Here is a 72,089-nt window from a genome sequence, read left to right as displayed (position 1 = left end):
AACTTGTTCCTACACCTTCTGCCTCCCTCCCTCAAAGGTCTCGACAACAGCCTCTACTGTTCCTACGTCTTCCAAGTCCTCCACTCAGATCTCTGAAACCTAAGACCTTCTAAAAGGTTCAATGTTGCATTATTTTTGAGATTTCGTAATGGGGTCCCTCCACTTGTGAGGATGTCCCCCATTACGAATATTTTACATTATAGTTTCATTATATGTATCTGGAACTCATCTAGCCTATTTCTGATATTTTTATAGAAGTTTATGTAATTAAGTTTTGATGAAGTTCCATCATAATGAATATAGGATACATCTATATATGTTCCTATCTTAGCTGTTCATTTATTATAATCTTACTGAGATTTTGTTGATTTATCTATATATAGATAAATCTATGAACATATATATATATATATATATATATATATATATACTCTATTTATTGGTAGGCATTTTAGTGTTTTTTGGGATGATTTTTCCCTCGATTTATTCCCATTTCTTGTTTATTCATTTTTATATTTCTGTTTCTATTGTATTTTCTTTTCCCATTTATTTGTTCCCCCTTTTTTAATATTGTTTTTTGATTTCTATTCTTACACAATACTGGTTTATACTGAACACAGATAAAAGAGATTTTTTGGTTTATCTATGTTTTTTATTTTTTCTCCTATACTCCATTTGTACGATGTTGTATTTTTTTTCCATATGTTTATTATATTTGGGGCTTGTGGGAGGGCTCTATATGTACATATTTTTTCCTCTCTATGACATCATTATGGATAAACGACCTACCTCTGCCGCGCCCCCCAAGGTCGTGTACCCATCTGCTGACCTATGTGCTTCAATAGTGCATAGTTCCCCTCCCCTTTGTCAGCACCCATGGCCTTGGACCTCTATCATTTGGCCGACCTACCTTCCTTTTTCCTTACCGGTTTTCCTTCCTTCTCAAACAGGACAACTTCTTCCTTTTTACATGTCTGATGATGTGTCACTTTTGCTTACCTCTCCACTCTCAATTGTTTTTTTTTTTTTTTTTAGCTGTTTTCTCAACCATAGCGCATGGGTCTTAAGGTACTCTCCTTCAATGAGAAGGGCCTCAATAGCCCACAAAGCATAGCAAACTTTTTACCACTCTCAATTTATATAAAGGAGATTTAGTATTTCTCCAAGAAACTCATTTCCTGCGAAATCTCCATCCAGAACTTCACTCTAAATCCCACTACATATCATGCCTGCGACTCTAAGCAGAAGAAGCGAGGAGTTGCTATCCTATTTGCCCGCCACCTCACTTTTGATATGATCGATTCTTACGAAGATAAAGAGGGTCGCTTCCTTATTCTTGTGGGTACTCTTAACAATACTCTTTGCACCATTGTTAACATATATGCCCCTAACCAAACCCAACCAGCTTTTTTCACTAGATTAGACAACCTCCTCTCTCGTAAACGGCAGGGCTCTCTTATTGTTTCGCTTGACTTTAATGCAGTAATGAACCATTCATTGGATAGATCTACCTCGGGAGCCACTAACTCCGGCAGGGCAGACCTCCGTAATTCCAAGGCGCTGCTTGATCTCATGAAATCCCAGCTTCTCTATGATTCCTGGCGGGTTCGAGAGCCCCTCACCTGAGACTATACTTTCTTCTCCCCTGTCCACAACTCCTATTCCCATATAGACATGATCCTGCTCAGCCACGACCTAGCCCTGCAACTTGTGGATGTTTGTGTCCATCCTTTGATATGGTCTGATCACGCTCCTGTTTCAGCCGACCTATCTTGTATTACTTAACGTCCTCGTCCAATGACAAGGCGCTTAAATGACACTATTCTTCATTCTCACGATACGATCACCCGTCTCAAAACTCTACTTATGGATTATTTTCAATTAAACGCTCTCCCAGACACTTCTTCCTCCACTCTCTGGTTGGCTCATAAAGCTGTTCTATGGGGACATCTGATTAGTATAGCTTCCAAAGCTAGAAAAGATTTTCAAACCCATACTAACTCCCTCTCAATCCGTCTTCAACAACTAGAGTCACAACATAAACAGTTCCCTAGCCCTTCCCTCCAACAAGAGCTCCTTGCTGTTCGACACTCCCTCGCTATCCTTTTTTCCCAACACACAGCTAAACATCTAAAATGGCTGCATCAAACCTTTTATAAAAAAGGAGATAAGGCTGATAAGATTTTGGCATCTAGGCTTCGGACGACATGAACCTATAGAAATATCCTTATGATTAAAAATTCCAATAATCATCTTCTTCACGACCCGGCAGCTGTTCGATATGAATTTCAAAATTTTTACAATAAATTGTATAACCTACATTCTGCTTTATCCCCTACTTGGTTCATTATGATCAGGTCGGCTTTGTGCCGGGTCGTCAGGCTTGGGATAATACCCGTAGGACTATAGATTTAATTCATACCATAAACTCCATGAGATCTCCAGCTGTTGTTCTTTCTCTCGATGCTGAAAAAGCATTCGATAGGATCTCCTGGACCTTTATGTCCCAAACTCTACGATTGTTTGGGATGTCGGGAGACTTCCTGACTGGTGTCATGGCCCTCTATTCCACTCCCTCTGCCACTGTTTCCATCAATGGAATCCCCTCCAACCGTTTCTTTATCTCAAATGGCACCAGGCAGGGATGCCCTTTGTCCCCTTTGATCTTCACCCTACTGATAGAACCCCTGGCCGCCCTCGTCCGACTAAACCCTAGCATTCACGGAGTGCAGGTCGGGTAATTCATATTCCATAATCGCCCTCTTCGCTGACGACATCTAACTTACCCTCACTCAGCCCCGAATATCTTTACCCAACCTTTACAAATTATTAGACCATTATGGAGTCCTCTCTGGATATAAAATAATTTTTTTTAAATCTGAAGCCATGCCTCTCCACATCCCCCACAAGGATGTTGAGACCCTTAAATCCTCCTACAGTTTTAAGTGGCAATATAAAAAAAATAAATACCTTGGGGTCTTCCTGACATCCCGTTATGATCTTTTATATCAGGAAATTTTTCCCCTACTTTTTGCAAAATTACAAGCGGATCTGACTTCCTGGAAATGGCTTATACTCTCGTGGCTGGGCAGGATCATCGCAGTAAAAATGAATATCCTCCCCAAATGGCTCTACCTTTTCCAAACCCTCCCACTGGCGGTACCCCTTACCTTCCTTCAAATATTTCAGAAATCAGTCAACCGTTTCATCTGGAATGGTAAACCACATCGGTTATCTTCGTCCATCCTTAAAAAACCTATTTCCAAAGGGGGTAGAGGTCTCACGGATTTTAAGCTCTACTATTTAGCCTGACATTTTTCCCAAATAGTGTCCTCCTACTCCCCCCATGGAACGTTCTCCTGGCTTGATATTGAATCTAGCTATATCAATTCCCCAGATCTTTCTTCCCTTTGAGGCCTACAAAAGAAACACCATCCTCCTCCTTCTAACCTTCCTCCAACAAGCAAATTCCTCCTCCACATATGGGTCTTATACTCACTTAAATTTAATATTACCACTCTTATATCTCCTCTTACACCTATATGGTGTAACCCAATTTCCCCCCAGGTTTACACGCGACCCACATGACATCGTGGAAAGCAGCATCCCTCAAATTTCCTGCTGATTTTTGTTCACAAGAGCTCTGGCTCTCTCTCTCAGACCTACACTGCAATGTCCAACTCAATCTTTAAATCCCTATGAATACCTACAACATTTTTTAGGCTCCCTACCACAGACCCCGCTTCTCTGTGACCTCACTCCCTTTGAACGGGCCTGTAAATATTACCCTATGTCCAAAGGGATGATCTCTCAAATATACGGTATCCTCATTGATGCTGCTCTGCCTACTAATAATCCCCATGAATCCTCATGGGAGATAGATCTTTGCCCTCCCCCTGATGAAGAGGCTTGGGATGACATGAGACTGGCAATTGCTAAAACCTCTATCTCTACCCATCTTAAAGAAACTTCTTATAAATTGTATTACCGTTGGTACTATACCCCAGTACGGCTCTCCCATATGTTCCCTTCTGCTTCACCCCTCTGCTCGAGAAACTGTGGCCTCCGAGGTACACTAATTCATATCTGGTGGACCTGCCTGGCTCTTGAACCTTTCTGGACCTCTGTTCATACTCTCCTAAATACGGTCTTTGGAGAACCGATCCCAAAAGACCCAAGGTCTGTCCTTTTAAATTACCTCTCTCCTAATCTTATCAACCGCTCTGTTAAGCTGTTGTCCCATATTCTAGTTGCTGCTAGAAGTTTGATTGCCTGTAATTGGAAAAACCCTCTTCCACCGACTCTCTCTGCCCTAAATTCACAAATACGACATATAGTGGAAATGGAAAATATTACCTATTATCTTCATGATAGAAGCCATATATTTTCTAAAGTTTGGGCTCCATGGCTCTCATATGACAACACTTCACTACCTCTGCTCCCTGCACTCACTACCTATATGTGACTCATGCGCGATGGTTGAATTTGATCTTCCTACTCCAACTTCCCAATGCAAACCTCCTTAACTGACTGAATATTCTTTTCTCCTGCTTTCCAACTGGCATGTTTTTCTTTCTATCTTTATAACACTTTTTGTCTAGTATTTATTTATTATAAAGGAGAGAGGGAAGGGGAAAAAAAGGGGGAAAAAAAAACAGAAGAAGAAATATTTTATTTCTCTTGATAGTCCTGTTCCCAATCCCCCCCACTACCCTCCCACCCCTTCTGCTCACCCCCTCCCCCCACGTGTTTATTGCTATTTACTTTATTGAAAAATGGCTCATGTATACTGTTTATTATATTTGTGTTTTTTTTATGCTATCTCTTTTATGAGCTTTCTAAATAAAGAATTTAAAAAAAATATGAGATATGGTAAGAACTTACCTTTGTTATCTCTATTTCTACGAAGTCCATAGGGTTCCACAGGATACCTTGGGGGATATAGGTGATGATGTCAGGCATCGGGCACCATAGAGTTAAGTTTTCAGCTTCCCAGGATGCACTAGGGTCCCCCTCCTATACCCCGTCCCCAAGCCAAGGCATCTCAGTTACGTACCAAGCCATAGGCCGGAGGAGGAGAAGAGAGAGAAAAAAGATCTGGACACACACAAGAATCACATTCTCACCAGAGGGAGACGGAAAAACCGGTGACCAGAGTAAAGCCCATCTGCAGCACAGGTGCGACAGGGCGGGAGTCCTGTGGAACCCTATGGACTTCATAGAAATAGAGATAACAAAGGTAAGTTCTTACCATATCTCATATTTTCTACATCAGGGTCCATAGGGTATCCACAGGAAACCTTGGGGATGTCCCAAAGCAGTATCCTTCAAGGGTGGGGACGCTCCTGTGCTGAAAGGAGAATCCGCCGCCCGAAGGAAGCATCCTGAGAGGCAAAGGTGTAAAACGTGTAATACCTCACAAAGGTATAGACAGAGGACCACGTGGCAGCCTTGCAGATCTGGACTGCAGAGGCACCACGTCGAGCTGCCCACAAAGGACCTACAGACCTAGTGGAATGAGCCCTCACCGAGGATGGAACCGGAAGGCCTTCATGAAGATAAGCTTCTGAAATTGCCATACGAATCCAACCTGCCAAAGTCTGCTTTGAAGCAGGCCAACCCTTTTTACGGAAGCCATAGTGGACAAACAAGGCATCCGACTTCCGAAACGAAGTGCAGTCAGCATAAATCCTTAAGGCCCGCACAACGTCCAAAGTGGCCTCACCCACTGAAAGATCAGGTGAGTTAAAAGCCAGCACAATGATTTCCTCATTGATATGGAAATGTGAAACAACTTTGGGAAGAAATTCAGGACGAGTGTGCAGCACTGCCCTGTCCCCATGAAAAATCAGGAAAGGGGGGTCTACAGGAGAGAGCCCCTAAGTAAGAAACACGTCTAGCCAAATCGATGGCCAGAAGGAAAATTGTTTTAGCTGTCAGCCATTTAAGGTCCACTGAGCCCAGTGGTTCAAATGGCGGTCCCTGGAGAGCCCTCAGGACCACAGCTAAATCCCAAGGCGCCACCGGTGGAACAAAGGGCGGCTGAATTCGAAGAACACCTTGCATAAAGGTGCGCACATCAGGGATTGTAGCAATCCTACGATGGAACCAGACAGACAGGGCAGACACCTGCACCTTCAGAGAAGCAAGGCGAAGCCCATGGTCTAGTCCCGCCTGTAGGAAAGCTAACACTCTAGACAGACGGAACTCCCGAGGGGCATAACCTCTCGGTCAACACCACTGGAATGTATGCCATACACGATGGTATATCCTTGCAGAAGATGGTTTCCGAGCTCTTAGCATGGTTCGTACTACAGAGCTGGAAAACCCCCTGGACCTTAACATGGCCGTCTCAACAGCCACGCTGTCAAAGACAGCCGAGTCAGGTCCGGGTGAAGACAAGGACCCTGTGACAGTAGGTCCGGTCGTAGCGGCAACCGCAGAGGAATGTCCACGGACAGACCAAGAAGGTCTGAGAACCAGTGCCGCCTGGGCCACGCGGGAGCTATCAACAGGAGCATCCCTCCTTCCTGTTTGAATTTCCGGATTACCCGTGGAAGGGAAAACGGAGGAAAGAGGTAAGCAAACCGGAACGTTCACTGGATGGACAGAGCATCCACCAGAGACGCCTTTCCGTCTCTTGTTCAAGACCCGTACACCGGCAACTTGTTGTTGTGCCGTGACGCCATTAGGTCGATCTCTGGAAGACCCCACCTGTCCCCCGGATGAACGTCCTTGTGACTGAGAAAGTCCGCCTCCCAGTTGAGGACTCCCGGGATGAATACTGCTGATATGGCCGGGAGATTGCGCTCTGCCCAGACCAGGATGCGGGACACCTCTATGAGTGCCGCCCGACTTCGGGTTCCTCCTTGCCGATTTATGTAGGCCACGGTGGTGGCGTCGTCCGACTGGACCTGCACGGGATGATCTTGGAGAACCCGATGTACCTGCTGGAGAGCATTGAAAACTGCGCGGAGTTCCAAGATGTTTATTGGAAGCTCCTTTTCCGCCTGAGTCCATCTGCCCTGGAACAAGTGTGGACCCGTGACCGCTCCCCAGCCCCGAAGGCTGGCATCCGTTGTCAACAGGACCTAGTTCGCCACCCAAAATGGACGACCCTTGTTGAGATGGGTTGTCTACAACCAACAGGCTAGGGACAGGCGAACCTCCGGAGTGAGCACCATCATCTGGGACATGATCAATTGCTGCAGAGGTCTGGAGTGAAACTGGGCATATTCCACCATGTCGAATACTGACACCATGGAGCCCAGTAACCTCATAGCCAAATGCAGGGACACACGGCGACTCTGCAGACAACTGCGCACCCTCAACTGTAAGGCAGAGATCTTTACCCCCGTCACAAAGATCCTCTGCTGTCTGGAGTCCAATAAGGCTCCGACGTGCAGAATCCTCTGAGAAGGGATCAGGGTGGACTTTTGCCAGTTTATTAACCAGCCGTGCCATTGCAGTACCGCAATCATCAGATCCAAGTGGCGTAGAAGGAGCTCTGGAGATCCTGCTACCAACAGAAGGTCGTCTAGGTACGGCAACATGCGGACTCCCTGCAGCCGCAGGAAAGCCGCCATGACCGCCATAACCTTGGCGAACACTCGTGGTGCTGTCGCCAGGCCAAAAGGTGACGCCCGGAACTGAAAGTGATCGTTGCAGATTGCAAACCTGAGGAACTGTTGATGTCGTAAAAGAATAGGGACATGCAGGTAAGCATCCTGTATGTCCAATGACACCATGTAATCCCCAGGTTCCAGCGCCAGAATGATGGACCGTAGGGTCACCATCCGAAACCACGGCACCCGCAAGGACTTGTTGAAGGCTTTGAGGTTGAGAATCGGACGGTACGACCCATTGGGTTTCTGCACCAAAAATACATTGGGATAGAAACCCTGGCGCCTCTGGGAGAATGGAACAGGCACTATAACTCCAGCCTGGAGCATAGTGTGCAAAACCTTCCACAGTTCCATGGCTTTGTTCCAGTCTAAGGGAAGACCCATAGTGAAGAATCGGGATGGGGGCCTGTGCCGAAAGGAGAGGGCATACCCGTGAGAAACCACCTCGTGAACCCAATTGTCTGTCGTATTTACCAACCAACACTGGGCGAACTGCAGCAGACGGCCTCCCACTTTGGGATCCCCCAAAGGGAGGCCCGGACCGTCAGGCCGCAGGTTTGTTATCAGACTTAGGGGCCGGACGTCTGGTACTCCAGGCCTGTTTCCTGGGCTTGGCCGATTTCTTGGGGCCAGCCTGTTGGGGAAAAGACTGTGCTTTAGGCCTACCCTGGGCCCTGTAAGGCCGAAAGAACGAGGTGCCCGAACTGGGACGACAGCAGACGGGAGACATGCAGACTTGGCTGCCGCCAGCGTGGCCACAATTTTGTCCAGATCCCTACCAAATAGGACTTCTCCATTAAAGGGCAAAGCTTCCAAGCCCTTTTTGGAATCAGCATCCGCCTTCCAGGATCACAACCATAAGGTGCGATGAGCAGCAACAGCTGCAGATGAAATCCGAGATGTGAGGGTACTGATATCCAAGGCCGCTTCATTGATGTAAGTGGCCGAATCCCGGAGATTGCCTACCAACTCGGCCTGTTCAGCAGAACAGTCAGAATCCAAAGACGCCTCCAAACTATCAGCCCGGCGCTCCATAGCTCTGGCAACCCAACATACGGCCATAGCCGGTCTGGATGCTACCCCCCCCGCGAGGGAATAAATGGACTTTAAGCAGATCTCCACCTTACGGTCCGTAGCATCCATCAAGGAGGACATGGGCAATGTGGCACTTCGGACTAGGCATGTCACATGAGAATCCACCTGTAAAATAATTGTCTGCAAACGGGCAAGCCACCGCTAAGCTTCTTTGAGGCTGATACCGTTTACCAGGGTGTTTCCACGCCTCCTCTAAATGGTCTACTAACTGACCCGAAAGAGGAAACACTGTGGCTTCACCCTTAATATCCTTAAAAAAGGCATATTTGGACTTGGACACCAGAAGATCATCCTCAATAACTAAAGCTGTGCGGACTGCCTGAATAAGGCCAGGAATATAAACCTTGGACTTAGCGTCTGACTCTTTAGTATGGAGAGGTTCTTGGTCAGATAGATCCAGAATCTCCCCATCATCGGTCATCACGTCGTCATCCTCATAAGGAGCGGACAGAGATGCCACCGGCCGCAACACAGACTCCCCTTGTAACACGTCCGACAAATGCTGTACAGAACTTGTCAGTGAATTAACCCACGCAGGTTCCTGAGACCTGGGGAGGGGAAATAGGGAGACTGTGGGGTACCATCAGTTGTCTCGGGAAACCCTGCATGAGTGACGACACCACTGACTGCTGGGACAATCCCATCTGTGAAAACACAGGTGGCGGAGCTGACTGGCCCACTAGGGTTGTAAACACTTTGGCGAAACAAGCCCAGGGCGGTTCCTGTACCGGAGCCATGACAATAATTGGCCGCGCCAATAAATAACACTGCCGACATAGCCCATCCGTGTTACCCTCCCCCTCCGCTAATGGTACATTGCATTTAGTACACATAAGCTGGAGAGGAAATTCACTCTCAGACATGATGGTAAGTATGTGACCCCTCTCACTAATACTCGTTAGTATAGTGGGAAAACCACCCTGCAATCACCGCACCGCAAGGGCTTTAGCAGAGGAAGAGCAGGGACAGTGAAATGGCTGACAGTAGAAAGTGAAAGTACAGGCAGCAGACGCTAGCAGAAGTCACATACACTGCAAAGAAATTAATCCCTGCACTATCAGCGCTGTTCCTCAACTACGCAGACACAGAGCCTGGTAGGACACAGCGCTGCATACACAGACCTGATTCAACAGAGGAGAGGTATGCCGGGGGACCCAGATGCCACCGATCAACAGCTTCCAGCAGCGTTCACCATGCTTCTTGAAAGGTGGCCACCGAGGAGCAGAGAGGAGGCCGGCCTGGGGGAGGAGCGCTGCCACAGGGCCAATCGGCAGGTGCAGAGAGGGCTGTGTGCAGCGGGGGAGGCGCCGGCTGTATACAGGGAAGCCGCGCTCCCCTGGCATGCAATTAACCCCAGGGACGCCGCAGCGCTACCGCTCAGCTGCGGTCCGCTGTTCCAGGGGGGTAGTGGAAGCGCAGGTTAGCTACCTGGCTCCATGCTGCAGCCAGTCCCCAGGGAGCCCCCTGCCTGTGGACCATGTATCAGCAGGGACCCACCGCAGGACCCCGCTGCTTACCTGCTGCCCCTTGAATCCGGCCATGGTCCAAAACATCTGGGGTCACCGCTAGCTGTGACCCCAGATGCTTACCAGCATCCCCGGATCAGTACCAGCGTTCAGGTACCGGCGGGGTGTAGGGAAGAGAGCATGGACGTAAGTAGTGACTGTCCATGCTGTACTTCCAGATGAGCAGCCACAGCTGCCGCGAAGAAAACTTCAGGGGCTATCCTTAGCCCCCCTCTAAACAGGTGCTCCGACTCCGAGCCGGGCACCAACGAAACTGAGATGCCTTGGCTCGGGGTGGGGTATAGGAGGGGGACCCTAGTGCATCCTGAGAGGCTGAAAACTTAACTCTATGGTGCCCGATGCCTGACATCATCACCTATACCCCCAAGGTATCCTGTGGATACCCTATGGACCCTGATGTAGAAAAAGATATAGCGATCATTGGTATTGCTAAAACCAGAAAACCTGGTACTACTATAACTGCAGACCTATTAAAATTGAGATTATTATTATTATTTATTTATATGGCACCACAAATGTTCCGCATCACCTTACAAAGCACATAAACAAGTTGTAGACAAGCGACTTACAGAACAATACAATACAGGACCAGGACATGATAATATATATTGCTACATTAGTGACCATAACACCAAGATAAGCAACAGAGCATAAGCAGCCAAGTGTTAGGTGCCCTAGTGGTGAGTAAGTGAGTAAGATGAAACTAAAGTAGGGAGAAGTACAAGAGATTAGAGGGCCCTGCTCATAAGAGCTTACATTCTAAAAGGGGAAGGGAAGACAAACAGGGGTGACACAGATGGGGAGGAAGGTGTATGTATTAGGGAGTTAGAATGGCAGCTGGAAGGCTTTGATGAAATAATGGGTCTTGAGAGCCTGTTTGAAGGATTGCAGAGAGGTGGAAAGTCTGATGGGGAGTGGGAGAGAGTTCCAGAGGTGGGGAGCAGTGCGGGCAAAATCTTGGAGGCGGGAGTGGGAGGAAGTACTCAGCTGGCATGAAAGGCGGCATGCATTAGTTGAACGAAGAGAGCGGAGAGGAGAGTGAAGGGAGATGAGATCAGAGATGTATATGGGGGAAGATTGGGTGAGGGCTTTGTAAGTGAGCGTGAGAACCTTAAATTGGGTTCTAAAAGCTAAGGGGAGCCAGTGGAGGGCTTGTAGGAGAGGGGAGGCAGATGTAGAGCATTTGGAGAGGAAGATAAGCCGTGCAGCAGCATTAAGGATAGACTGGAGAGGAGAGAGATGGGATTTGGGGAGGCCAGATAGGAGAAGGTTACAGTAGTCCAATCTGGAAATGACCAGTGAGTGTATGAGGATTTTTGTAGCATCCTGGGTGAGATAGGGTCTGATCTTAGAAAATTTTTGAGATGGAAAAGACAGGACTGTGAAAGGTTCTGGATATGTGGTTTGAAGGAGAGGGATGAGTCCAGGATAACTCCAAGACAGCACACTTTGGGGCTAGATGAGATAGTTATACCATCAATTGATAAAGAAATAGTGGAAAGTGAGGTTATGTGGGAGGGTGGGAAGACGATCAGCTCTGTCTTAGACATATTAAGAAATCACTGCAACATCTGGGAAGAGATGGCAGAGAGACAGTTGGAGATACGAGTCAGAAGAGAGGGGGAGAGATCAGGGGAGGAAATGTAGATTTGAGTATCATCAGCATAGAGATGATAATGGAGGTCAAAAGAGCTGATGAGTTCACCTAGAGAGGAAGTAAAGAGGGAAAATAGAAGAGGTCCAAGAACAGAACCTTGAGGAACACCTACTATAAGAGGCTGTGGGGGGGGGAAGAGGAGTCAGGAGATGAAACTGAGAAAGATCGGTCAGAGAGGTAAGATGACAGCCAGGAGAGGGCAGTGTCACATAGACCAAGGGAGTGAAAGATATGCAGCAGGAGAGGGTGGACCACAGTGTCAAAAGCAGCAGAGAGATCAAGGAGAATGAGAAGAGAGTAGTGGCCCTTGGATCTGGCAGCAAGGAGGTCGTTGCTGACTTTCGTGAGGGCAGTTTCAGTGGAGTGGAGAGAACGGAAGTCGGACTGAAAAGGATCAAGGAGGGAGTGGGAGGAAAGAAAAGTGGTAAGGCGTTTGTAGACAATCTGCTCAAGGAGTTTGGAGGCAAAAGGGAGGAGAGAGATGGGTCAGTAGTTAGAAAGAAGGTTAGGATCAAGGGTAGGTTTTTTTAAGAATGGGGGAGACAAGGGCATGCTTGAATGCAGAAGGAACAGTGCCTGATGAGAGGGAGAGGTTAATGAGGTGGGCAAGATGGGAGCAGGCAGAAAGAGAGAGGAAGCAGAGGAGGCGGGAAGGGATAGGATCAAGGGGGGAGGTGGAAGGGGGGGAGGACTGGATGAGGGCCATGACTTCCTCACAAGATACAGGGGAGAAGGATGTTAGAGTAGGTAAAGTTGATTGGGAGGGGTGATCTGGGAAAGGAGGAGGTGGAGAGCTGGTGGACTGGTTGGATATATCCTGACATATGGAATCAATTTTAGATGTAATGTAGGTAGCAAAGTCAAGAGCATAGAGCAAGGAGGGGAAACGAGGAGGAGGTGGGCAAAGGTGGGAGTTGAAAGTGGTGAAGAGACGCTGGGGATTAGAGGACTGAGAGGAGATGAGGATCTTGAAATATGACTGTTTAGAGAGGGAGAGAGCATCACTATAGGATGAGAGCATAAATTTGAAATGGAGAAAATCTGCCTTAGAGCGTGATCTTCTCCACTGTTGCTCAGCGGTTCGTGAACACTTTTTCAGGTATCTGGTGCATTTGGAATGCCAGGGTTGAGGAGTAGATCTGAAAGTTGAGTAGTGATCACCAGAGCAACAGAGTCCATACCAGAAGTAAGGGAGGCATTGTATAGAGAAGTGGCTTGGTCAGGACAGGAGAGAGAGAGGATAGGGGAGAGAAGAGAGTCAAGCAGGAAAGAAAAGGAAACTGTTGATTGCGTCAATGTTACACTTAGTGATGGTGGCTTTTGGAGGTAGAGAAAGGGAAGGAGAGAGGGACAGGTTAAATGAGAGAAGGTAATAGTCAGAAAGTGGGAAAGGGGAATTGGAGTGATGAGAAATATCACATCAGTGAGTGAAGACCGGATCAAGCAAATGGCCGCTCACATGGGAGGGTGAGGAGGTCCATTGGGAGAGACCAAGTGAAGATGTGAGGGTGAGGAGTTTGGAGGCAGAGGATTCTGTGGGGATATCAATTGGAATATTGAAGTCACCTAGGATAATGGAGGGAAGGTCTGAGGAGAGAAAGTGAGGGAGCCAGGAAGCAAAGTTGTCAAGGAACTTGGAGGGAGGGCCAGGGGCACGGTAAATGACAGCTACTCTGAGATGTACTGGGTGGAAGAGGCGTAAAGCATGGACTTCAAATGTAGAGAATGTAAGGGATGGTTCAGAGGGAATGGGTTGGTAGGAGTAACCAGGGGATAGGGGGACCCCAACACCACCACCATGGCGACCCCCAGGTCGTGGGGTGTGGGAAATGGTGAGGTCCCCAGAGGAGAGAGCTGCAGGAGAAGTGGTATCAGAGGGTAAAATTCAGGTTTCAGTAATGGCTAGGAGATTCAGGGAGTTGGAGATGAAAAGGTCATGGGTTAGGACCAGTTTATTACAGACTGATCTGGCATTCCAGAGGGCACAGAATAGGGGACAGTTTGTTGTAGAGATTTGGATAAGATTAGCAGGGTTGCTATAGGGTGAAGGTGAGATTAGTTTGGGGGACCGAGATGAATAGAGTGTAGCGATGGTGCGGTCTCCGGTGCTAGAAGGGGAGCCAGCAGAAGGTGGGCAGGAAGGGAGCTTAATGATATGTGGATGGATGTGGGGTGAAGTGACATGGAGAAGGGGGTTGGAGGAGGGATTAGCAGTGAGGTAGTAGGACCCCGGTGGAGTATAAGAGAATGAAAGTGGAGTAATGGGAGAAGATTGGGAGGAAGGTAAACAGAGGATAGGAGATAAGGGGAAGAGGAACTGGAAGCGACAAGGGGGAAAGCATAACGGTGGAAGCAAGGGGCAGGACAAAAGATTAGGTAGACACTGAGTGAAGGTGGGAGTTGAAGAAAACATGGTAATAGTAAGGATGATGTGAATAGGGGAAGAAAAAGTTGAAAGTAGGAATGTAGAAAGAATGTAAGAGTGCAGATTTCCAGAAATGTAAGTAAGAGTACAGTGTGGGAAAAGTGTGTATGTAAAACAAAAGTTTATTATTGAGTATAATAAAAGTGGAGATTTGGTGGGAGCAGAAATTAAATAATAAAATATACAGTGGTTGGAGCTAGATGATATAAGACTTAGAAACAGAGCTAAGGTAAAAGTACATTATCAGAGGTAAACTGACATTAAAACAGATAAGTATGCATTAGGATTATATGTAAAGCACAGAGCCAGCAGCAATAGTAGGAAGGGAAGCACCAGGTTTATGCAGCCACCAAACAGGGAGTTCAGTGATGAAAGTCCTGGTTATGTGGTCCACAGGAGCTAGTAGTATGGAGAATGTGAATTCACAATTGTTCATTCCACTTTGTCCAATTAATGTTTGGCTTGCTGTTTGATTGTAGATTGGTGGGTTTCCCTCTGTTTCATGCACGCTGATATAACGCCAAAAATCGATTTAAAATTTAATTGGCACTTTTAAATCGGGCACTTCTAAGATAGGGCACCAGCCAAAGGCTAACCAGCCTTACTATGAACCTTACATAGGAGATACAGCTTGCCACTATAGACAGATGCTTAGGAGACTATCTAAGATTGACATTAGCATACATAGAATCTGCATTTAAAGATAATAATAATAATAATTTTATTTATATAGCGCTTTTCTCCTAAAGGACTCAAAGTGCTTTACAGTTACAGTACAAAATACAAAACAAGCTTAAACAAGGGACATTATTGAAATGCTTGGGTGAATAGGTGAGTCTTGAGTCTATTTTTGAAGGATTCTAGAGTGGAGGCCTCTCGAACTGTGCGGGGAAGTGAGTTCCATAAGGTTGGAGCCACAAAACTGAAAGCTCGACCCCCAAATTCCGTGAGATTCTAGGTACTGTTAATAGTCCTTCGTCAACGGATCGCAGTAATCGAGTGGGACAGTAGGGAATCAGAAGCTGCTTCAGGTACCCTGGGCCATGGTCATGAAGGGCTTTGTAAGTTATTAATCCAATCTTGAAAGCAATTCGCCATCTGACAGGCAGCCAGTGAAGGGAGTAGAGAATGGGTGTTATGTGGCTGGAACGGGACTGGTTGGTTAATAGCCTGGCAGCTGCGTTTTGTACCATCTGCAAGCGGTGTAATTCTTTATACAGTGATACAGTGACCATTTGTAAAACACAAAAACTGGAAAACATGGTACTGTTACAAACCAGTTAAATGTGATACTGTGTTATAATTATATGATACTTTATATGCCGAAATCACACAGTTGGCAATAACTGATAAATATTAAGTTGAAGTTATTATGTTAGATGTTCAAGATTTCATGTTTTGAAATGTTCTTGTATTCTTTCTTATCTGTGGAATTGCATGTGGAATCACTAAAAGATATATGATTGTTATCTATGTCATATGTTAATGCAGATTAAATCTGACGTTACCAGAAGTTCAAATCATTCTCTGCCAGATAAGATTCATGGTTGATATTACTGCATTCATTATATGATACATGCACATAGGCAGATTCATATCATCATTACTTTGAATTTGCATGTTGCTTATATTACTGGAATTGGCTATATATAAATACTAAAATTGTCTTTTTGCATCTGTTATCTATACTGCATGCCTATGGGTAGAGCACTATCTGACGCAATTATGCCATCAGACTAATGCTGGCCATACACACTACAATTATCAGGGCGATCCGCCTGATATCGGCGGATCGCCCCGATAATTGTAGCGTGTGTGCGGGCGACCGAGGGTTAAATATTGCTCGGTCGGGCATGCTGGATTGTCCAGCATGCCCGTCCGATGCGATATTTACCCGGTAAACTGTCGGCCGCATCGGGCAGTGTATGCCCAGCGCGGCCGACAGACAGATATTTCCTGTGTTCCTTCCTACGGAAGGAACAGGGAAATGTCTCCTCCCCCGGGGGCGGAGCGCGGATGTCTGCTGAATACACTGTGAGAGAAATCTCACAGTTTATGCCGGCGACATCTGCGGCTGGCAGTCGGCCAGATAAAATGTCTGTTGGTCTGACAGGCATTTTATCTGGCCGTGTATGCCCAGCATAAGGCTATTTGTGTGTCACCCAGGTTATTCGGCTATATGCTGCTTCTTCTGGTTACCTGTGAATATCATGTTGTAATATATATATTATCTAACCATTTGTGCCTTAATCAATATTGTGCTAACACCTGCATTGGAGCAGAGTTGTTAGTTAATTAATATTTTCGCCCAATTACCAAGGATTATTCCTCTGGGATATCGTCCCCTCATCAATATATATGATTACCCTACTGTCCATTTGAGAAGGACAATATAAAAAGTTTTTTTCTTTATGTGTGTTTTCTATGTGTTTACATATAAATTTGTAATGCATATCTAATAAATAATTATTTTAAATTCAAATTCTATAAGATTGCCCCCAAAAAGTTTTTTTCTTTCTTGTTTTGCTCACTTGTCAAAAGCTACCCTTAGAATCTTGACAAAGGTCCAAGGTATCTTGACAAAGGTCCAAGCACAGGACCGAAACGTCAATGCTGTTATGTATCAATTTGGATATGAATAAATATCTTTTTGTATGAAGACTGGTGAGTGCACCCCTGGATTTGTTTTCTATTTGGAAAGGACTTTTCGGTCCTATTGGGGTAGACACCCCAGCACACTATGGACTATGACGTGAGTGTGGACCCATTTGGATAAATATATATATATATATACACACACACACACATATAATATATATATATATATATATACACACACATATACATACACACACAAAGTACATATACAGTGGCATGTGATCACTGACTACTTAACATTGTCCACCAATGTAAAGCAATGTCTACCAATGTATACAGGATGTCACTGGCCAGCAAAGTTTAGCACTGCCCCCAGCCACAGGCATTGTTCTTTTGTTTGGTGCACCTAATGGGTCACACCACCCAATACTGAATCTAAAGTCAAGATTCATCAAGGTGCTCAAATAACCCTAAGCTAGATAATGGAGTAACGGCTCATCTCAGAGGAGTCAGGATACTGCCATATCTAGACAACCTCCTAATATTTGCAATCTCAGGAGATGTTACAATGCCATCTACAGATGACTATTGTCTGCATACAGGGTAATCAATTGGGAAAAAATTTGTCACTTTTTCCAACTTAGCAGAGGGTGCACTCGGGGGCACTGCTGGACTCTTCGGGATAGAGGATTCGTCTACCAGAGGACAAGATTGTAGCACTATCATGTGCACAAACAGTGTCAGTTCACTTGGCTATGCAGATGCTAGGTTCTGTGGTAGCCACATTCAACATGGTGGCTTATGCCCAGTTCTACGCCGGGCCCCTGCAAATCCCAGATGGGTTGCATCTCACCAGAGTCACCTCTCCCTAGCCTTGTGGCTGGAGATTACTCATTTGAACACCCGGGGTGGATACTCTGTACCACGGATGCAAGTCTGCAAGTATGGCGAACGGTGACAGGTCATTGCACCTTTCAAGGAAGGGGACGATACAGGAAAGTCACCTGCCAATAAATATATTGGAGCTACGGGCAGTACTCAAGGCACTCATATTGGCACAGGACCTTCTACAGGGCAGGCCTGTCCAGATTTAGTCCAACAGCATGACAGCAGTGGCCTACATAAACCAAGGAGGCAAACAAAGTCCGGCAGCCATGGAAGTGGCAAGGATTCTGCTGTGGGCAGAATGCCATCATCCAGCGGTCTCGGCAATATTCTTCCCAGGTATTCTCAACTGGGAGGCAGACGACTTCATAGGCCACTAGGACATACACCCCGGAGAAAGGGCTCTTCATCCTGAGGTGTTTTAACTCCTGGTGGACAGGTGGGGGATACCAGACGTAGACCTCATGGCATCACGTCACTACCACAAGATATGGGTCATGGGGAACCCCTCAGCTGCCTTCGTGGATGCTCTGGCGGTGAGATAGAACTTCAGGTTGGCATACCTGTTTTCTCCAATCTCCCTCCTCTCAAGAGTCATCAGAAAATTCAAGCAGGAGGGCGGCAGGAGCCCCTGCCTGGGCAGGAGGCATTGTTTCTCAGATTTAACTCGTCTATCTGTAGACAGTCCATTTCCACTGCCTCTATGGCAGGAGCTGCTAATACAGGGTCCCTGCCTATACCAGAGTTTACCTCAGCTGGCTCTGACGGCTTGGCTCTTGAGTCTTTCGTCTTAAAAGGCCAAGGGGTTTTCTCCTTCAGTGATACAGATGATGCTGAGAGCAAGAAAGCCTGCTTCTGATCACATCTATCACAGGGTCTGGCAGTCATTTTTTCCAGAAAAAATATGACTCTAAGATATTCAAGTTATTAAGGGTACTTGGCTATTTCCAGGGTGAATTAGACTTAGGTCTTCGTCTGGCTACCTTGAGAGTCCAAGTTTAGGCTTTGACTTGTTTTGGTTTCAGCGCAAGATGCTCCTCTGCTGGATATTAGAACATTCTTACAGGGGTTCTGCGACTGCAACCTCCATTTCTCCCACAGGTGGCACCGTGGGATTTGTCTTTGGTTCTCAGGGCACTGCAGATGCATCCATTTGTACCCTTGGATAAGGTGGACTTGAGATGGCTGACGGCGAAAACGTTTTTTTCTCCTGGCTATCTCTTCAGCTCGTAGAGTGTCTGACTCAGCACTGTCATGTCACTCTCCATATTTGGTGTTTCATCAAAATAGAGCTGTTCTCCATACCAAGGTGGGCTACCTCCCAAAGGTTTCCCATTTTCATATAAATGAGGAAATTGTAGTCCCGGCCTTTTAGTCTTCAGACCTGTCTACAGGTGAAGCTTTCCTGGATGTGGTTCGAGCTCTTTGTATCTATGTGGAGCAGACCAGCTCCATAAGGGAATCTGATTCTCTTTGTGTTATATGGTTTTCACAAAAGAGGTTAGCCAGCGAACAAACAGACTTGGCTCACTGGCGCTGTATGGGCATTTCTCAGGCCTATACATAGGCCCTGTTCCTAACAAGGGGACAGTCCATTCCACTCGGTCCATGGGACCATTGTGGGCGGTAAGACAGGGCGCCTCTGCTGAATAGCTCTGCAAGGCAGCCACTTGGTCTTCCATTAATATGTTATCAAATTTATGCTTTTGATATGTATTCCTTCCAGGATGCTTCCTTTGGGAGGTGGATTCTCCTATCTGCTCCGGAGGGTCCCAACCCTTAAGGGAACTGCTTTAGGACATCCCAAGGTAATTCCTGTGGACCCTATGGAACCCGAAGAAGAAATAAAGAATTATGGTATTACATACCTTTTGATAATGGGATCTGTTCCTAAGCTTTTTTTGGCAGATTCCCTCTTCGCTGGTTGAGTGTTTCCTTTGTATATGACACTTCCTTCTCCACTCTCCATCTCTTGCCACAAGGCTTGGTTACAAACTGAATGCCTGTGGCTGGAGGCGGGGTATATAGGGAGGAGGACCAGTGCATGCTGGGAGCTCCAAAACTTTGCTGTTTGGTCCATTGGATGCTATCCAACTATATATCCGTAGGTAAATCCTGTGGACCCTATGGACCAGGAAGAAACAGAATTATCAAAAGGTATGTTATACCATAATTCTGTATTTTATCACTGTCCACTAATGTAAAGCAGCTTTCAAAAATGCATATAGGATGTCATTTTATGAAGATACACCAATGTATATTTGTTTTAATGACTTCTCAACAATGTTTGAACTGGCCTCCATTATCACCGCCAGGCACCAAAGTATTCTGGAGGTTCCCCATTTCCTGATGACTACGACAGTGTACATACGACATTATTCTACTTATAATTTTATCCATTATTATGATAAATATCCTTTATTGGTTTGAATCAATTTCAGAGAAAACTTTGTTTGATTTTTATGTTATCTGGAATCTGTGTTTTATATTAATGGTTTTATTTTTTTCACAGAAATGGTTGGTACTGTACCACTAAGCAGTTCTGGACAGGATTCATCAATATGTACCAGGTCAATGAGTGTCTCTGGAAGGTAAACAGCAAGGCTACTCGAACTGAGACAAAAAGAATCAGGCACTTAACCAACTCGTCTTGTACAATAAAACACATGACAGTGATGCCGACATTTACTGGGTCAAGAGGAAGATCCAGAATTTAAGAACTGTGTTCATGAAGGAACACAAGTTCTATTTCGAGTCACAGCGTTCGGGAGCAGGGGCGGATAAAGTCCAGAAGCCAAAGTTATGGTGCTACGTCCTTCGTCCTGGAGAAAGAGCCAAGGAGGCGGTCACGGTGCTCCCAGGAGCCAGAGGAGAGACAGGATCAGGTAATTAATCCAACAGTGCAAACACATCATTTTATTAAATAAAGCAATTGTTTAATTTTTACATTTATAGTTTATAGACAAATATCATATTTTAGAAGGATGTGAGTGGTTATTGTGTCCATGTTGAACAAATCAGCAATTATTTGTTTTTAATTATAATACTAATTGCTAAATGCTTACTACAAGCTGATTAACATTAACAACCACTGGCTCACTTCTCCACTCTTGACACTGTTTTAGGCTTCTCCTTTCTTCAACAGTTAATAATGGTAAGTAGTTTTTTGGTTGCGGTATTTAATACTATGGACTAAACTTTATTTTTTTGCCAGTTCGTCAATCTGGACCTGGATCCTGACCCTCCTTTTAGCGAGCCCACAGAGGTGGTGAAGACCACGATTGAGAGGCCGTCTTCCCAGGCACCCGCCAAGAAGCGGAGGGCGGCTTCCAAGACTCCAACCTCTGGACCGTCTTAGAGTGACCGTTTTTGCAACACACGGAATATTTTCTACAGAAGCCCCCAGATGCAGAAACATATTTTGGTATGAACAATGCACACGAAATGAAGGCCATGGCGCCAAACCAGGTCATTAATTTCAAGTGCATAGTACATGATGCTATGGTATGCGGTCTTGAAGGTGAGATGGATGAAGACACGAACCTAGGATCATATACTAGGCAGCAGCCCACCCCCTCAGCCTCATGGAATTTCCCCATCCCACATCACTGACCGGGGTGTCCCCCTATGCCAATTTCTCCTCCATCACATCCCCACATCTATCATGCGTTGCGTAGCACCACACCACCACCTCCTTTTCCCATCACATCCATGAGTGGTGCTGAGTGCACAGACCACTCTACAAGGCGATAAAGGTGTTTTCAAATTTTTTTTTTTTCAAATAGTGTTGTAAAATTTGGCCACTCCATTTTCTTTGGCTTTTTCTCCAGAGTGACCAGGATTTTGGTCATAGTGCCATGACGATGGCTAATGGACTTCATTTACCAGTTTCCTGAACGTTGTGACATTTATATTTCTTGTGCTCTTTTCATGAATACAGTTTGAAAAATCTGGATCTTTCCCTTTACCATGGCTATGTTGGCATCACTAAATTGGTCTCTACTGCACATGACCAATTGTTTAAGTGCCTGATTTTTGTATTTGTTGGAGTAGTCCTTGCTCCAGAGACAGTCATTGGTATGGTATAAATTGATGAATCCTGTCCGGAAAAGTTTGAAAAAAAACAAAAAACTTTAAAGTTAGATAAACGTTTTGTGTTAAAAAAACATGTGTTTTGTGTTTATTTGTATCATAAGCAATATTTACTAATGATGCATTAAAAGGTGAGATAGGGGGAAAAGGGGTGTGTGTGGTTAGGGGTCATAGATGGTTTGTAAACGTTATAGAATTGGCCTCATATAAAGTTACTGGGTTCAGGCAGATTAGCAACCGGTTTAATACTTAACTCCAGATGTAGAGATGGTAAGTTTACCCTCAGTAAACGTATCCTTACCCTAAAGCCTCTCAAAACCTTAACCCTAATCCTATATTAGTAGTCTCAATCCCTCACCCGCCCTTGTGTGTGGCATACGTTAATCTTCCACAGGGGTGCCTAAAGCTTCCCCTCCCTCCCCACCCAACCCTGGGTAAAATTACATATTTACTGATGTTGATTTGTTCAGGATATTAGTGTTCTGTGGGCCTGATTCTGACCCGCTCGCGAGTGCTGAGCGCTCGCAAGCGGGTCGATGGTGCCCTAGTGCGCATGACGGAGGGAGCTCCGTTGTGCGCATGTGCGAGACCCGAATAGTGATGGTCAAGCCGTTGCTATGGGTCTCGCATCAAAGGGGGCGTGCTGTTGATTGACAGCACGCCCCCTTTGGTGGGCGTTGCTGCCCAGACGGAGGCGTTCCCATGGGAACGCCTGTCTGGGGCCGGCCCCACTGACATCACTAGTGACTAGTGATGTCAGTGGGAGTGCTTTTGGCTCTGATAGAGCCAAAAGCACTCCTGGGCTTGCGGCAGCAAGACCCTACCGCAGGGTCTCGTCGCAAGCCCGATGGTCACGATGGTCTTGACCACCGCGACCATCTTTTTGGCCGCTCGCATAAGCTATGGGTGGTCACCAACAGCTATGCGAGCGGCCAGGAGGCTGCTCCAATATGAGGTAGGAGGGCCCTGATTCAGAGCGAGCGCTCTTGTCAGAGCTTCCGGCTCTGAATCAGGCCCTGGTATAATCTACTTTGGGATATCTGCATTGCCATTTTGCAGAAATGTGGTAATCAATTGTGGAAATATTAACATTGATACTTTAAACTTTATTAACATTATATATGTTTATAATAATCAGTATATAGTAATGTATTTGAAATTATTTAAAAAAAACAAATGGTACACAAACTATGGCCCTCATTCAGAGCCGTACGCTCTGAGCAGAGCGCACACTCCGAATGAGGGCCGCCCTCCATAAAAATGGAGCGTCCTCCTGGACGCTCGTATAGCTGTGGGTCACCACCCACAGCCTATACGAGCGTGCAGTTTGATGGCCGCGATGGTCTTGACCATCGCGACCATCGAAACTGCGAGCCGGAGCCTGCGGTTGAGGTTTTCAACCGCAAGGCCAGGAGTGATTTTGGCTCTATCAGAGCCAAAATCACTCCCACTGACATCACTAGTGATGTCAGTGGGCCAGCTTCTGACGGTAGGCGTTCCCTTGGGAACGCCCCCGTCAGGGAGGCACGCCCATCAAAGGGGGCGTGCTGTCAATCAACATCGACAGCACGCCCCCTTTGATCAGACACAACGAGCGAAGGAAAGTCCGAAAGTCCTTCGCTCGTCGCGTCTGGCTCATGCGCACGACGGAGCTCCCTCCGTCGTGCGCATGCTCAGTGCAGACCATCGACCCAATTGCGAGCGGACAGCCGCTCGCGAGTGGGTCTGAATCAGGCCCCATGTTTTTCTAACAAAAAATAATTTTTTCTGATTACAAGGTGTATTTTCTAAAACAGATTAGGAAATGCAATTTTCCTGCCAATGCACTGCGTCCTCACCACTGAAAACGACTGTACTGTTCCCTAACTTCTTTTGCGCGTACCGAGGCCGCCATGGGAAACTGTGATCTAGACACAGACGCTCACATTTCGCTCTCGTCTATATTGTCAGTTGGATCTGCAAGTGAGTTAGGTTGTGGCCCTTGAGGAGTTAATTTCCTGGGAAGCAAAGCAGGCCAATACCACCCACTCAATTTTGTCCTCCTGTAAATTAATTGGTGTATTGAAAATGCAGAACCTACTGCTCATGAAGCTAAAGGCGTTCTCCACAGTAAGCCTTGCCCTTGATAGTCGATAATTGAAAATACGTCTTTCCTTCATCAATCCCCTTTGAGCAAATGGCTTCATAACATGTTCATGTAAAGCAAATGCCTCATCGGGTACAAAGACAAAATTGAGCTGATTTTGGTATGTGGAGGCAGGTGGTAAATGTAGGTTTCTGGACTTCATCCTTTGGTAAAATACAATGTCCTTGAAGGACCCACCACCTGAAGCACGTCCATTTTTCCCCACATCCACATATAGAACTTCATAGTTGGCATTTAGAATGGATAACATCATCACTATGCTAAAAGAAAAAGCCTTTATAATTAAAATACAGAGAACTGCTATGGGCAGGTTGTTGTGCACATTTTCCATCGATTGCCCCACCAGAATTTGGGAAATTCCACCTTGCCTCGAAGTCCTGTGCAATTAATTGCCAATCCTCAACGGAAGATGGAAACTAGAATTTAAAAAGAATAAATAATTAGAAAAGATGGAATACCTAGCTCTGCAACATCATATACCATATGGGCAGCAGCAATTAACCATTGAAGATCATAGAGAGGTTGGCAGCAGCTTATACCATAAGGACAGCAAGCGAAGTACACTTATAAGGCATACAGTGGGGTCCAGCAGCATATAGCATAAGGACAGCAAGCTAATTACACTTGTAATCGATCAGCCTCTCCTCTGCAGGTATGGCCCTCTGCATCTTGGTATCCTGCCTCTGAATGTAAGTCATCACCAGGCCCAGCAATTCCTGGAAAGGTGTCGTCATCCATCCGCAGGAAGTTGTGGAAGTCTTCAGGATTATTCTCATGAATTTCCATAAGCAGTGGCATGTGAGAGAGAGAACCCCTCTGAAGCAGCCACTCCTTGATCCAGCATGAGTGAACCCTTCTCCGCTTCTCAGACCTCTCCCTATCTGTTAACAGCACAACTCCAGCATATGCAGTCAGCACATGATAGCGAAAGGGATCCATGATGAGAGAAAGTAGACACAGTTTGTTCAAAGGCAAGCCAAAAACAAACCAGAGCAAATTAGCAACGCAAGAGTGTTCCACAGGTATAAATTAAACCAAAGTAGCCACAGAGCATAAATGCAGATTTAAAATGGCCGCCTCCTATTTATCCCCCATGAAAGCTCTGCCCACCCCTCAAGAAACATCAGCCCAGTATACACCCCTCAAGAAACACCAGGCCAAGAATTTTAATTCCCTGCCACATTCTATGTCGTTGACAGTTTGTAAAATCGTTCATGTGTATGAACGATATCGTTCTTCCTGGACACCGGGAAGTTCAAGGGAAATTGTTCAGCGATATCATTCAGGGAGAATCTCGTCTAGTGGATACCCGCCTTAACACTTTACCAGCCTCTCTTGCATGCATCTATGTATGTGTTACCTGGTTTGGCCAGTTCACACATGTGCAATGGAACTGTAAGCCCAAATTTGGACTTCCAGTTCCGCTTTCATCAAAAAATACAAAAATGTTTATTAGATCATTATGTAATTGTAATTCAAAAAAATGCCTTGGACAAATTCAACTTTTTTTCTGTGGACTAAACCTGATTAATATGGCAATAACAATGAGAAAATTGCGATGGTAATTGTACAATCATTCTTAAATAGGCTTCCCTGCGCTTTGGGATAACGGTAACCCCCTGATATACAGTAAGAAGGCCTATCTCTGGTGAAAACTCATGTTTCTGTTGGAGAAATGGGTTTTCTCCCTTTAGTAAATAGGACACATACAACTGAATGAAGAACTGATACTATATATGTTGTGGTGCTTTCACCTTGAATGACCGGTATATGAGCCAACTGTTAATATTTGGATTTCTCATTATTTCTCCTTCCATATGCAATGCACAGAAAGGTTTGTGGGAACACACATATTGGGGGTACTGAAGCACCAACATAGGTAGCTCCTATAGAGGGGCTCCTATAGCACCCACATAGGTAGCTCCTATAGAAACAGGAATGTTTCCCTATCACAAGAGATCATACAGCCTGTTCTGACAGTATATTCTGCCTAATTGCAAATATTAAAGGGGTCTATTTCTTAAGACCTCTTCAAAATTAAGATTTGTTAGGTTTTTTTTTTGTTTTGTTTTTTAAAGTCACTGGTACAGCTGAATGATGCTCAGCTTGCCTGCAGTGGTAAGAATAGACTTACAACTTGCCAGGCCAGTTGTTCAGTATCAAGCAGCGCATGTGGTACTGGTACTAGAAACCCGACTCGTGCTTTAGGGTCAATATTAAAAAATAATCAAAAGTTGTGGATTTAAAAAAAAATAAATAAATAATAATAATCATTATCTTAGCTATTGGGGGACAGGAGTGTAACACAGCGCTCCATGAGAAACAGGCAATGCAAAAGTCCTGTAGTGAAGGCTATATTCTGCAATAGTATTCAGCAGCAGGGGGATTTGATAAATGAGCATAAACATTAATTCCTGTGAAAAATACTTTTTTACCTATGATAAATAGATCACATAAAGTGTTCTTTAGTTGGCATTAACATTTTATTCTATAACGGTGCTATAATTACAGGATACAACTATAGAAAGAGTGGAGGTATGGCATAAAACAAATATTTTGCAATGTAGTACAAGTGAACAAGATGCACTAATAGATTTCTTTACATATCAGAATAGCTATGTTTTACCCCCAAAAATAAATCATTCGCAAATTACTTGCATGAATGTGTTTTACATAGACTTTAGAATTACCTGTTTTTCCAGTTGACATATCACAAAACATTGTAACAACATATAGATTTTAGGCTTGTGAGCATTACCCTGACATTCAATAAACAATTAAAAAATAATAATTAACACTATCATTTGTACTCACTATTAACAGCACGGAACTGTCCATATTTAGAGAGATCACCATTGCTGTCTCCGATTAGTGAATGCTTCTTAAGATCAGCAATTTAAGTAAATGTGCATCAAACGCCTGAATTACCTTGCCAAATGGAAAAAGAGATGCAGAAATTGCTTTTATGCTGAACTGATGTAGGCATAATGACTGACCCTGCATGCATCTGCTGTCCACATGAGTATAATCTGTAGGTCACAGCCAAATGCTGGAACATTGTGCTGATCAGCAGTTAAGGTGCCAAAATGATGTCTCTAATATCTGAGATAACTCTTTGTAATGGCAATGTTGTGAATTGTATTTTGGTACCACCTGTCAAAGCTCACACATCAAAGTATATATCAGTCATTAAAATAGAGAGCTTTGGACGTATATCTGGACTCTAACCCAGAAAAGATGTTTTGTTCAGATAAACTTTACTAATAGAAGGAACCTATAAAAACACACATTGAAAAGCAAGTGTCCTGGATATGCTTTCATCTAATGCATAACATGATGTTTTCAATACAGATATTTTTATACTGGCAGGTGGTGCATTCTCCCGTAATAACATTTGACTGTAAGCTCTTATGGATAGCCCTGTCATAGGCTGTAAAGAAGATACATTCATAATGCATAAGAGGGAGACGTGTGTGAGTGTGGCCATATATGGCGTGGTTAGAAATTCTTTCCAGCCCACTGTTTTGTTTGTTGTCTTTTCAAGGGGGTGGAGAGGGAGAGGGAGAGAGAGAGATTCATAACACAGCATAACACAGGTCTGCCTTCTTGTTTGGATGTGAAGGGCTGGTGCTTTCCTGAGACATCGCACAGGGAGCGGTGTGATTGTTTGCCTTGTGTGGCCGATGAAAGAAGATCCCGCCCCGTGGATGCACTATGGAAACTACGCTCATTCAAAACAGATGACTTCAATAGGACTCCCTGCAAAACAGAGAGAACATAAACACATGTGTCATAACAACATACCATAAGGAATGCACTGTTAACGGGTCTCGCTTATTGCTAGGTGTAAGAGACAGCGCTAAACACTGAATTGCCGGAGTGCAGCCCTCATTTCCACCTATTATTAGATAGAAACGAGAAACAGACAATATGAGGTGCTTAAGCTAACCCACTTCATTGTTTTTATTCTATTATAGAGTATCTTTACCCAAAACATAGCTTTCAAATTTATCACAGCCTGGATGACAGGTGATTAGGAGTTGTCCATACAAAGGGTTACACTACAGCCTCTGCAATGTGCAGCGTAGTACTAGAGATCTGCTGGGAGCAGGATGACTCATTTTGATCCTAGTAAACAAGGAGGGAACCTCCCCGTCTACATTTGTTTAGAGGCTGCAATTTTCAACATATTTCTCATGGCACTTACAATTTATCCAACTTACAAAAATAAGAGTTTACCATAAGTCTGAATATCAGAGTATGTGAAAAAAGAAGGGTTTAGTTGAATGGTTTGGTAATGCTCAGCTCTGCAATGCTCATGAAGCCAGTGCAGACACTGAGTGGTGGCTACTATAGGAACGTGTACATGCATACATAACGCAGCTGCGTGGTGAAATATACCAGCAGCCCTGTTACTCTCTGGGTGGTATTTTTAAATAAGAGAAGCCACATGATAATACAAAACAAGCACTGATTAATGAGCAGCCTCCCTTTACCTCTCCTTATTCTGTGATGCTAGTGGTGGTGGAGGAGGGGATCAGCACTACACAGGATTAACCACTCACACTCCCTCCAAATACTATTTTGCAGTATAAACATGAATCACTGCAGAAAGCGGAGGATGCCTGGAACATTTATATAGCCAACACATACTTCCATAACATTAGTGCAGACAGCTCATTCCCCAACCCCCCCCCCAATCACCATAGCTGATCTGCTTCAACTTTCTCCGCCAAAATACACTTGATTGTTGTTGCAGCGAAGGGGCAGTTCAGGGGATATGCAGGAGAGGGAGAGCAGTGCAGGGGTTACATGGGAGGGGCAGAGCAGTGCTGGGCTTACGCAGGAGGATGAGAGAGCAGTGCAGGTGTAACGCTGGAGGATGAGAGAGCAGTACAGAGGTTACGCGGGAGGATGAGAGAGCAGTACAGAGGTTACGCGGGAGGATGAGAGAGCAGTGCAGAGGTTACGCGGGAGGGTGAGAGAGCAGTGCAGGTGTAACGTGGGAGGGTGAGAGAGCAGTGCAGAGGTTACGCGGAAGGGTGAGAGAGCAGTGCAGAGGTTACGCGGGAGGGTGAGAGAGCAGTGCAGAGGTTACGCGGGAGGGTGAGAGAGCAGTGCAGGTGTAACGCGGGAGGGTGAGAGAGCAGTGCAGAGGTTGCGCGGGAGGGTGAGAGAGCAGTGCAGGTGTAACGCGGGAGGATGAGAGAGCAGTGCAGGGGTTACAGGGGAGAGGGAGAGAGCAGTGCAGGGGTTATGCAGGAGGTATACAATCGGGAAGCCTTAATACCGGCATACGGCTTCCCGACTGTCATATCCCGGCAAGGGTGAAATGCCGGGCGTCTAGATGTAGACGCTTGACATTCCCCGACGCCGGGAGACAGACGCCCGGCCCGGCATCCCGATCGAGCGGATGCTGGGCGCCGCAAGCGGACAGCCGCGCGCGCGGGGGGGGGTTAGGTTTAGGGCACCCGGGGGAGGGACTTAGGGTCAGGCGCCCCCCCGGGAGGGTTATTCCATGCAGGAGAGGGAGAGCAGTGCAGGGGTTAGAGGGAAGGGACAGAGCAGTGCTGGGCTTGCGCAGGAGGGGCAGAGCAGTGAACGGCTTACGCAGGTGGGACAGAGCAGTGCTGGGCTTACGCAGGTGGGACAGAGCAGTGCAGGGGTTGCAGGGAGGGGGAGAGAGCAGTGCAGAGGTTAGGCGGGAGGATGAGAGAGCAGTGCAGAGGTTAGGCGGGAGGATGAGAGAGCAGTGCAGAGGTTAGGCGGGAGGATGAGAGAGCAGTGCAGAGGTTACACAGGAGGATGAAAGAGCAGTGCAGAGGTTACGCGGGAGGATGAGAGAGCAGTGCAGAGGTTACGCGGGAGGATGAGAGAGCAGTGCAGAGGTTACGCGGGAGGATGAGAGAGCAGTGCAGAGGTTAGGCGGGAGGATGAGAGAGCAGTGCAGAGGTTACGCGGGAGGATGAGAGAGCAGTGCAGAGGTTACGCGGGAGGATGAGAGAGCAGTGCAGAGGTTACGCGGGAGGGTGAGAGAGCAGTGCAGAGGTTAGGCGGGAGGGTGAGAGAGCAGTGCAGAGGTTACGCAGGAGGATGAGAGAGCAGTGCAGAGGTTACGCGGGAGGATGAGAGAGCAGTGCAGAGGTTACGCGGGAGGGTGAGAGAGCAGTGCAGGAGTTACATGGGGGTAAAGAGGGAGAACATTAAAGAGGTTACAAACAAATGCAGTGGATACATGGCGGGGAACAGTGCAGTGGTTACACAGAAGAGAGCAGTGCAGGAGCTAAACAGGGAGGGGAGAGACAGCAGTGCAATGGTTACACAGGAGGGGGAGAGAGAAGTACAAGGGTTACACGAGGGGAGGCGGGGGAGCAGTGTAGGGGTTACAAGTTTGGGGGGTGCAGTGCAGGTTACACAGAGAAGCGAGCAGGGGTAATGAGGGAGGGGGGAGTATGCAGTGCAGGGATTACACTGGGGAGCAGTGTAGTGGTTACACAGGGGATGAAGCAATGCAGTGGTAAAACAAAGGAGAAAGCAGTGCAGGTGTTACACTCAGGGCCGAAACTAGGATATCTGTCACCCGGTGCAAGGCAGCAATTTTGCGCCCCCTCCCTTCATATACCTGGATTTTGTCCTTGCTCCTCAATAAGGCAGTGCACTACTCAGACGTCCCTGGTATAGTGACTTACATTATTCCACACACCATAATGCCCATTACACATGATGCCACACACTGTAATGCCTATTACCAAAGTGCCACTTACATATTTGCCCGACACCATTTTGTGCCCCACAGTAATGCTTCTAATTACTTTAAAATTGCCTGCTCGTTGCCAGGGGGTTTATGCTCATTGCCAGGGGTTACATGCTCGTTGCCATGGGGTTTCATGCTCGTTGCCATGGGGTTTCATGCCCGTTGCCAAGGGTTACATGGTTGTTGCCAGGGGGTTTCATGCTTGTTGTCAGGGTATTTATGCTCGTTACCAGGGGTTCCATGCTCGTTGCCAGGGGTTTCATGCTCGTTGCCATGGGGTTTATGCTCGTTGCCATGAGGTTTATGCTCGTTGCCAGGGGGTTTCATGCTTGTTGTCAGGGGGTTTCATGCTTGTTACCAGGGGTTCCATGCTCGTTGCCTGGAGTTACATGCTCGTTGCCATGGGGTTAATGCTAGTTTCCAGGGGGGTTTGAAGGGAGAAGATGCAGCTCTCAGCATCCTCTCCCTGCAGCGCTTCCGGGAACGCTGTGTGCAATGCGCTCTGCTGACACTAGAGGTCCAGTAGGACCTCTAGCATCTGTCGATTCCTTTGCGGTGGCCATTTTTGGATGGCCGGTTTCAGCAGAGCCCATGCGGACGGCTAGTCCGCATGGAATCTGCTGAAAACGGCCATCCAAAAATGGCCACCGCCAAGGAGGAGACAGACACTAGAGGTCCAGTAGGGACCTCTAGCATTTGTCTCCTCTTTGGCGGCGGCCATTTTCAGATGGCCGAGTCAGATTTTTCACCCCCCCGCAATCCCCACCCGATGCACGTGCACCTCTAGCCCCCCCCTAGTTGCGGCCCTGGTTACACTGGGGGTGATTACAGCAGTGTAGGTGTCACGGGAGCAATGCAGCAGTTACAGAGGAGAGAAGTGAAGGAGCCAAACGGGTGGGGGTGAGAGAAGTGCAGGGGTTATGCGGGAGATAAGGGTTACACGTTGGGGTTACACTGGAGCGGGAAATGCAGCAGTTACGCAGAGGAGAGTAGTGCAGGGGTTATGCAGGAGGTGGAAAGAGCAATGCATGGGTTATGCAGGAGGTGGAGATAGTGCAGGGGATACACTGAGGGGGGGGGGCAGTGCAAGGGTTACACTGGGGGTAGAACAGTGCAGCCATTACACACAGGAGGAAGCAGTGCATGGGTTACGCGGGAAGTGTATAGTGCAGTGCAGGGGTTACACTTGGGGTGGAGAGTATTGCAGGTGTTAGACAGGGGGGGGTGAGAGCAATGCAGCAGTTATACAGTGACAGAGGAAATAGCAATGCAGTTGATACGGGGACGTTGGAGAGTGCAGTGCAGGGATTACACTGGGGGGGGGAAGCAAAGCAGCAGTTACACACAGGAGAGAGCAGTGCAGTTGTTACGCGGGAGGTGGAGAGTGCAGTGCTGGGGGTACACGGGGGGCAGTATTGCAGGTGTTACACTTGGGTGGAGGATGAGAGCAATGCAATAGTTACCCAGAGGAGAGAGCAGTGCGGTAGCTACACGGGTGAGGGGGTGGGAGAATGAGCAGTGCAGAGGTTACATAGAAGGTAGAGCTTGCTGTCACATTCCGGGAGCAGCAGGGCTGAGGTCACCCTGCACTGAGAGTATACATCGCCTGACCAACCAATGCGTCACGATGGAAAAGTGACATTTGTGCATTGTCTCCCACTATAAAAACTGAATGACACATCATCCATGTACCGTCCTGCTTTCCCAAGGGCAGATGCTGTACTCTCTATACCAGCGTCATCTACGCTTCCTCAATGAATCACTGAGATACACACACAGCTCACGGATATGTAAATAGAATCTAGCCTGTAACGGGGCTGGGTGACCAGGGAGAGCAGAGACCACACATATACCCCCGTCCTTAGTCATTTTCATGCGTTGGACCTTGACAGCTCCCTCTGCCTGGCTTGCCGGGGTGGGGGTTGGTAGGAGGGGACGAGGGGCTGAAGGTAGACTGGGGGAGGGCTATGGCTTTAGAAAATACCGTCTGCAATGGAAGCCCTGCCTCCCCCAGTCATACATGGTGCACAACGGCCTCCCCTTCCTCCTACTGCTGTGCAATGCCTATGTGAGACGCAGGCTGACGGACAGTCTCGCCCCCAGTCACTCCCCGCCCCTGCCCGCCCATTGCCTGTGTGTGTATATGTGTGTGTGTTTTTACTGTCGGTAACTTGGTACGTCACATGTTGTTTTGCTTCTTTAGTTCAGTCACTCGATGAGATGTGCTATTTACTGTTACACGGTGACCGGCTGCAGGATCCTCTACCTACGTCTGCAGTGAGCAGCCCCATGCCTGGCCGGCGCAGCTGATGGGCACAGGAGCATGGCTAGACACCACAGACTGGGCACCTATTTATTTCCATGTCACTGCTATGAGGAGTAAACGCCGCCTGACAGCACCGGGAACCTACAGGAGGTGTTTATGGAGCTGATCTATCGCCCTGTTTGGCATTTTAAGGTCTGTCACTTGTTTTTCTGCGTAGCTGCACCCAGTGTGAACGGCTGAGTACTCTACATATGATTACTACTTCTCCATTCAGAGAACGGATATGTACTGGACCGGTTATTTGTACAGCAGCATCAGGGCATTCTAAATGTTACTGTACCTAAGCACTGTCCTGTCTGGGAGGCTACTACGCACTGCAAGAAAAATACATTCAGAACTTACATTTTTTTTATTACATTGAATTATTGTTACTACCTGCATAGAAAGGAGACTCAAGACGGACACTCAGGTGTTGTCACCTGTCTTTTACTACACCTTAGCCTACTGTATTTTTATTTTTTTTTTGAAGGTGGAAAACTACAAATAGATTGTCTGTCACCCTTGCAAATCTACCCAAGCAGTGGTTGGGGCAGCAGTACCTGTAAGAAGAGGATGGCCAGCCCTCCTACACCACCAGGGCAGTCAGTTCTCCCTGCTGGCTCTAATCTGAACCACAACAACAACAACAACAGCAGCAGTGTAAAAAAATGTGGCTATTTACGCAAACAGAAGCATGGCCACAAACGCTTTTTTGTGCTGAAAGAGCGAGGGGAAGGTTGCCCTGCCGCCAGACTTGAGTATTATGAGAGTGAAAAGAAGTGGAGGAGCAAGTCTGCAGCAGCCAAAAGGGTCATATCTCTGGACAGCTGCCTTAACATTAACAAACGGGCAGATGCTAAAAACAAGTACCTGATTGCCCTTTACACTCGGGATGAGTATTTTGCAGTGGCAGCAGAGAGTGAGCAGGAGCAGGAAAGCTGGTATAGGGCTCTCACAGAGCTGCTTAGTACTGGCAGAGGAGAAAAAGACAAAAATGTATGTTCAGGTACAGGAGGAGGCTGCTGCTGCTCGGGAACTGCCGGCTGCGGCACTAACTGCAGCAATCACCTGGCTTTGACCGAGGACCCAATTTATGGACTAATAACTCCAGCAAGTGCTGTCTACAGAGAGGTTTGGCAAGTAAACTTGAAACCCAAAGGTTTGGGCCAGATTAAAAGTATGATTGGTGTACATCGCCTGTGCTTGTCTGCACGAAGCATCAGTTTTGTACGTCTAAATAGCGAAACACCAACAGTGACCCTCCAGTTAATGAATATCCGACGCTGCGGTCACTCGGACAACTACTTTTTTGTAGAGGTTGGTCGCTCAGCTTCCACTGGACCAGGGGAGATCTGGATGCAGGTTGATGATAATGTTGTAGCCCAGAGCATTCATGAGACTATTCTGGAGGCAATGAAGGCCATGAAGGAATTGGCTGAATTTAGACCACGGAGTAAAAGCCAGTCCTCTAGTTCCAACCCCATTACTGTCCCAGGCAGACGACATCACAGCCAGTTGCCACCAAGCCAGACTGGGCTGGCCAGGAAAACCCGTACAGACTGTCCTCCCTCTTCTTCTGCCAGTGTTCCCATGAACCAATCGTCACGACTTCGAACTGCTAGTGAAGGAGATAATTTAAGCAGCAGAATTGTCTTAAGTAGTCCCTTAAGTCCTAGTATTCTACGTGCACCACTAAGTCGTTCCCATACTTTGAGTTTGGGTGGTCGTAATGGAAAACTGTTTCCAGCTCCTGGTCCTCTTCAACATAGCAGGTCTATGTCCATGCCAGTTCCTCGGTCTCCACCTTCAGCTGCAAGTCCAATTAGCTTATCTTCAGGCAGCAGTAGTCATGGCTCTGCCTCTGACCCGCTGATTCCACTACGTCCTTCTAGTTGCAATGCTTCAGCAACTGGCTCCCCAAGTGACCCAGGATTTATATCCTTGGATGAATATAGTTCAAGCCCAGGAGAACTGACACGAGTATATTTAAGTTGCCGAAGTGGCACCCCAGATTCTGTTTCTGGCACTCCCCCACACACTGGAGAAATGAATGGGTACATGTCAATGGATAGACCTTTTCCAGGTGGCTGTCTATGCCTTGGTCGTCGATTGGAATGTTCAGGAATTGAAAAGTGTCCCAGGAAGAGAACATACTCTTTAACTACTCCAGGAAGACAGAAAATTACAACTCCTCAACTTTCCTCTGCTTCCCTTGATGAGGCTACTCTGATTCGTGCCACATATAAGGGAAGTCCTGGTCTTCTGTCTTCATCTCCTAAAACATGCCATTTCTATCCAGAAGACTATGCGGATGTGGAGATTGGGCGTCATGAGGATGATGGATACATGCCCATGACTCATGGGACAGCTTCTGCTTCCTCTTCCACAGATTATGTTCCCATGAGTCCAGCAAGTGTATCTGCCCCACAACAAATCCTACAGCCACGTACCTGCTGCCATGAGTCCACTGGAGGTTCACAGGAGGATTCACCAGACGGTTATATGCATATGTGGTGTGGTCCAAAAGCACGGCCAGTACCTGTTCATCAGCGACTTTCCCCTGCAGAGCCACAATCCTTTACTCCACCTGATTATTTCTTCATGCAACCTAAAAATAACTGCTGCTGCCAGAATCATATAATGGCACCCCAGCCTGTCAGCCCAGCTGATGCTGAACCCTATGTAATGATGAGGTCCCCTGCTTGCTCTTCTCCACATGGTCGAGCAATTCGACCATCCCGCCTCGCACTGCGGACTCTTCCTAGCATGAGTGAGCATCCTCCAGAACCACCTAGCCCACCTGGTGGGGAATATATTCACATATGTTTTGGAGAGACAAGGTCACAAGATTCCCTGCCTTTGCCTCCTCAACCTGCTCTATCCGTTACAGCACCACTGTTTTCTGAAGGCAGTCCGACTTCCTCATCTTCTGGATCTGAGCCTCAACGCTCTCCTGTTTCAGATTATATGAACCTAGAATTTGGACCTCCTTCCCCAAAACAGAGTGTCTCCCCAAACTTACGTCCAAATTCAGACTACACAGAAATGAGCCCAAGGAAGACCATACAACAACCCTTGACTCCTGTGTCTTCTCCACCAAGAAATGAAACCTTACCTATAGAGAATACAATTTCTGGTGTGCAGTGCCTCAGTTTGCTCATGGACCAGATGAAAGGGGAATTTAACCTACACAGTCCTCCCCCAGATCCAAACAGGGGTGCTAAGGTCATTCGGGCAGACCCACAAGGGGGACGTCGTCGCCACAGTTCTGAGACTTTCTCATCCACTACTCAAGTGACTCCTGTATCTCCTTCCTTTGCACACAGTCCCAAGAGACATAGCTCAGCCTCAGTGGAGAATGTGTCTCTGAGGCCTGGTGAGACTTTGGAGGCTGGTGAGTGTGGCAGTCCCATGTGCAGGGAAACCTCTGCTGGGTTCCAAAATGGACTTAACTACATTGCCATTGAGTTGTCACCTGAAGAGCGAAACCTGTTGCTGCTAACACAAGCCTCTTCCAGGGGACACTTGCCTGCTCTGGGACTTGCCAGTATGGACATTGGGTCTTATCCAAGCATTGATTTCCTGGGACATCGGATGAAGGGTGCCACCACTGTCAGAGGTGAGAAATTGCGTGTTTTCCAGTACAAATAAGCACCAGCAAATAAACTAGGATCATAATAAAATCTCATTCAGGCACATTTGAGCTAAATTCAGAACAATTTTTCATTCAAGCACATTTGGCTGAGCAAAGTGGCACAAGATCTGACAAATAATTTGCAATGTACAGTAAGGACACATTATTTCTAACTTCAGTATAGTCCCATGGTTAGTGAGGCAGGTAATGGCACCTTTATCCCCTTTTAGGTGTAGAAGTTTTGCATAAGTAACGTTTACAAATTGTAATATAACAAATGCATTTTTGGGCTAAAAATCTTTTCTCATCCACCTCAAACCCGTTTTCTTCTCCTGCAAATACCTAATATTCCCTTTGCAGTTTATCAAATGGTCTAATAATTTTAATGCCTAATAGATTATTCATTAGTTAACATTTTTTTAAAATGTATTTATTTATAGAATTAGTGCGTTTGAAATTATATAATTTTACATGTGATAAGAGTCAAACATGGGGCGGTATTCAATTGTTATAGCGCTCCCGATCTCCCGTCTAAAGTGACGGGAGATCGCGGGACGCTATTCAATTTTTTCTGTTTTTCGCTCTGATCGCGCCCAAAGTGGTCGGGTTTAGCCGCGTAAAGCTGCTACACCCGACCAAAGTGCTGGGCGCGATTGCGAAAAGTGATGTTTGGGCGCCCAAATGTCACTTTTCGCCCATTTTAGCTCGCACCCCCTGGCGCTGCGAGCTGAAATGGTGCGCCGGCAGCTGATCACACCCGACAGGAGCAACAATTGAATAGCTCCGTCGAGCGCAATGGGGGCAGGAAACAATTGAATTCCGCCCATGATGTTAAAGGAAAGTGCTGCTATGAAAAAAACCTATTTGTCGTGCACCACTGACCGCAACATTTAGTGTGGTTTGTGTGGGATCATTAATAGTGGGGTTTAGGTGGATTTTTATCAGCTGTGTTATTCAGTTGTGTCACATGAAAATCCTCACAGCAGATTATACGTTATATTCAGTGTGTTCCTAAAACCTGAAAATGCACTGTTTTCCTAAGAATTTAGTAAGTATATGAGTTTTTGAAGAACTTTCGGAAGTACTTAGGCAAAACAGCGTTAAAATTCACTTTGGCTTCTGTGGTATTTTCATTTTAGAAAGTTGTGTATCTTCTAGTATTCACACAATAAAACCTATTCGTTTAGTTTCTCTTTTTTTCCAATGAAACAATAGTCAGCATCTATGTCTGTTTACAAAGGTATCAAAGCAATGCATTCTTGTAACCTTTAACCTGGAGGGGACACAAAACATTCTCCCTTATTCTCTGTCTGTCACTGTCAGAGGTCTCTTCTTTTATCAGTCATCTTACTATATAGCATCAAAAAAATAGTTTGTTTCAATCTTCCTATGGCGTTTTGTGATTGTGTCCTTTGTACTTCAATATGTAAATCGACTAATTAGAAAAAGCTTAAAGTTAATTAGTGGAATACTTGATCAATGAGCAGGCACCAGCTTTCCAGTACAGTAGTTATGTTTCCTATGTCTAACATCCTCTATCATTCTAACATTTTTAGGTAAAAATTGATATATATTTTAATTTTTTTATACACTGGTAAATACTGTCTATGCCACTTGTATGCACCTTCTAAACACAGCACAATGGGAATTTATTTGCTGCTATTTGTAGACGGAGATGTTAAAGAAAACCGAAGAAGTATTATTGATGTAAGATGTAGTGTCATTGATGTATAGTATACAGTTTTTTTTTTTTTTTTTTTAATTGCAGTTCCCTTTAAGTTCTATAGGCAGATGCAACAGACCTGGTTTTTCTATAAATGCATCTTGTGCATAATGAATTTCTTGTGTCTGAAACCAGTTTCATAAACCATTTACATAACCTCCGGAAGTGCCATGTAATCCTCTTTTGTAAGGGGAAGGTTAAATAAGCAAAATATTTCCACTCGGATTGCACATAGCGTCTGCAGCTATTGAGGGGAAAGTGTAAATAGCTCTGTAGTTCAGTCTCTTACAATTACAGTGTAATTCAGGTATTGTTTATTGTGAACATGTTAGAAAGGTTTATGAATGTGGTCTTTCTTGTGCAGTATTTCATATACTAGTATAAGCGTTGCCTCTAGTAGTTAGTTATACTTTCCTTGTACAGCCATTGAAGAGCATCTTGTCCAAGATTAGCATTGAATGGGGAGGAGTTCATTATTGTTGTGCTTTGAAGAAGGCTCTTGTAAATTACATACTACTCCTCTTCCAAAGGGACCTGGGCGTCTAAATGTGTGGTATAGTAAATAGAGGACACAGAGCAAGTCTTGGGCTTGCAATATCTTATTTAAACTTGCAATATTTGAGGTGTGCATACATTCAGGAGAACTTAGATCTTATGAATATTTATGGGCTAGCCCTGCTCAGTTACAATTGTAGTACCATCGAAATGAACATTTTTTAAATAAAGTAGTTGTCCACTTTAGAATTTATATAATACCCCCTCCCCCTAGCCTCCGTTGCTACAAGCCTCTACTCTCTGAAGCTAAAAAGGCAGACCACACCACAGCTTGTCCATTGCAGGGAAAACAAGTACACTACTAGCCATTCATCATTCTTCAGTGGCGCTCTAATGGAAAACTGTGGATTGATTGAGGTTTACACCAAGGGTTATGTATGGTATGATCCAGCTCTTGGTTTCAGGGAATGAGGGTTTGGCTATTCTATGGGGAAATGTTATACTATTTGGGGTTGTCCAAAAGTCATAGCTCATTCAAGGTAAATTTTATAAAAAAAAACATTGTGGACAAGATAACAGCAAACAAAGACAATAAATTTAAACCACTGGGCTCGGTTCAATTGAACACAAATTAAATAGCGCCGTGAGGGAGCTCCTGGAGCTATTCAATTCAGCGTGCTGTTAAGGATTTCTTCTCACACCCCTCCAGGGGTGCGAGCAGAAATCCGACAAAAGTACAGACGCGATGCTATTTTAGCGCCGCGGAAACAGCATCGCGCCGTGCAGTTTAGTTGGAGAATGCCCGTTCTTGCGACTAAACACCCTGTTTAAAGTGCGAGGGGCGGGAGAACGGTCATTCTCCGACCTAAGCTCGCTAAACTGAATAGCTCCCGGAGCTCTCTCCTGGCGATATTTAATTTGCGTTCAATTGAATCGAGCCCTATGTTACAGATTTGTTACATCCAATTACAAAGCTCCTGTGGCTTGTCTTATGTTTCCTGTTATTATAGGAGCTTCTGTTTAATGCCTCAAAGACATCTTATTTAAGGTTGGCTAACATAATGAATTTGCTAACTCTGTCATTTGCTCTGGGGAAAATAACATTGCAGCCCCTGTCAGGGGTGCCGGGAGGAGGGGGTAAAAGGTACACAAGCTGCTCAGGAAGCTTGGAAGTGCAGGGGAAGTGTAACCGTGCACCCTGGTCATGTCCTCCTTTGCACCAGCAAAGTGTTAACATGTGTCTCCTACATAGGGCCCTTGATGGGCACAGCTATGCCCCCACAAGTGTCCACACCCCTTTAGCACCAGGGCCTGAAAGGTTTTGACCGCTCAGCCCGCCGTGCTCCCTGAGATGGGGGCCTGCATTACCACATTTACTTAAGCAGATTTTTTTTATGTTGTGGATAATAAAAAAAAAAAAAAAGCCAGTCTCTTACATATATCACGGCTATGTACTACAGCTACCCAAATTTTTATAGTGTCTTCCATGATTATGTAGTACAGCATAAACCCAAATTACATACTGAATAACATCCTGTCTGTCAAGAAAAGTACGTGGTAGCATTCATTATTCGTTTCTGCCTAATGTGTAGCCTAAGAAACACAATATTATTATTATTATTTTCCATGTAGCAGAAAGCCCGTAATGAACAGCAACATTATTCACTTGGCAATTGATAGAGTGTAAAGACATCACAAAATACAGGATTCATATGTGTATGTTCATGAGATACAATGCATGTGACAGCCTAATACACTGAAACTGCATTAAACATTTTTTTCCAAGAAATGTCAACTTAATTGTCTTGGTTCATTGCATTTTGGTCTAATATAAAATTCCATTGAGATCTTGCACTGTAACATTTTGTACTAGGTCGCACAATCTTAACATTTAGGCGCTCTGGATGAGATTATTATCTTGATAGGATGTTAAACAGCCGAGGACAACAACATTCCCTTATATAGCACCTTTCTATTGAGACTAAATCCAGGCAGTGCATTCTTTAGTTGTGGCCACGTCACTTCTCTCTATCCTTGGAGTTTAGAGAAAGCATCTGCAAGCTTGGAAATATGAACACTAAAATGCAGGGACTGTGGAGATTGTACTGTGGATATTTGCAGTTACTACAGGGAGTACACGATAATTAAGTGTATATTAAGTATTTCAATAATACGTTGTGAGGTCACTGTTAAATTGAGTACATTCTCAAATATTAAACATATCAGAGATTTTAGTTCCAGTGGAAACTTTTGTTAATTATATTTTATATAAAAAAAATCAGAAAAATGAATATGTCCTCTTTTTGACAGCATTATTCAATTCAGCGCAAGTTGAATAGCACCAGTAAGTTGATCCTGGAGCTTTTCAATACAGCATGCTGTTTAGTCCGACTATTACAAGTTAAGTCTGATAATGCTGGTTCTCACTGGGTGTTTAGTCACGAGAACCGGCATTCTCCTGCTAAGATGCCGACCGCAAGGCTGCTAACGCCACGCTAATCCAGAAAACTGCCTCATGACCGGCACTTTAGTCGTATTTCTCCTTGCAACCTCAAGAGTGCGAGAAGAAATCATTTAGTCGACCTAACAACGCGCTGAATTGAATAGTTTTGGGACCAACTTCCCGGCACTATTGAACTCCCGTTGAATAGAATCGTCCCCTAAATGCAGTGATGGATCATTGTAATGAGGAAATGGCTGGAGTGCAGGATTATCTAGCTGCTGCTAGGTCAAGAATCTGTATGACTGATGTATAATGTGTGTACCAGGTAACTGACTTCACAAACCCTTATTGATTAAATGTAAGGACCTATTGGCAGTGACCTGTTTTCTATCACTTATTTGTATGCATTGCTGTGGTTCAAACATACCCCCTCAGCTCTCCTAATTTTGGCATAGTCCAGTGATGTTTTAGGAGGAGGGTTGCTAAGGACATATTCTAAGATGAAGACACACTACTAACGTCACGGCTACGCCCCCCTGAACTTTGGAAATATTGTGAGGCATGGTTGAAATGCTGGCACCAAAATTAATTTTGTGCTTATTTATTTAATATCGTTTACTTATATAGTGCCAGCATCTTCGGCTTTGGCGTTGAGAAAAATCAAAGCCAATCAGATAAATTATACTTGCAATTTCAGTTGCTAAATGGCCGATATCAGTGCATGCAGTCATCTGCTGACCAATAAAAGACATGCCTCTCAGCTCTGTCCAATTGGCCACTTACATGTGCAGTGCAATTTAAAGTAAATCCTTCTTTCAAGCATTTTAGGCAAGCTGCATAATCATGTGTATAATTAGCTAAAATCACAAGTAAAATATCCAGCACATATAGTTTATTATTCTCAAACTATTTCATACATTGTTATCTATAGTAAATAATAAAGTTAATTGATTCCCCTACTTCTATATGATTGCCTAATAATTTATTTGCAACATGTCTAATGCCGCATATCTACTACGCGACATTACTTAGTGATTGCACGATTACGACATCGTAATCATGCAATCGCTCAGTAATCAGGCACAAATCGCGCACTTTAATGTCGGAAACTACCAGCGATGCGAACTCCCGCTAGTCGTTTCCGACATTAATCGTCGCCCGAACATGCTGGCCAATCTCCCGCTAACGACCGATAGACCATGTTCGGGGATGATTGATGATTGACGATTGATCGTTCAGTGTAGGCACAGCACAGACTGTGAAACGACTGCACGATTACAATGTCATAATCGTGCAGTTGTTTCACAGTCTGCTAGTGGATGTGCCCCTTAAAAATTGTCATTATACTACGACAAGTAAATTAACAAAATATAATAAAAATCCTATTTTCAAAATTAATGGGAGTCATATAAGTATAATACATGGTGTTCGATATAATAAAATGTGAACGCAATAAGACAGAACATCTGATCGATGCAGTCTTTCTATAGTCACTTAATGTTCACTTGTTATTTGCTACTTATAGTGTGACATATATAGCTCATGTTCTGTTTTTTACTATAATGTGAAACTGACTGCAAAATAAATTATAGCGTAAGTTTTTAATACATTGATAACAATTTGCTTTGCCATTTTTAGTTTTGTTTTATATATATATATTTTTTGTAGGTATTGAAAAGCACTTGTTACAAATGTAAATAAGTGCTTCAAGAGAAGGAGAACATGTGACTATGTAATATGTACATTCTTACACAAATTAAGTGCATCAGTTAGCAGTAATGATAACTTACCCATTCTGGTTTAGCTTGTACTCTCCTGTCACAAGAGGATGGTTCTGGTGTGTCTGCACTCTAGCTAGTACCATGCAAATATACTCTTGTCTTCTGTTCCACCTTACACAACATTCTGTTTGTCCACTGACCTTTCTCTTGAATTAACTTTGGCTGAAATGTTAAATAACTCATCAGTGGCGTAACTAGGGCAGGGCGAGCGGGGTGCGTGCCCTGGGTGCCGTTGGACCGGCGGCGCGGGGGGGCGCCGCCAGCCACGGTACCGGCCCACCCGCCCTAGTTAGCCAGTGTAGCGCCGACCTTAATGAGTGCGGTCAGCGCTACACATTTACACAGGACCGGCGCTAGGCTTCCAGCGCCGGTCCTGTGCTGCACACCTGAGCCAGTTCCCTCCCCCTGAGCGCTTGCCCAATAGCGCTAGGAGGCGGGCTCAGGCTGTGCATAACACGCATCGCCGCCAGTGCAGGCGGCGATGCGTGTGTTAAACAGCAGCCAATGAGAGTCAGATACTCTCATTGACTGCTGCAGCACCCACTGCAAGAGCCGGGCTTCCGTCCGGCTCCTGCAGTGGGTAATGGGACAGACGTCATGACGTCTGTCCCATAATGCTGAGCGCGCCAGCCCGGGAGGACTGAGGGGCGGCGGGAGCGGTGTCGCGGACCGGAGCAGCAGCAGCGTGGATTCAGGTAAGTATATTTTTATATATATATATATATATTTTTTAACCTATCTGCACTACTGGGGGCACAACGGGGGAGGGGGGAGGCTACTACTGGGGGGACCTCTACTGGGGGTGGGGGCACAACGGGGGAGGGGTGGCTACTACTGGGGGCACCATTATTGGGAGGACCTCTACTGGGTGGGCTACTACTGGGGGCACTTAATCGGGAGGGGGAACCTCTACTGGGGACTACTACTTGGGGGGGGGGGAACTACCACTGGGGGCATTATAAAAGGGGCCTACTACTAGAGGCACTGCACTTGAGGGACCACTACTGGGGGCAATAATAGGAAGGGCCACTACAGGGGGCACTGGATAGGGGGGATCACTACTGGGTGCCTGCATCTGGGAAAACTGCATGGGGGGGACTACTGCTGGGGGCACTATATAAAGGGCACTGCATAGGGGGGAGGAGGACTACTACTGGGAGCACCATATAAAGGGCACTGCATAAGGGGATACTGCTACAGGGCGCACTGCATTGTGGGGACTGCTACTGGGGGCACTGCATAAGGGGGAACACTACATGGGGCACTGCATTTGGGGGGCCACTACTGGGGGTACTGAGTAAGGGGAACTAATTGGGGGCTGTATAAGGGGGACCACTACTGGGGATACTGTATAAGGGGCACTACTATGGGCCTGCATAAGAGGGACCACAACTGCATACTGGGGGTACTGTATAAGGGGTACTACTGGGGTTAAGGTGCATATGGATAGGAATATTCAGTTTGAAAATAAAGGGGTGTGTCATGTTGACACGCCCCATTTTTAAGTGACCACTCCCATTTTTTGCCGCGCACTTCGAGGGGGGGGGGGAATTTGCCCTGGGCTCCAAATACCCTAGTTACGCCACTGTAACTCATTTTACATTAGCAATCTATTTTATCAAAGTTGTTTCAATTGAAAAATAATGGAATAATTCACTAAGCTATGGAAGGTTTATAGAGCATGTCAGGACTATTGCTACCTCTATCAGATATCAGCATTTATGCTTGGTTAAAAACAGGCTGCACATCCTCTGGTTGGTAACACCAGGGTAGTACCTGATCTTTAGTAGTATGTGTCCCTTATTTTAATACATAACTAAAACAGTATAAAAAAATTATTAACAGAAAATGTAATATACATTCAGAGAAAGCAAACATGGAAACACATATGGTGCATACACACGGTACGATAAAAATGTACAATATGAACGATAACGATATAGATCATATTGTTCATATCGTGCATTTTTAGGTGCCTTCCAACCAACGACCTGCGATGCGCGGGCATGTATGGACGATAACAATATCGTCCATCGACCGTGCATGCAGGCCAACCTGGTCAATATCGACCAGGTTATAAAGGGACCCGTGATCGTTGATCACGGGTCGCTGGCCCGTCGTTGGTGGTATGCTGGATGATCAATATCGATCATCCAGAACTCCAGGAAGGTGCAGGGAGATCGTTCAGCGATATTGTTATCGCTGACGGTCGTCCCGTGTGTATGCACCAATACATAAAAATGTTTAGTAGTATTTCAGTTATTAAATAATAAAAAGTACAAGTGCATTTCGGTAAATAAATATGAAAAGCTAAAAAACAATCTGGAAGACTAAGGGCTGGATTCAGTTAGCTACGCTAATTATCGTGGGTGTGAAGCAGTGCCGTGGCTGCACTTAACCCAGGTCTCTGTTCGTTACCTCCTGAGGCTCCAACAGATCTGCATTAAGGAAGGCTTTCTGCTCTCTTATTGCGGCTGCTGCCATTGCGTTAACCTATAGCTCCGGGTACTTATCCTGGAATCTCTGTGGTACCGCTAGAGGAAAAGGTTTTGTAATTGAATAGCTTCGGGCGTCAAGTCCTAGGCTACAACCCTTTCCCTTGTGCTAATTGAATCCAACCATAAGGGTTATATTTAATAAATACTGGTTTTACTACTGATAACTTAATTGTATTTGCCACAAGATTTAAAGTGGCAATTTATAGTCAGCGGTAGCTCCTACTGGTTTAGAGAGATTTGCTGGATCTCTATGACCAGCACTGATTAGGGTTGCGGTGCTTCATGTACACTATGTCCGCAATCATTCTTTAGCGTTAGTGGGTCATCAGTGTCCGTGCGTGATCGCAATGGAATCGCAGCGCATGCGCAGTGCAGGTTCGTGCAAGCGCCATGTAGCGTTCGCACATGCACTTTAGCAAACAATCGCTAAATCTGCGTAAAAATTGCCATTGCGTCTGTCTTTGAATCAGGCTCTATGTGTTCTAAAGTGAATCTAGAAGAGCAGTTGAGGCATAAGGCAGTTCAAGTGTTTAGTTTGGTGATTGCTTCTGATTATTACATTTAAGATAGACAAGCTTGCATTCACTTGTTCTGTATGCATAAACAACCTAAAGCATTGAGATATTTTATATCAGAGGATATGCTTATTTGATATTTGAAATACTATTACAAGCAATACAAAGGAATTTAAGGACATTTAGAATATAATCTAAACTGCTCCAAGAAAGAGACATGCTGTAATTCCACCACTTTTTATTATGTTTTTTTATATAGCAAATATATATTCCGAAGTGCTTCTATAAATATTAATGATTCGATTTAATGATTAAATATTTATTCACATCAGTCCCTTACACAGTGGAACTTGCGGTCTAAATTCTTTATTACGCACACAGTAGGGTGATTTTTGTTAAAAGCCAGTTAACGTACCAGTATGTTTTTAGAAGGAAACCAGTTCAGCAGGGGGAGATCCCCACAGATGGAGGGAACATACAAACTCCACACATAATCCATTACAATTTCATTTAGTCCTATAATTTTCCTTTTTTCAGAAAAGTTTTCTTTTTTAGGATTTCATTTTTTTCCTGGGTCTACTAGACTGATTTATTTGACTTGATTAGATTGACTTAAAAATATATATTTATATCCATTACAGTTATTAAAAATGCAGAGCTGTATACAAATGAAAATTATCGTGATCTATTTTCCAATGATGAGAACTTGAAATTGGAATTTATGATTCATAACTTTCTTCTAGCATTTGACAAACATATGCTGTAAACTTACTTATAAGGAATTCAGTCTGGCCCTAACATGAACAACCTTTCAAAAAGAAGTCATATATAAATAGAAGACTTCAAAGAGCAGTTAGAGGGAAGCAATATAACCCAAAATATTGGAAGCAATAAATAGGATCTCTTAAAACAGTGATGGTTCACAGACAACGCTCCTGTCCCGGCAGCTTCATTTCATATTTGTTGTCTATAGCTTGCAACACTTGTCTAAAATACTTTACTGATAGGTGTCTTTCTATGATTTATATGTATTGTGCTACCTTATTACTTGGGATTATGGGTAATGTGTGGCCCTCTTTGAAGGTTAAAGGGCCACCCAGTGTGGCCCCTAAGGTATATCATGTTGCCTATCAGTGTCTAAAAGCAGTGAACTTCTCATATCTCTACAGAGGTCACTCTTCTGTTTGCATAATTTCATACACGTGGTTCATTTGTCATCTGTACATCACTACTTGTACTTTCTACCAAGTGCTATAAAATATTGGAGATCCATAATGTGGAGAACACAAAGTGAATGTGTGTCACATTCAGACAAGCACTACAGCTTAGTGTATGCATAGAATAATCAGCCATACAGCCATACATATCTCACAGTGGCACAGCATAGGCAAAGAATGGCATAGGTGAGATGTGGGGCTTAGTTGAAAGGGTGATGTGAAGGGTGGAATGAGTGAGGATGATGCTGAAACGCTTCATATAGCCACACCCCTTCCTCGCAGCCCTGCGATTCGCCAAAGTGACCAGTTGCTTCTCCTGGAGAGGAGATATAAAAAGCCAGCAAGTATGGGTTAGGGATAGCAGAAAAATACTTACCTGAACGCCGGAGGACTTGAGATCTGACCTGGAAGTGACTGGCACATGACCACTGGGACCTGTAAGACTGCTGGAGCTGCTGCAGCCATCAATAGCAGGTAAGTCACCTGCTGGGCCACCAGGGACGATATGCCCTCAGGCCCGTGGGCCGTATAAGCCTACGGAATCATTTGGTCTGGCCCTCAGAGCTTTTTTCTGCTAGCATCATCTGGCTAGCAAGGTGCCTAGAATGGCACCCTGCAGCCAGAATGTATTCAGCAGGGCTGCCTGGAGCGTCTGTAGGACACTTCAGAAAGTCACACTGCTGCCCTTACAGCTCCCCGAAGTATCCTTTATGATGCTTCGGGCATTCCTGCAATCACCGGTGATTGTGACTCCGCTCCCATATGATGTCACACGGAGGGGCGTGGCCTGCATCGAGCCAGCGAATAATGTTATATCATAATGGCCCTCGGCAGAAAAAAGGTTCCCCACCCCTGGTCTACATGATGAATCTCAACATGGTCAATATCGATATTATGACCATGTTGACATGATCAATTTCAACATTATGACTGTCAACATCTCATACCACACCCTAGATAACATTGTATCAGTAAATGACATGCTTAATGTTGCATATGGCTCCTAGTTACTTTTTTATTGTCTGTTGTTTTGGGTTGAATAGAACATCATTTAGTACCGAGGACCTTCACATCTGATTACTACTTCTTCATAATGTAATCCTTGATGACTATAAATAGCTCTAATAAAGACGTGGAAGGATGCTGCCCTTAAAAGACCCCAGGCTTTGCCTGAGTTCAGGATTAGAGTGTGTGTTGAAGCTCAGCATGTGCACAGTGCCAAAATTGTATTCAAGGTCAGTGGATGTCTGAATGAAGTTAGCTAATCTGTTTCATTGGGAGAGCAAAGGTACTTGTTTGCAATATATGTAATTATATCTGAGCAGATGTAGGAACTGCTGTTTGCGGGTCATTTATTTTTGGCTATCTTAAGTATAAAAAATGGAATGAGGTATTTTGTAGTCTCACAATACTATAAATATAAAATCGCCCTAAGTATTTCCCCTCAATCTATTTGCAATAGAGAGATGCACTCATATATAATTTATTAATTACAGCCTAATATTCAATTTGGATTGCATTTTTCTGTAACAACGTATACAATTACCATATTTCAACTATACTAATTATTTCAAATACATGTTAAGGTGTGTGTAGAGAAAGAAGTCTATATTTGTGTTTAGCCTGCCAGAGACACTGCATGTGAGCTATCTTTCCAAATGCAGTGTTAAGGTTTACAGTTTAAGAAAACTAATCATTTGAAGAAGAAAATAATTGTTAATAATCTAAACTGTATTTTTGAGAGTAGAGTAACATTTATTTAAGCTGTGTACGCATGCAGGGATCTGACTGTTTGGAATGACCACTTAAAAAGAATATAAGCAAGCATTTTAGTTGCATACAGATGTGTCCTCAAACAGTGTGGCTTCAGTCACGCCAGATAGCGCCTTTCGGCACACCAGGTCCCGTGCGCCGAATATATATTAGCATATATAAAACAAGTGAAAGCAACAAAACTACATTGCTAGCTTGCACTGATCAATTTGATGTGCGACACTTGTACATCTGTGTGCAACTGAGTCTGAACCTGTATACAAAGTAAAAAGTCCTCTCTGGACGACTCAATCATGCTAGGCGTCTCATGCTAGGTGTATGAGGACACATCTGTACATTTGTAACCAAAATGCTCTGCTTTCTTAGGTGTTGTGCACAAGAACCAGATTGTGGTGTAAAGCCAACCTCTCTATTTCTGGGCTGGCTGCTGTATCATGTTAAACACTGACTCCATACAGTTTTCTACGGGTGTTCTCATTTAACCTGTCCCACCACCCCCATACTGAATCCAGTAAGAGCAGATTTTGACCTGGGATGGAAACCCACACATTGTACAGACTGCATTATGAAAACAGACCTATCAAGTTCTAACACACTTGTGTGACCTTACAGCCACAACAGTGGGGTGCAGGTTTTTGTGAATAGCTTGGAGTTCATTTGTATTTCCTGAAAATCGAGATTGTATCTTCATCACTTTAATTACATATATATATATATATATATATATATATATATATATGTCTACGTTTGAGCTGCCAGAAATGTCACTGTATGGATCTTTAATAAACACTGTGGTGTTTGAATCTATTCAGAAGTGCCGTTTTTTTTTAAGATAATCTAATACTGTGCATGGCTTTATCTGCTCTCATCAGGTCATAACTTGTAAACAGGATCAATGACTATCAGTGATTATTAGACTGTTGGCATGACAGGGCAAAGAGCAGCATACTGCCAATTACTATGTATACATTGAAAGACGAGCTGCATTCATCTGTACATATACCACAATAAAATAGTCTTTTATCAGCCTCTCAAGAGTTGAAGTGACATAATTAGCTTCATTTTCCAATCACTTATTGAATTATGAATTCATGTTGATCTTTTGCATCATCTGCAATTCCTGTCTTCTCTCTGTGTGGATCACTGAAGGGAAGGAAAAAACTATGCACATATTGAAATAGCAATTATTCCAATTTGCAGCCACACATTGACTCTCACTTATGCCTACATTATTCTAATGGGTGAGGTGCTTTGCAGGTATTTAGAATCACCTCTATTTCTTTGTATAATTTGCATAGAGAATTGTTTTGCTTCATGCAAACAGATTTCTACCAATCAGTAGAGATTCAGTGTTGTTGTTTACATTTGTCTGTAAGTCCCATCCATATCTTACAGGAGAACACTTCCTTCCTCAGCAGATGGCAGCCTCCGGGCCTTGCACCTGCCACGACAAGCAAGACTCACTAGTAATCTACCCCAGCGCTGCTGTTGACAATAGGCTAATGATTGCATGCCATCTGCCTTCTAGGCCTAGCACAAAATAGAGGAAAAGATTTCTCCAACAAGGGAACCGCAGATTTTTATAGAGACAATAGTGACAATGCAAGTGAGATTAGTGGATGGAAGGGACAGTATAGGACTTGTTTTGAAAGAGCTTAGACCGATTTAAGAATTGAGAGCTGTCTCTTTCATTCAGCTTCTATAAACCCTTGGGACTTTGCTGGGAGCATATTAAAAATGATTTGCAGGTACATTTTTTTAACAAATGTACCTATTATAAGTATGCACACATTACATTTGAAGATATGCTTCTGTGCTATAGTCAACTGTACTATGATCATCTGTAATCAACATTAAAAGGAGTGCATAACCTTGTGTTTGTTTTCCTGACTGTTGCACTGGTTTCTTTTTTTTAATATTATTTTTCCTTTTTTTTTCTTCTTCTTTTTTTTTAAAGCTGGTCAAAGTGCAGTTCCAGAATACCTGCAGTAATGTGCTTGCATACTGGAATGTGTGATCTTGTTGAACAGGTTCAAAAAGTTTAGAAAAACAAGAAGGAATTCATTACATTATTCAGAGCACCACCACACTCCTTGTAGTAAACCATTTTGTAAGATGCATTTTAAAGAGAACACATGGATCTATTTATCAAGGTGCAGCGATATCAAAGTGATATTTGGCTCCTCCATCATTCTGGCTGGTGGCTGTAAGAGGAGTCTGGCTTGGCCAGTTACCACATGAGCAATGGATTGGGAGACCCAAACTCACCTTCCATTTACACTTTGTTCAAAAAATAAAAGTACAAATGTTTAGAAATAAAGCATTGCTTTTTTGCTATTATCTGCTGCAATTGCTATACTGAGATAGGGTTGGGTATGGGATCCCGCCGCTCAGAATACCAACGGCAGCATCCCGACACCATCAGGTAAGTACTCTAACGCTAACCCTTACCCCTAACATTTTCCTCTCTGATGCCTGAACCTAACCTCCCCTTGATGCCTAAACCTAACCCTCCCCCCTTAGTCCCTAACTCCAAATCTAACACTCCCCCTAACCCCAGATACTTGCCTTCAGGATGCCAGCAGTTGGGATACTGGGGCCGGATTCCCGATGCTGGTATTTAGAGCGTCGGCATCCCACAAGCCGGGATGCTGACTACTTCCCCTGAGATACAGTACTTGTAATTAGTCAGCTATCATCAGAAAAACCCAGCGAATAGTTTCTGCTTACCAAGGGATGGCCCCTTACTAGGTTCAGGTTGAGTCTCCCATATCCAAAATGCTTGGGACCAGGAGTATTTTGGATATCAGAATATTCCGTATTTGGCATATTTGCATACCATAATGAGATATCTTGGGAATGGGACCCAAATCTAAACTCAGGATGCATTTATGTATTTTATACACCTTATACACACAGCCTGCAGGTCATTTTATACAATATTTTTAATTTTGTGCATCAAAAAAAGTTTGTGTACATACATATACACCTTATACACACAGCCTGAAGGTTATTTTTAACTATATTTTTAATAATTTTGTGCTTTTAACAAAGTTTGTGTACATTGAACAATCAGAAAGCAAAGGTTTCACTATCTCCTTACTCATGCTAAAAATATTCTGTATTTAGAAATATTCCATATTTAGAAATATTTGGATATGAGTGACTCAACCTGTAGTGAGACGAAACCACTAATTTTCACCAGAGATTGGCCTGTTTCATTCTACATTTAGAAGTAATATTTGAAAAAGTAGTGTACTAGGAGAATAAAAAAGGATTTAAAGGTGTTAGAGCTTCTATTTTTGGTGTGCACCCATACATTAGTCTGTTTAGCCACTAGAGCAGTAACAGAAAAGCGTACCACAAGTTTTGCTCAGATTGTTTCACTTTTATGTCCTTTGTAGCTTAGAGTTATAGTTTTGCGTTGGTACCACTACAACATTCTTTGAAATAGGCCAAGATGTTCGTGCTAAAATTAAATAAAAAAAATGTCCAAACTTCACCCAGAGTTTATACAGTATTAAAGGGGATTATGTGACGCATGGATTAGGCATTGTTGAGCAGCTTGGTTTAATGGAAAGGGTCAGAGTTGGTGGCATTAGTGTAATGCTGAACTAGCTGATACCAGTATCAACAGGGAAAGTTAACTGCAAATCACAAGACACATATAAAAGCAATATAGCACATTTTTGTATGACTTCACAATGCCTCTGATTACTTTCTCTGTAGTTACAATAGTGATTGTCGCTGGCACAATAGTTTAACATATATAATACATGAATTGTTCATTTTCCTTTTTGTTGGCTCTTTGGAATGTTTTATAAGAGGGCATTGACTTTACTTCCCATTATTTCCCAATAATATTGTTCTTTTGTATTAGCTATGTATTGAATTGAATACAACATTGTAAGTTCTGTAGAACTGCATGCGGCACGTAGCTTCAGGGTTACTACAGGGTAAGTGTCACATCCCTTCTGCGTATGTTTGCTGAGTAAATGAAATGCTGCCGTTTGAACTTCTCATGGTTCATGTTCTGTTTGTGCCAAAAGCAAACAACAAGGAGCACTATGTAATAATAACAGTTCATTCATATTTATTAAAAAGGTTATCCAGTCATGGACGACACCCACTGTTTCAATAATATTTCCCCTGATTAGTGCTTCCCACTTACTCCTTTGCAGTGAAGAGATCCGGGTTACCCGTTCTCACTGCCCTGCGAGCTGGGTTAAATACACGTATCTCGACCCGGCTTATTTCAACCTGTCCATTTCACACTGCACAGTAACCCGGGTTGCTGCGCGTTTACGTGCAATAACCCGGGTTATTGCTTTTAGTGTGAAGAGGACATATCTAACCCCTCCAGTTTGTGCAGGTTTCATTTACAGCCCAATTTCCCAAAGCATTAATGCATCTATTGAAAAACTGTGTGCAAAATAGGGCTTTACTTGTTTAAAACATAAAGTATACCACATTAGTATTAAAGGGGACTGCTACCCAATAATTTCATATATTTATTTTATAATTCCATTTAAGAGACCTCTTTCCATCATCAGTGTTTCATATGAATGGAAATCTTTTGATTCCAGTTGTCGTTCAAAAACAAACATTAAAATGTAATTTAAGAAGGTAAAGACAAAAAAACATTGTTAACCAACAGATATTTTTTTTTAATCTCTTTATTTAGAGTACTTGACATAAAATACAGTGCAGTGAGAGACAAATGGAATACAAATACAGCATAGTACAAATAAAACACTGTACCATAGAAATAGTTTGTACAACGCAACAAAAATGTCAACCATTTTTAGTATAACATTAACAAATCAAAAACAATTAGAATAAAACATAAAATAAAAACAGAGGGGAAAGGTAAAAGTAGAGTACTGTGCTACTAAGTGAAGACCAGTTTCACTCTGCACCAGGTAACTGTCTATTAAATGTAAAGTACCAAGAGTCCCAGGTAGCATGGAAATTTAACACAGCTTCAATGGAGTACGTAACTGCCCTACTCCATGACACTAAGTACCAAATTTTATTAGTCAAAGCGTTCATTGATGTAGCTGCAAGTTACTTCCAATTCAAAGCAATAAGAAGTTTTGCTGCACTGTAAATATGGCCACATCATTTATTTTGGAACTTAAAAAGGGATCTTAGGGGTTCCAAGAGATTTTTATTCAATAATATTTCTCTAGTATACGGTGATATGTCCATGACTACATGGCAGCTCTAAGTGAGTAACTAATGAAATCTAGGTAACCAACTGTTTCTACATTAAAATAACTGAGAAAATAATAAATTAGCTTAAATAAAATCCCCAAAACCAATTTCTGGATTATTTAATTTTCTTTTAAAATAAATTGTCTAAAATTTGACATACTGTGCACAAATTAGGATTTTTCAAAGTAAATGCTTTAAAATTAACAAGATATCACTGACTAAAGTAATCATAAAACCATATTTAGTATGCATTTTATTATATTTACTATTTTTGTTTGTTGCGTAAGAAAACATGGATTGTGTAACATTTAATAACTCATCAGAGCAAGATTTATCAATGGGAAACCTTTTTAAACAGTTGCCTCAGCTAACAGTTACATCAATAAATCCCAATAGATTATTTATTGTGTATACAGTTACAGCTTGACATATACATGAATACTTTTCGAAGTTGCACACACGTTCAAATGTTTGCACTAGAATGAGAAATGATTAGCATTTTTCCTGCAAAGATGAAAAAAATGGATGTTTCCTTGCTCTTGTTGATGTGCTTCTTCAGTCAAAGCCTTGAGGCTGATACAAAGTTAGACTGTCAAACAGAGATTGTGTTTGCATAGTAATGTAACCGGAGGCTAATTGCTAAACTTGCATTGAACGGCTTGGATATTGTAGTAGCCAACCAAGGACAGCCTTCCTTTTATACTCAGCTGAAATGTCTGGGGTTTTTTTGTGGGAATTTGTGGGAATTTTAAGCTTTTTATGTTACTATTATTTTCCCCCTTTTAGCAAAACAGACATTATTTAGCTAAAATGTACATTCGGCAGTCCCAGGCATTAACATTGTAATCGCTATCTTCTAGAGCAGTGTGCCTTAACTCCAGTCCTCATGCACAACCAACACCTTATGTTTTCAGGATTTTTTTAATCATGCACACGACACGTACTCTACCCAGCTGGTTCAGTAATTTTTATTGTTTCCAAAGACAGACTTTTCAAAGTGTGTGAGGACCAGAGTTAAGGAACACTGGGCGTGATTCAGAACCGGTCGCTCTGAAAGAGCGCTCGCTCTGAATCAGGGCGTCCCTTTTTTTTTTTTAAAGACGGCCTCTTGGCCGCTCGCATAGCTGTGGGTGACCACCCACAGCTTATGCGAGCAGCCAGATGATGGTCGCGATGGTTAAGACCATCGCAACCATCGGGCTTGCGATGAGACCCTTGTGGTAGGGTCTCGCGGACGCAAGCCCCAGTGGACTTCCTGCTCTAATAGAGCAGGAAGTCCACCTACTGACATCACGAGTGATATCAGTAGGGCCGCCCACAAACGGCAGGCGTTTCTTCGGGAACACCTCCGTTTGTGTAGCCATCCCCCGCCCCACCTACAAAACGGGGTGAGCTGTCGATCAACATCGATAGCCGCCCCTTTTGTAGTGAGTCCCGGAGCGAGAGAATTTCTCTCTCGCTCCGGGGCACGCACATGTTCCGGCGTGCGCATTCGCAGTGGGGGACCATCGACATGTTTGTGAGCGGGTCTGAATCAGGCCCACTGTTCTAAAGTTATTGTATTAAAGGTGTGGAATATATTAGCCAAAATCCATGGCAATTACATGTCCTGGACAAGGGGTTCTACCATCATCTTGGGCACCAAACCTTAAGTATATTAAAGCTGCACTCAAAGATGTAGGAGATCTTTCTGTGTCAGTAGGGTGACCATAAAGAAGAAACCATCACTGTGATTTCTGCTACTTTTGGCTTGCACTGTCACAACACTCCCTCTCTGCATTGTTACACAGACCTGGTTTCAACCAGGGCTAAACCACAGAGCCATGAGAACAACTATTGAATGGAGCATTCCCATGGCTCCTCTGAGGGGCGCCCTTGGTAGAGTAGAATTTAAAAATGGCCTATGTCCTTCCCCACATTACATTGATATAAATTACTGAACAAACTTCATGTAACAGAAGTATTGTGGTTGCCAAATAATGTAAAAGACAAAAAAAAAGATCCCTCTTAATATACTAATAAGCAGCTGATACATTTCTCTTTTATGTGGTTGGTTCTGGACTCAATCATTAAGACCAGTCAATGTTTAAGCTGTCAATAGTAATGCAGGGGTTGGGAATTGTGGCACATGAGTTTCTACCGAAAATACGGTAAACTACTTCTGTTCTGATTCCAGCTGATTTTAATCACTCGCTGGTGCAATGTAGAACTCCTGTAAAGGCAACGAACTAATTTGTGTACTTATTATTTTAGGTGTTAAATGGCAACTATAATGCATCTTACGTGTAATTTGTTAGCTGGATACATATTCTTGTACAATGTATCTAGCACTTATCTTTCCTGCAGCATTATTATATTCCACGGACCAAGAGTATGCAGTTCTCTATCTACACGCAGGCAGCCCCTGGCAGATCACACCCTCATCATCATTGCGATTGAACTAACCAGTACAAACAGCTTTTCGGCCAACTCCATTTAAACTGCTGACATTGGGCAGATGAAGAAGAGGGAGAGTGTGGGCAGAGGACTGTATTCATTATTAAAACTGTTGCTCCCTTTCCTACTATTCCAGTTCCATATCTGCAGTAATTGTGGAAATTAATGATATTTTATATTTTTTACAAAGTGATTTGGAATATGGCTACATTTATGTTTCATAATTATCTTTGCTGATATCCTGACACCAGTCTACATTTAGACACTGAATAAATACAAATATCACCTTATATTTGTTTTTTATTTCTATAGACATTTCTAAACATAGTTTTAGTCATTTTCCATTATTGAAATGTAAATCTACTTAATATTGTGTCTCCATTAAAAGGGAATGGATCTATGAACACTTATTAATGCAATATTTGCATGATGGTATAAATTTCATCAGCGTAGGTAGTTCAACCATTGCTTGTCTTTGTTTAAGGGAATCTCCCTGTGTACACAAAGTCAAGACTACAGTTATTGACTGTTCCAAGTATTGCGCCAAGGAAGAGGGTACAGATTTTCCCACGTCATTAGAGATAGAAATGATGCAAAAATGTACGTGCTATTGACTTAGGACATAATAGATAAACCTCATATTAATTTTACTACTATATAGTAAATTAAACAGACGGGAGCAAACTCCTTTAGTAAACTTTATCTCTGCGCTTTTGTGTGAGTGCAGGATTCAGACAGGAAGCAGGAATTTCCCTATTTTCCTGTTGTGTGATAGATGGGCTACAGCAAAAGCAATAGGCAGCTGTTCAGACCTGTGGCAGATCACAAGAACACAGGGAAACACCTTAACCCTTTAAGTATCTGCTGGCAGTAATGACTGCTAGTCGGTTAAGCAGACTATAAGCCAGATCTGACGTGTGCTGTGTGTGTTTCTCTTGCAAACTCATTGGTCATTTGCTATTAAGTGTGTATCTCGTTCCCCTTCTTCCTTAAATATATTTAAAATAATTAGTTTGCTATGTCATTGACGTTAAAATTAGATTTTATGGGCTTTTTTGGGGAGGGGGGTTGGGTAGTAGGGGAATTTCCAACAATGAGACTCCCTATATTTTAAGTTGCGTGCCTATTTTAAACCTCACGTACAAACGTCTGCACTGTGGATGTAGCCAAACATGGCACATATTGCTCATCTATCCAGATATGATTTAGTCGTCCACATGTAATGTAAACATTTTAAATGATACATGTTTATCTGTTAAATATGGTTTAATTGTTTTGTAATAATTGTAAATCCTGTAGACTGTCTGCTATCTGCTAAGTAACTCCTTACTGCAATAGGTCATGCTGATCATGTGTGGTCACAGTGTAGTTATGAATGGATACCAGTGCTATTATGGTTTCTTAGTGGATTAGAGATGGAGCGAGTGCAGGTGAGGCTTGTCACTGCGTTGCGTGCTGTAACGTGATCACAGGTGAATAATTCAGAAACACTTCTGGAAAGTACTTTAGGGAAACAAATATTTTCAGCGGTTCTAGTGAAGTGTAATTTACATGCTTACTTAAATTCAGAACAAACCAGTGTAACATGTTCCTTCTGCATTTTCAGTGAAAGGAAAGAGGAAGGGAGGATTATGAAGTGAACCTATATCTTGCCTCACCTTTACCTTACAAGTGTAGATAGTTGCAATACATAGCATACTGCCTCTGGTTTTTATTCTCTCATATGCTATACCTTGGCCACTTTACACAAGGACGTGGTGTCTGTTTTGCAATAATAGTTTTTCTTGGATTCAGATTGTTGTACATAAATAAATGATATCTTTGGGAATAGAATCCCTGAAGCTGGTTTACTTCCCTTGGCACCCAAGAAGTGTTCCCTATATATGCATTCTGTTTACATGACTAGGTGTCATTTTGTATTTATGTGCCCATACATACAGGCCCAACACAACTGTATTATTTGCCCAATGGCAGTGGTTTTGCTAATAGTCATTCATGTGCTGTAGACGTTAGTTCCTCTGGGATGAGTTGGTGATGTGACATTGAGGACTTCCAATTTTAAAAATGTCAACATGTAGTGTTCTCTGCCTTTATTAGAGAAGGCAGTAAATACAGGTACCATTAAGACAGTCCGCTACAAACCATAAAGTGGACATGTTCTTTTTACAAAATCCACAATGTGAGGAAAGCCAGAATATCCTGTACTGGGGCTATGATCTATCATATTGTCTCCCCAAACATAGGAGTCCCAGGGAATGCCATCTTATTGCTTTTCTGTTTCTGACAAGTGAATAGAAGGAAGGTTGAATCTCATAAAGAGATCACTGATGCCTGAGCCAAGCATTTGTGTCACTATGTAGCATTAATATATTACAGCAATGTGCAGGGAAATAGGACAATGAGGAATGATTGCCAATATTGGTTACAGGCTATGCTAAGGAAGGGGATTAAATTGTATTTTGGGTGCCTGTAGCTCCACTAAAGTGACGGGAGCTATTAATTTGTTTATGCCGCTGGGCACGAGTGCCGGGGATACACCTTCCTTATTGTGGATTTCTGCTTATAGCCTCCTGAGGTGCATGCAGAAATCTGCCCAAAGTAGGGCCTTTAGGTACCTTAACTGTCTCTTTAGACGAGATTAGCCGTTTTCCGCATGCCTAAAATGCCCTGCATTTTGGCCATGACATCCATGATAGTGATGGGTGCCCAAAAACAATCACTTTAGATGAGAGCTGCGGACACTATAATACAACTGATTTGCCCCATAAACAATTCAACAGAACAGTGAATAAAAAATAAAATAATGCATCATGAAATTGTATATATTGACCGGTAAATCTGAATTCTGAAAGAAATAGGATAACCTATCACATCTAACCATTTCTGTTTTCCATGCATTTCAGAGTGAAGATGCTGGCTCCAAAGCTCAACACACTGCAGAGAAATAAATCCACGGGCCTACTACATTGTTACCAAATGCTGCTATAGTCTCACTCTTTCCGCTTATGCGGTTTGAAAATTCTCCACTCAGGTATATACTGTGGTGGACATGCTACAGAGAGCTACCCTGGCAGAGAGAGCTGACTCTATGTAATTGGATGGCGTTATTTCCCTTCTATCTTTTCCACATGGACAACATGAAAACCTACCATATACTGTCAAGTCCACATTGAATGATGAGGCCTTCATCAATCTTCCTTATTTATTTGTCTGTAAGGCAGTAACATCGGACATATTGTAAATTAAGTGTACCATTTGCCCTACCTCAGTAAACAAAGAAAATAATAAATTAAGAGAAGATGACGTTTTTAATTTTGAATTGTGCAATGAAGTTTCTGGAGAAAGTGTTCAGCGTTATTATACAGTAGAAGAACATTACTGCTCGTTGGATCAAAATGACTGGCTGCACAGTTTGCTTGGAGAACAGACACACCATGACACTAAGTGGCATGGCAACTATTATAAAAATAATGCATTGATGCACATTTGCTTTCATGTTTCCAAAAGTGGACCAAAAAATGTGACTAATGAACTAGTTATGTTAATGGCCGCCTGCATGCATTACACGGTTACATAGAGGCTTCACTTGACTCCTTGAAGTTTGGTCTAGCCAATTACTATATGTACAGTAGCAGCAGGCTAAGGACGGGGATTTAAATCAGTGATGTGCAAAAAGTATGTACATTTTCAGCATCAAGAGATTTTATGTGTTAACACGCATACTATTGACATATACAAATAACTTCCTCACGGTTTTATTTTTGGTACAGTACTTTCATTTTAGTATTGAATGTAACACATAAACACTTAGCTGCATTGCTCTTAACCAAAAATTCCATGTTTCACATTATGGAGTATTTATCCTAAGAAATGTGCTGTTACAACACTGAAATGAATGGGCTAGCCATTTGACATGGTTCTTCCCTGTTGAACAAAAAACTCTGCAGTAATGTCTCCTGGATGTCGCATATCTGTATGAAATGGAAAGAAAAACAAAAATCTGTGTGCACTCAGATATTGGGAAATGTATTTTATTGGTTTTCATTATACTGGAAAATTGAAAATGCAGTCCTCCTAACAGTACCCTCCTTGCAAAGAGCTGCAAAATATATATATATATATTTATTAGAGGGGCTGTAACACTGTAACACATTATTTTTAGAAGGTACAAAAATCATACACATTTTATTACAAGGTTTCTGTGTAAATGATCAATTTCTTAATTTTGCTGAATGTCTGTGATTTTTCAGAGAGTGAGCACTCTGGTTTAGCAAGGCTTGATGGTGGTTGCAACTATTAAATGACAAAATCATTTTTTGTGGGGCTCTGAACAATTGTTTTTACAAATGTATTGAATAAAAAAACACCTGGTCTTCCTGCTTACACAAAGTCTTACTAATAAGGATTGTATTGCCAGACAAACATGAATGTAAATTCATATCCCTTTTTATATTGCTCCTTTTTATAGTTTGATTGTTGTAGGCAGGGGAAATTATCGCTTCATACAGCAATGTTCAGGTCACTAAAGAAATGGTCTGTTTATTGAAAGTTAGTATAGTGTAGTTTTATTTATATATATATATAAATATGGTGTAAAGATGTAAAACTTTCTAAGATATTTTGTCTGTCTCCAAATGAAATATAATTAATATTTGCTATATAAGAACTATAATGGCACTGAACGTTGTTACCTGCTGACATCAATATTTGATTTATACTGAAAATCTAAACTAATATAAGTGGCTAATTCCTCTGTAAGATTGATTTACAGTCATACTAGTTTAGTTGAGCTAAACATACTAAAATCTAGCTCAGCTCTGTAAATTTCACATAAGGTACAGTATATGCAATATTTAAATTTGAGATTTAGTTTACAGAATGCAACCAAAATGTACAGGTTTTGCAGAAACACCATAATGTATATTTAAATCTTTGTACATTTTTGCCCAATTATCTTTAAAATATTTTGCTATCGTAAACTTAAAAGTTATCAAACAGTATTTTATTCTTTCTTTACTGGGTACACATTGTTTCTGAATATTAAGATGTTAAATATATTTCTTACAATTGTGGTATGACAAGAGACCTAACTTATCTTGCAGTGTCTTCCGACATCCATGGGAAAATAAATGTGTGAGATATATATATATATATATATATATATATAATGTGTGTGATGCTGCTGGAGACAAAAATAAATAAAACTAGGGTAGTGCATTGTATTTAGTCTTTATTGATCTTGAATGCTGTCTTAATAGCCATATGCAATAAATACATTATTTATGATAGGAATTTGTTTTGAGTGTGCTTTCTGTACATTTAAAAAAGAATTGCAATGTTTTATTACTTTCTTTACTCTTAACTGATCGGCCTAATATGGCCTCTTCGGTAAATGGTTAATATATTTTAATATATCCGTATTTTAAGAAGTGACCAGAAAAAAGATCCTATGACAGTTCTGAAATAATTCAGATTAATCTTTAAACCTGGCATCTCCCAGTTGCTGTTCATACTTATTTATACTGAGCATAGACTGCCCAAATATCAGCCCGATCAGCTGATAATCAGCTTTTCAGGCCGATAATTGAACAGTGTATTGCTGCAACCGATGAGTCAATTTCGGTCCAAAATCGTCCAGCATGTCTGATAGATGCGATAATTGGATCAGCTGCATCTGGTCTGGCAGTATATGCGCTACCACGGCCAACTGCCCAATATTTACCCTGTTCCTTCACAGGGGAACATTTCCTCCCCAGGAGAGGAACGCAGATATCATGGCCAATACACTGCAAAACTTCTCGCAGATTATGGCCACAATATCTGATGGGTTTCAGCCGGTATCCAGTCAGAAGGTAAACAGTAACTTAGAATTAGAATGTTGGCATGGTTTAAACTGTCGACAGGCACAATGTTGACATCCTCAGAAAGTGGATTACTTAATGTAATTGTCAATAAAAGCCTTTGACACTTATGAAATGCTTGTAAGTTTACTCCAGTATATCATAGTAACATCTGACAACTGATGCAGCAAACTTTGTGAAAACCAATACTTGTGTCATTCTTAAAACTTTTGACCATGGCTGTACAATGAAGTAGCAAAATTGAGTGCAGTATGTAATCCAGTTAAAAGTCACATACATGAGTAAATCATACTTCCCAACTCTCCCTTATTGTCAGGGAGACTCCCTGAAATAGTAGCAATCTCCCTGACTCCCTGATTGTACCATATCCCCATTATGTAGCTGGTATATACTTGGGAAGGAAAATAAATCAAATTGTATAATCTGTGCCTGCGTTGGTTATAAGGCACAATGGTGGAGATGTATTATAGTGGCATGTATTGTGCTGCTATAACTCTTCCCGCTTCGCCTCTTTACTGAGGCGAAGCAGGAAGCACTACCAACTAGATGTATAACATCGACCAGTGAAAACTCCCCCCTCCGGCGATCAACGTCAGGGCACACAGTGCATCAGCCTAGTGCTGTGTCTCCCTTCCCGGCCGGCTTCACTGGCTATGCGCCAAATCTTGCAAGCATCTTGATATCTCTTATGCTGCCCATTGCACGCCAGCTGCCGCAGCAGGGATAGTGCTGCTCCTGCTGTAGTGATAGGGGAACGACTGCTGCAGCTGTCAATATCGATAGCTGCAGCTGTCGGAATGGTCAGTGCCACTGACTGTTCATACATTGGGTGCCACATCGGTGCTGCTATCTTGTAGATGGCAGCGCTGTTAATGACATGGGAGCATTGCGCCCCTGTCATTTACCACCCAACCTCACAATAATACATGGGGTAGAAGCTTTATTGATGACACCACTCCTCCCTCATATCATCCCTTCATTTCCCCAATGATCCCTATGGCTACATGCATTTTCATATAAGGCTTCTCTTGGCCAATTTATATGAAACCACTTGTAAAACACAATACATGAGCAATCCCTGAAAAGTATCAGTGTTTTCATCAGCAAGTAGATCTTGGTAACTGCTTTGGGGCTTATTCATATTTTGATCATCTCTCAGATGAATCAGTACACATCCACTTTACCGCTGTGCTCATATGTGTAGCTTTCACAGTCTCCCTGAAATGCTTTTCAAAAGTAGGCAAGTATGGAGTAAAGGCCTATTAGGCAGACTTTCATATCCAAAAAGGATTTCAGCATTATTGTCCATTAAGGAAAAAAGCAGCTTACGGGAATATCATATTCTCTGTGTAGCCTAGACTTATATATTTTACCTTATCACACATTTGCAGTGTAATACATGCTTAGTGGAACAAGCCTTATTAAAATTATATACAGTATTATTATGCTTCTAAACTGGACATCATCTTATTCAGCCTCTGTGTTCAGGCATCTGTGGATGATAATATTATTGTGCACATATAATTTATATGTCTATTGATGCTTTTAGAGCTATTAAGTTAGGATTGAGCTAGTTAATTGTAATTGTCAAGGCCCATATTTCCTAACGGTACCATAGGCATTACTTTGAGAAGGGGAAAAAGAGGCTCAAAGCAGGAAGGAAGAAATTGTCTATACCGGAACCTCTCTTGATGAACAGGAGAATGGAGGTGCCATCTCTGCACTTCACCTTCTGCTTGACACCAAGTGGAGTGATGGCTCCCATGATATTAGGGGATACTCTTCTTGTCTGGATGGACTCTCTGCCAGGACAGCTTTGCTGGACACTGGAGTACTCTGAGCTTAGGAGCCAAAGAAGGGATGATGGGAGCTCCAACCCCATCATACCAGGCCCCCAATTTAGAGCTATATCATCATATAATTTATTATTGGCAGCAGATGCAGGAAACTTCACCCAAAAATAAGAAGAGTGATATCCATGTCACAGCATTGTGTGTCGTCTCCACAAATGCTGCACGCTTACTTGTATTACAGCGAAGCAGCATCTCACATTGAATGTAATCATTAGGCTCAATATGTGTACATTTAAAATGGTCTCAAAATGATGGGAACAGTGCTTTTGCTGAATGTGAGCTCTGCTTTGTACAAATGTGGCAGTGCAAAGTCAATATAACACCAGCCTTTGGCAGGACCATACTCCGCACTGTAAGTTATGCACTTTTTAGTAAATGTGTCACTTGAAAATAGCAGGCATCCGTTTTTGCAGACACACGAGTTATTACTTAACTTAATGGGGCAATGCTTAGAACTGGTGAAAGAGCAGGTCAGCAGGATTTAAGTTACTCCCCTTAATTTTTTTGAAATGCTGCTGAATCACTCTTATTTGCATATTGATGATATAGGCATAAGGCAGGAAATGTCTGCAGGAAAGATAAGATACAAATTTAAAGGTCTTGCACACTACGGACAAACCAGTTCCCTAAGATCTGTCCCCAATGCAGCAAATGGGTTTCCCTCCCCCATCACCTTAAGCAGTGTATTCATTGTGCTGTGAGCTCAGATCCAAGACTGAAATCATTGAGAAAAGTTATTTAAAAAAATGTTAACTAAAAATCTTTTTTTCATCTTTGCCAGTTTGAATATGCAGTATATGGTAATATTCAATCACACCTAACTCAGACATACCATTATGTAACACTTAGGGGTATATTTATCAAAGTTCGATTTTGCATTTTATGTTTGATTTTGCTCATCTGAAATTGAATCAAATCAAATGTAGAAATCCCTGTCAAAATCCCACATTTACTAAAATTCAAGTTTGAAAGCCATTTCTAAATCAAATTCTATTTGGTTAGATTTTGAATAGTGATTTCTTGTTCAATTTTGGATGCCTATGTCCAGATCGATCACCAAATTGAACACAAAATTTACCTTAAAATCCCCAAAATAATAGACCTGCTTCATGCTGGAATTTTTAGCATGAGCAGGTGTGAATTACACAGATGCATGCATATATCAGTGAGATCCGTGCATGCTTCTGTGTGTAAAAAGTTTGTAAAGTGTTAAAAATGTTTTTTAAAAAGACGTGAGGTTCCCCCCTAAAAGCACAAACAGCACCAGGCTTTTCTGAGCCGTTCCTGGTTGTGAAAATATGGGGGAAAAAGACGTTGGTGTCCCCCCCAGTTTTGCACAACCAGCACTGGGTTCAGTGAGTCGGTTCTGGTTTTAAAAATATGTAGATGTAGGGTTCCTCCGTATTTTGCACAACCAGCACTGGCCACAGTGAGCCGGTCCTGGTTTTAGAAATACGGGGGACAAAATATGTAGGAGTCCCCCATATTTTCCAAAACCAGCACTGGGCTCTTTCTAGTGGGGGTGTAATGCCACAGCTGGAGTACCTTTTCACCCAGTCCCCTGGATAAAGCATTATACCTGACCACTAGTCAATCCAGGCCAGGGATCCCTGGGGAGGTGGGGACCCCCCAAAAGAGGGTTTCCCCCTCTCCATGGCACCCCAGGCTTGGGCTGATACCCTGGCTGATGGGTGCGGGGTTGATTGTATTTAAAATTAGATAACATAACATTGTCTTTTACAAGAGAACTAGAGGTCCCAGCAAGCCTCCCCGCATGTTGGTACTTGGAGAACCACTAATACCAGCATGTGGGGCATTAAGGGCCTACATGTAGAAGAGTATGTTAAAGTTCTACTTTCAAGGTGTGTGAGTATTGTCTTTATTTTAATATTTCTTTTGCAGGTGAAGAGGTACCAGCAGTCCCTTAACGTCTCGCATGCTGATACTGTTGGTTCTCCAAGTAACAGCATGTGGGGGAGGCTTGCTGCAACCTCTAATTCACCTGTAAAATACCATGTTGTTTTATCTAATTTAATACACTATCAACCAGGTACCCACCGGTCAGGGGTGCAGGGATAGATCCCCGGCCTGGACTGACTAGCGGTCAGGTATAATGCTTTTGCCAGGGGTCCCGGTGAAAAGGTACCCCAGCTGTGGCATTACTCCCACTCTAGAAAGAGTCCAGTACTGCTTTGGAAAATACGGGGGACCCCAACATCTTTTATTCTCCATATTTTCACAACCAGGACCAGCTCTGAATAGCCCAGTGCTGGTTGTGCATTTAGGGGGAGAGGGAACCAACGTAATTTTTTATTTTTACAGTTGAACACTTTTCCACATTTTTACACACAGAAGCATGCACAGATCTCCCTGATCTGTGCATGCATCTGTGTAATTCACACCTGCTCATGCTAAAATCGTCAGCATGAAGCAGGTCTATTATTTTAGGGATTTTGTATTCGATTTGGTGTTCGATTTCAAATTGAATATTAGTAAGTCAGGGGTTTCTATGTTGGTCTATGTAAAAATATAGATGTTTTGCCAATATTCGATTTTGAGTGGGATTTGGTTTCATGTTCGATTTCACATTGATTTTGCCTTAGTAAATCACCATAGGCAAAATCGAATGTGAAATCACACTAAACTCAAAATTGAACATTGGTAAGTATACTCCTTAGTTTAGAAACCTGGTGAGTGGGGCACAATATATGTTTAATTCTCTTGCCAGAATAAAGAAATGCTCAACCTCAACATAGCAATTAGTAACTTGGCCTCTTACTGGTTCTAGGCCTACACATGGTTAGCTCAATGTGTGCTACTCAAGGAAACAAAATGAGAATGAACAAATAGCCAAAATACTGTATAATATATATGTTTGTAAGTATGTGTATATGTCAAATTGGAAATTGAAACGCTAGGTGCAGAATATCTGTGAGCAATTAAGCTATTGAATTCGCAACCAGTTCAGCAACACGCCTGCGACACTCCCATAATGCCCATAAAATGGACTACAGTCAGGTGCATAAATATTGGGACATTGACAGAATTTTCATATTTTGGCCTCTATTCACCACCACAATGGCTTTGAAATGTGGTGGTGACAAGATGTGCTTTAACTGCAGACTTTCAGATTTAATTTGAGGGTAATTACATCCAAATCAGGTGAACGGTGTAGGAACTACAACGGTTTCTATATGTGCCTCCCACTTTTTAAGGGGCCAAAAGTAATGGGACAAACTAAACAATCCTAAATCTAACTTTCACTTTTTAATACTTTGTTGCAAATCCTTTGCAGGCAATTACAGCCTGAAGTCTGGAACGCACAGACATCACCAGACGCTGGGTTTCATCCCTGGTGATGCTCTGCCAGGCCTCTACTGCAAATGTCTTCAGTTCCTGCTTGTTCTTGGGGGATTTTCCCTTCAGTTTTGTCTTCATCAAGTGAAATGCATGCTCAATCGGATTCAGGTCAGGGGATTCACTTGGCCATTGCATAACATTCCACTTTTTAGCCTTAAAACAACTCTTTGGTTGCTTTTGCAGTATGCTTAGGGTCATTGTCCATCTGCACTGTGAAGTGCCGTCCAATGAGTTCTAGAGGATTTGACTGAATATGAGCATATAATATTGCCCGAAACACTTCAGAATTCATTCTGCTGGTTTTGTCAGCAGTCACATCATCAATAAATACAAAGGAACCAGTTCCATTGGCAGCCATACATGCCCACGCCATGACACTACCATGCTTCACTGATGAGGTGGTATGTTTTGGATCATGAGCAGTTCCTTTCCTTCTCCATACTCTTCTCTTCCCATCACTCTGGTACAAGTTGATCTTTGTCTCATCTGTGCATAGGACATTGTTCCAGAACTGTAATGGCTTTTATAGATTTTGTTTGGCAAACTCTAATCTGGTCTTCCTGTTTTTGAGGCTCACCAATGGTTTACATCTTGTGGTGAACCCTCTATATTCACTCTTGTGAAGTCTTCTCTTGATTGTTGACTTTGACACATATACACCTACCTCCTGGACAGTGTTCTTGATTTGGCCAACTGTTGTGAAAGGGTTTTTCTTCACCAGGGAAATAATTCTTCTGTCATCCACCACAGTTGTTTTCCGTGGTCTTCCTGGTCTTTTGGTGTTGCTGAGCTCTCCGGTGCATTCTTTCTTTTTAAGAATGTTCCAAACAGTTGATTTGGCTACACCTAATGTTTTTGATATCCCTCTGATTGGTTTGTTTTGATTTTTCAGCCTAATGATGGCTTGCTTCACTGATAGTGACAGCTCTTTGGATCTCATATTGAGAGTCAACAGCAACTGATTCCAAATGCAAATGTCACACCTAGAATCAACTCCAGACCTTTTACCTGCTTAATTGATAATGAAATAATGAGGGAATAGCCTACACCTGTCCATGAAATAGCTTTTGAGTTGATAGTCCCATTACTTTTGGCCCCTTAAAAAGTGGGAGGCACATATAGAAACCGTTGTAATTCCTACACCGTTCACCTGATTTGGATGTAATTACCCTCAAATTAAATCTGAAAGTCTGTAGTTAAAGCACATCTTGTTTGTTTCCTTTCAAAGCCATTGTGGTGGTGAATAGAGGCCAAAATATGAAAATTCTGTCAATGTAACAATATTTATGCACCTGACTGTATCTTCCTGCATCTGAATACATTTCACACATGCATGGTTTCATTGGGTACTGCAACTATATGCATACACACAGTGTGTTGCATGCGGGATTTTTGTACAAGCAAGTAGAAGAGAATTGATAAAATCCATGAACATTGGCATTGCGTACAGCTTGGAATCAAGCCCATGGTGGCTCAGACCAGGAGAGGGGAAATCGCTAAATACACTCAGCACTAATGAGTTTTATTGGGACGGGGACAAGAGGATCCTAAACGTTTGCAGATTAGCGGTCGATTGCTTGCACTACTAGACAGAACAGCTCCGCACACAACATCAACTTAAATGAACAGGTTTAAAATGTAATTTGCCCTTTATATGGGGTGTCCAGGGTCGGGCTGGCCCAGCAGGTAATTAGTGGAATCCCCAGTGAGACCCACTGCCTGAAAGATCTGCCCCCTACACTTGGAATGCAGGGCCCATAGTGTGAAAGGATCAGCTACTTGCACCCCAACAGGTCACAGTTACCGGTGGTCGGTTGTGCAGTCAGTAGCATATGAGCACAAATCTGCGCAGGAGTAGCATATGAGCACAAATCTGGTATGCAGATGTAGCATATGAGCACAAATCTGGTGTGCAGGAGTAGCATATGAGCACAAATCTGGTGCGCAGGAGTAGCAGTAGGCAGGTGAGGAAAGATCTGGTGCACAGGAGTGACATGTGAGGATAAATCTGGTGCACAGGAGTAGCAGATGGCAGGTGAGGAAAGATCTGGTGCGCAGGAGTAGCATATGAGCACAAATCTGGTGCACAGGAGTAGCAGATGGCAGGTGAGGAAAGATCTGGTGCACAGGAGTAGCATATGAGCACAAATCTGGTGCGCAGGAGTAGCATATGAGCACAAATCTGGTACGCAGGAGTAGCAGATGAGCACAAAACTGGTGTACAGGAGTAGCATATGAGCACAAATCTGGTGCGCAGGAGTAGCATATGAGCACAAATCTGGTGCGCAGGAGTAGCAGATGGCAGGTGAGGAAAGATCTGGTGCGCAGGAATAGCATATGAGCACAAATCTGGTATGCAGGAGTAGCATATGAGCACAAATCTGGTGCGCAGGAGTAGCATATGAGCACAAATCTGGTGCGCAGGAGTAGCATATGAGCACAAATCTGGTGTACAGGAGTAGCATATGAGCACAAATCTGGTGCGCAGGAGTAGCATATGAGCACAAATCTGGTGCGCAGGAGTAGCGGATGGCAGGTGAGGAAAGATCTGGTGTGCAGGAGTAGCATGTGATCACAAATCTGGTGCGCAGGAGTTGCATATGAGCACAAGTCTGGTGCGCAGGATTAGCATATGAGCACAAGTCTGGTATGCAGGAGTAGCATATGAGCACAAATCTGGTGCACAGGAGTAGCATATAAACACAAATCTGGTGTACAGGAGTAGCATATGAGCACAAATCTGGTGTACAGGAGTAGCAGATAGCATGTGAGGAAAGATCTGGTGAGTTGGAGTGTCAAGTGAGGATAAATATGGTGCGCGGGAGTAGTAGGTGAGGAAATATCTGGCAGGCAGGAGCAGCATGTGAAGAAAAATATAGTGTCTAGTTTCCTCCTGCCCTTATAGTGGCTTGATACAGCCCTACACTGGTGTGCCACTGCCCTTTAGCAGACCCCAACTATTGCATTCCACTGGTGGGCCCTTCATGCACCAGTACAACACTGGTGAAACATGTTTAACTACAGTCATCCACACACTATTTTGCAGTTGTATCAGAGCTCCTATACATTCAGTTTATCAATCAAGCACACTTCCTTCATTGTATGTAAGTGCAGTTACAACAAGAGGTGTATATCCCTAACAGGAGTATCTGCTGCAGTTGAGTTTGTGTTCCTACACAGTGCTTTAAAGGTATGCACTCATTAAGTTGACATTCAGAATGTTGACACAGGAATGTTAACATTGTATGACATTCAGAATGGTGACATGGGTAAAATGTCAACATTGAAAATATTGACATTCACAATGTTGACATATTGTTGACATTGTCATAATGTCAACAGGCACAATGTCAACAGTCAGTGTTAGTCTTAGGTTTAGGGTTAAGGTTAGACTATGGTTAGATTTAGGATTAGGGTTAGGCTGCGGTTAAGGTAAGGTAGGGTTATGGAGAAAAAAGCCTAAAACTGACTGTCAACATTCTGGCAATGCTGACATTATTACATGTCACATGTCAACATAAAATCCATGTCAACAGTCATATCATGTCAACATTCTGTTGTCGACATTCAGAATGTCAACATTTTTAACTACACCCCTTCAGATCTTACTTGGAATTGCCTGAGTTGAAGACTGGACCCTGAAAAACACCTGAAGCCTTTGTTTACATTGTCCTCACCTATAACCCAATTCCATTGATCCTGAATAGGACCCCACTGTTTGCTAACATGCATGCAAACAGTGGCATAACTGCCATGGGTGCAAAGGGTGTAGCTGGTATGGTGCCAGAGCTGCCTCTTGCCCGTTGTTCCCCCTTCACTCGGTTATGCATACAAGGTGGGCCAGTCCAGTCTGGGCCTTCGAGGGGGGCCGGCTGACAGCGGTGTTGATTTGGTGTTGGCCCGCCAGCTGATTACAGCTGGTGTTCTGGCAGGCAGACATGGAGAGAGCACTGTTGGTCACAAGGCAATCTGCTTGCAGACCGGCAGCCAATCAGCAGTGGCGGCTCCTGATTGGTTGCCAGGTAACGAGTGTTATATGGTGCACTACTACTTTGTGGCATAATCTGTAAAGGACATTACTGTGTGGTATAATGTGTAAAGGGCATTACTGTGTGGCATAATGTATAAGGGGCACTACTACTGCATGGCATAATGTGTATAAGAGGTACTACTGT

General features: G+C 43.5%; 1 protein-coding gene and 1 long non-coding RNA gene across 3 annotated transcripts; one reads left to right on the top strand and one right to left on the bottom strand.

Moving 5' to 3' along the window:
* Positions 1–23,722: 23,722 nt before the first annotated feature.
* LOC148538130 (uncharacterized) lies at positions 23,723–32,719 on the bottom strand. Of its 2 annotated transcripts, none has more exons than XR_015872508.1 (3): positions 32,657–32,719; positions 26,864–27,808; positions 23,723–24,465 (listed from the first exon to the last, which is right to left on the bottom strand). It is a non-coding gene; the product is annotated as an uncharacterized LOC148538130 (long non-coding RNA). The 2 variants fall into 2 exon arrangements; XR_015872509.1 differs by lacking the exon at positions 32,657–32,719 and adding an exon at positions 28,289–28,368.
* Positions 32,720–32,853: 134 nt separating this feature from the next.
* Positions 32,854–62,132, top strand: IRS2 (insulin receptor substrate 2). Its single transcript, XM_088458326.1, has 2 exons — positions 32,854–36,727; positions 59,744–62,132. Exons 1-2 carry the CDS (start codon positions 33,682–33,684, stop codon positions 59,746–59,748), a joined length of 3,051 nt encoding a protein of 1,016 aa, XP_088314452.1. The 5' UTR covers positions 32,854–33,681; the 3' UTR covers positions 59,749–62,132.
* The last annotated feature ends 9,957 nt before the right edge of the window (positions 62,133–72,089 follow it).

Source organism: Taudactylus pleione, unplaced genomic scaffold (assembly GCF_031769625.1).
Source record: "Taudactylus pleione unplaced genomic scaffold, aTauple2 ptg000041l, whole genome shotgun sequence".
NCBI classification, from domain to species: domain Eukaryota; kingdom Metazoa; phylum Chordata; class Amphibia; order Anura; family Myobatrachidae; genus Taudactylus; species Taudactylus pleione.
Note: the sequence above shows the minus strand (reverse complement) of the source record. Positions and strands in the feature narration are given on the sequence as shown.

Coding starts and splice junctions, on each gene's coding strand:
- IRS2 (XM_088458326.1), top strand. CDS start 33,682: ATGGCCAGCCCTCCTACACCACCAGGGCAGTCAGTTCTCCCTGCTGGC.